At 35.3% G+C, this 72089-nt stretch overlaps 1 protein-coding gene across 1 annotated transcript; it reads left to right on the forward strand.

The window, feature by feature from the left end:
- Positions 1-12977: 12977 nt before the first annotated feature.
- LOC138706191 (synaptobrevin-1-like) lies at positions 12978-49133 on the forward strand. Its single transcript, XM_069835213.1, has 6 exons — positions 12978-13144; positions 13664-13790; positions 24274-24352; positions 39105-39184; positions 41058-41109; positions 48867-49133. Exons 2-6 carry the CDS (start codon positions 13674-13676, stop codon positions 48977-48979), a joined length of 441 nt encoding a protein of 146 aa, XP_069691314.1. The 5' UTR covers positions 12978-13144; positions 13664-13673; the 3' UTR covers positions 48980-49133.
- The last annotated feature ends 22956 nt before the right edge of the window (positions 49134-72089 follow it).

Below are 72089 nucleotides of genomic sequence, written 5' to 3' on the forward strand. Positions count from 1 at the left end.
ACAGCCATCGATCCTTCCAGCAGTTTTGTTCCTACAGTAGCGTGCAAATTAATCCGAACACGACATACTTTTACATTTTTTGTCATTGTTGGCCTCACAGCTGCTTTAATTGACATCTGTAGTATGTGTAATTCCATTGTTGAAGGTCTGTCGTTACTATTTTTTTTTATAATATGTGACATTTTGCCTGTCGTTTTGTACTTATAAGCATTTCAGTTGTGTTGAAGACTTAATACTGCATTCCTGTGTACATTCTGTCGTCTTCAAAAATGGATACAACTCCACAAAAAACGGTCTAAAATTATAACATTAGACACAGAGGCAAATTGCTGAAGAATGTCACATCGGTTTGGCTATTGTTAATTCGATCATAAAACTATACAGGGAGACTGGATCCATCACACCCCAGAAAAAAGGAAACTGTGGCCGGAAAAGGAAGACTTCACCTGCAGATGATCGTTTAATTGTCAGGAAAAAATTAAATCCTAGACTAACTGCTGTCGACTTAACCCGCGAGTTAATGGCTACCGCTGGGGCGAATATTCACGTCACAACAGTGCGGCGTAAGCTTTTGGAAGCTGGACGAAGGGCTCGTAAGCCTATTAAGAAGCAACTGCTAACCCCTGTTATGTGCAAAAAACGCTTAATGTGGGCAAAATTACATCAACACTGGACAGTGAATGACTGGAAGAATGTACTTTTTTTCCGATGAGTCTCATTTCGAGGTCCATGGCCACCGTGTTTCTTACGCACGGAAAGGATCCGAAAAAGTAACAGCAGCTCATCTCCAACAAGCACCCAAATACCCCCCTAAAGTAATGTTTGGGGTTGTTTTACACATGAAGGGCCTGGAGCATTAATACTTATCAAGGGAATGATGAATTCTGACAAATATACTCACTTACTGGAAACCAGAATCGTACCCCAGCTGCAAAAATCATTTCCGGATGGCAGAGGTGTGTTCCAACAAGACCTGGCACCATGCCATACGTCTCGAAAAACTACAGAATTCTTCAATAAGAAGAATATTCAGGTACTCCCCTGGCCAGGCAACTCACCCGACATCAACCCCATTTAGAACTTGTGGTCAATTTGCAAAAGAAGAATACAAAAAATGGATTGTTCTACAAAGGAGAAAATGATTTCTGCCCTCATTGATGTATGGTTTCGCGATGAAGAAATGAAGAATATTTGTGGAATCCATGCCAAATCGTCTCAAAGCTGTTATTAGGGACAAGGGAGGCCACATAGATTACTGAGGTATGTCTTAGATCCTTTTTTTTTTATCCCGTTTGAGTGTTTTTGCATAAGTAATTACGTTGTTCGGATTAATTTGCACGCTACTGTATTTCGCTGCAGCGTGACGTCATTGTTGTCCACCGGTCCAGTGAGATTCGGAATACGCTGAAGGATATCAACAACGGCAAGATTCCTGTGCCATCTACAGTGTAGGACTAATCTCACCGGCCCTGGCCGGAGGGGAACATCACAGGGGAAGCTGGGAGTGGGAAGGTAGTCGACAAGCTAAAGATCTAACCATTCAGCTTCCGCAGGGATTAATACATGTATTGTGATTCCTTAATGTTTTCATGAAGCTTGTACTGTGGACGTTATCAGTTCAGAAGCTGGCGAATAGGGGCGTGGTTTCAAGTAGCTATGATGTGAGTAACAGTTGATGCATTCCTTTTGCATTCTTCATAGGGCCGATGAGCTGAGTTCCGTATAATAAATCTAGTAGATTCAAATACTCGAAGCATCTATCACTGCTGGATCCGATATATGCAAGCGTCTTGTCTCTGCCGTTAATGCAAATACGACATCTGCGCCACGAGATTGGCATCTACGGATCATCGGACGAGTTATAAACGTGCCTGTCCACGTTGGTAACATGGTTAAATAGTTACCACGATTCTCGAAAAAAAGATCGGTCTTTCAATGTGAACATAAAAACATACAATTCACACGTCCACAAATATCTGAACAGCTTCATAAGATAACACTGGTCAACAGAATTAAACATATTTTTTGTTAAAAGATAAAGAATGGATGATTCTTATAGCATTGTTCGTGCTGATTTCATATCTGTGTTCAAAATTTTTCTATCAGCCAGGGGTTTTAAGTAATTATATGAAATGTACTTCAGGCTTTTCTAGTATTTGATACCTTGTAACATTTTACCTAAAATCATATTTATTTACCTAAAATGTGTGTGAAATAGATTTTAGGCTATACTTCGCTTGAGAAACGTCTCTTTTGCGTTTCCAGCAAGTAGTCTGACAGAATATTTGGCTCTATTTTTCCTGGTAGCGCCTTTCCATTTCAGAAAATTTCTGATGAAAACGCTTCACATGTTCATCGCTCACTACCCGAAGTTTTTGAAGAAAGAAAAAATAGATGAGAATCCAAGAAGTTAATTTGAGAGATATGACATCCCATCACCTTATAGTTTTGAATCAGCTCGCTTACAAGTTCTCTGTAATCTTCTGATCTGTGGTTCCTAGAAAGTAACAGTCTGTTGAATGATCCTTAGGTTCCCGGCATATTATTGAAACTGGAAAAGCCATATGATGGGATCCTTTTAGCCAACCAGTTATGCTAATAGAATTACATGGAGCACAACAGATTTCAAGGGCACAGTTCCTGTCCTCATCTATTTTGCAATCGAAAGAAGACTAATAAGCTTTTTTAACTAGTGTAGTAAAATTCTCCTGTGTGCTTTCAAAGTTAATTAACCACAAACATAACAAAAATTGTTTGTGATTTACATAGTATTTCGAGGTATGTTTCACTTTATAAGATACTTTTACCACACTTAAAATTAGGATAAAGAAAACACGGATTATGAAACTTGTTATCCAACTCAACTGAGAATTAATACTAACTCTCGCAGTCTTATGAGGAATAAAATTAATTTTTATGAATTTTGACTTCACAGGCAACAGTAATCTGAAGTTATAGGTCAATTGTTAAAGCAATAAAATGGAATATTTGAAATATTTTCTTTCCATTAGCATGATCTAAATGAGGGGTTGGAAAGCAATGGTGAGGTGAGGGATTTGGACTTTTTCCATTGCTGGTTGTCACAATCAAAAATTAAGACACAACGTTTCGAAGGGTGGTTCTCCCTTCGTCTTCAGGTGGAAGGAAGGAGAGAAAGGAAAAAACCTACTGTTGGGGTCGTTACATACAGCTATTCTCTATGACTGATGGATCAGTCATACAGAATAGCTGTATGTAACGATCCCAACAGTAGGTTTTTTTCCTTTCTCTTGGATCAGTCCTACAGAATAGCTGTATGTAACGATCCCAACAGTAGGTTTTTTCCTTTCTCTTGGATCAGTCCTACAGAATAGCTGTATGTAACGATCCCAACAGTAGGTTTTTTCCTTTCTCTTGGATCAGTCCTACAGAATAGCTGTATGTAACGATCCCAACAGTAGGTTTTTTCCTTTCTCTTGGATCAGTCCTACAGAATAACTGTATGTAACGATCCCAACAGTAGGTTTTTTCCTTTCTCTTGGATCAGTCCTACAGAATAGCTGTATGTAACGATCCCAACAGTAGGTTTTTTCCTTTCTCTTGGATCAGTCCTACAGAATAGCTGTATGTAACGATCCCAACAGTAGGTTTTTTCTTTCTCTCCTTCCTTCCACCTGAAGACAAAGGGAGAACCACCCTTCGAAACGTTGTGTCTTAATTTTTGATTGTGACAACCAGCAATGGAAAAAGTCCTAACCCCTCACCTAAACATTCCACTAGCATGTTAAGGACTGCATATAGCAATAAAAATAAATCAATTTTTCTAAAATTACAAAATAATCATGGGTGGTAGAAAAATTCTGACTTAATTTTTGAATCAGCAGATGAAATTACATAAGAAACAGCATAAATTTTACATTTAACAAAATCACTGTTGACCAGTGATAATCATCCATTTGTGCTTGGCTGATATAATTGATCGACACACCTCTGTATCGCCACTACAACTTTAGACTAGATTAACATAGTCTTCAAAATATCACAACGACACAAACTGCTTCGAAATCGACTGGAAATGTAGCTAACGGCAGCGGGAGACGACGGTGAAGTTGTCGAAAAAGATGATCTATTGGAAGACATCGATTCGAAGACGCCGAGTTGGATGTCCTGTTCGTCCGACAACACACAATGATTTGAAAAGAGAACAAGTGAGTGGACAACACGCGCAGTCACTAAACATCTTGTAGGATGTGCACGCCGAGAAGCTCGCTTTCCAGGCGAAGTATCTTAATCTGGGACATCCGTGTGCATTCAGCGTGAACGCCCGAGTTACTCCGTTCCACCACGAGATCAAGCGACGCGATCGGAGAGGCGTTACGTTGCTACACATTCTGTACATGGCGATGGAGATCTTACAACTGCGTGTCCGCACAGTCTAGTATATAGTCACGAAGCTTGAGTTGTGAGGGTGCTAGGAACAATAGACTGTGCCGGTACTATTTCGCATTGTCTGTAATGAGGCGATAGTAGCGACCCTAGTGGTTAGCAACTATCTATGGATGCATATTTACTACGTATTGAGCTTCGTGACTGTATATACTAGACCAGGACCGGGCATGAGAGCGGCTCAGTCTAGTCGGCCAGAGCTGCTCTCGCTCCGAAAGGCACTTCAATTCCAAGCCAGAGCAGAACGCTCACGCAGTGGCGGACTCGCATTACAGCTACCTTCCCTGCATTAATATAACAAGAGCCACGGTTGTTCTAGTCATTCAGTCTGTCAGTATATAACATTTTATAAGGATATTATATCAATCCATTGTACAGTACAGAATTTATAACACTCTTATTAATTTAATGAAATAAACTTCGCTCTATGCACACACACAAAACATTAGGCTTATTTACATAACCCATACGCACATACTGCAATCTCCTTACCACGGTTCTACGAGAAGGCGTATGGCTTCCACTTCCCCTACTTGCTGTGGACAGAGTTCATCTGCCAATATAATTAAACATCGCTTGATGAATTCACCTTCGTTGAATGTTTTCAATTCCTTTGCAATTTCGTGGCAAATTTTGTAGCTAATTCTCATAGCCGATTCACTAAGTGCATTATTGTCATCCTGTTAATATATAATATAATATAATATAATATAATATAATATAATATAATATAATATAATATAATATAATATAATATAATATAATATAATATAATATAATATAATATAATATAATATAAGATATGATATGATATGATATATGATATGATATATGATATGATATATGATATGATATATGATATGATATGATAGTGATATGATATGATAGTGATATGATATGATATATGATATGATATGATATGATATGATATGATATGATATGATATGATATGATATGATATGATATGATATGATATGATATGACCATAAATTAATACAATTTAAAGAAAATGTTTCTCAGGTACATTATATTAGAGTATCTATTCGATATTTATATTGCATTATAAGTTATTGTAGTACATTTAGTAATATATAATTTTAAATTATACAAATATTATGATATATCATAGTATAGTATATCACAGTTCACGATATATTTAATATGATATATTGTATATCATAATACTTGCATAATTTAAAATTATATATTATAACTTATAATGCAATGTAAATATCAAATAGATACTCTAATATAATGTACCTGAGAAACATTTTCTTTAAGTTGTATTAATTTATGGCGTTCATTACCAACATATTTGTCATATTCAGTAGCATGTTGTAAAGAATAATGTCGTTGGATATTGAACTTCTTAATCAGTTGGAGTGTTTTATGCCAAATTAAATACTTTGCTAATCCACTACTCTCTACGAAAAAGAACTCCTCCTCCCATGATACATTAAAAGCATTGGGAGTAGCGGGACGCTTTAGTGTATGAGCGGAAGCTCCGTCTTCAAAGTTCGCCATCATACTGCAGAGTCACCACTCTGCACCGACACTGAATGACGTACAGTATGCATACGTCACACCGCTCGCGAGATCCGCTCTTTAAAGCACACAGCGCTCATTTCTCAGAATTACGTAATGTGCCCAGCCTTGTACTAGACTGTGGTGTCACTGTAAGACCCCCAGCGACATTTAAATGGGTTGCAATCACACTTAATATCACTCGGAAAATGATCGAGAATATAAGTTCACCGAGATGTAATTCTATGTTCTTGTGGCATCTCAAAAAATATTCAATTTGAAATGTGTTTTTTTATTAGGGAACGACAGTATCATTATAAACACCTTAAACGCCCAAGTTTATTAAAATACAACAAAATAAAAAAAACGAAAACATAATTATTGAAGAAGGTAATTTTTTTGTAATATTTAAAAATGTTAAGGCAATTGTGGCATCTCAAGATAGCATACGATTTTCATAAAATTTTCAGATTATGTTAGGTATAAAATGCAGCAACTTTTGCACACCCAAGCGTTTTAGATTTCTAAATAAAATGAGAAATCATACATTTTCACTCCACCCTAGTATAGACTAGATGCCCGCGAGCTGGACTGTTTACACGGCGGGCTACTTACTCATGGCGAGCTGATTCTGACATGACTGGTAGATTGATTACTGTAGTTGCGCATGAAAACCTGCATAAATCTTCGGCTAGAAAAAAAACTTCAAATACCTATCACGACGACGTGTAATGTTTGAAAGCGACAGTGCGAAAATTATCTATATCTCATTCAACAGTGATAACGATTTTCTCCCACTTAATTCAACATCCCACCTGTAAGTAACTTCCGTCTCACTGTAGGCCTACCACACACTAAGATCCAGCATCGCGCCAACTCTAAAAGTCCTTAGACTAGCCTATGTGTATTTGTGAGCTGAAATTCGGCACACGAAATCCATCGAGTTGCACTTATGGAAAGATGATAACGGTGTATTAGCTTCCTGATGTTTTCTTGTTTTCTACATCAATGATAAGGAAGTAGGCTAATTTTATATAAGGAGGATGGAATGTTATTGTCCATAGAAAATCAGATGTAATGGTAAGAAAAGCGGAATTATCGAGAGAAAATCAGATGGAATTGTGGTAAGAGAAGCGGAATTATTATGACTATTACATTTCTACTACGTCACACTACTTTTGACCAATAAAACAGTACGAAAGGACGTCTTTCAACCAGTCATGGCTGCTTATCGCACAATTTTATCGCGTCCCTAGCAATTGTTTAATTTTATCGCGTCCCTATCATTTGTTTTTTTTTATCACTACCCTAGCATTTGTTTCTTTGTTTGCCAAGATTTCAAACTGTACTGGTCTGGACGTCAAAAAAAAAAAAAAAAAAATTACAAACCACTCCAGTCGATGCACAGCACTTTCAAATATGACTCGCATTGGCATTCAAGAACAAGAATTAATAAAGCTCATGGTCATAGCTATGCATCTTCCCTGAAACCCTATTTACAAATAAATGATGAGCACCATTCGGAAATCCTGAATAAGTTAAGGGATGCACCACAGTCTACTATATACAGTCGCGAAGCTCAATATGTAGTAAAAATGCAAACATGGGTAGTTGCCCACCACTAGGATCGCTACTATCGCCTCATCATCGCAGATCTCTCTCCTAGCAGCCGACAAAATATGTTACACTTTCGTTGTCGTGTTCTTTTGGGAAAATTAACACCTTCCTTCCATTATTGAAATATTAAATGCATAAAGTTAATTTATTATTTTAATGAAGTATATTAAATTCCACCATAAACTCGAAGATACCTGCAAGAAATAAGTTAATATAATTTTTGTTTGTGCAAAACGAACTGAAATTTACTATAATAGCTTCACTCATTCAAGATTATAGCGATAATTAACTATGAAACCAATAAATATTAATTTGCATTTCCCTTTACAACAATAATAATGGAAATATGAATTAATGGAGTAACTTACTTGTACCGGTACTTGTAGTGTAGGCTTACGTAGTTAACAAAGCGGGATGAGGTTAAGCAATAATAATCACACCAGAATTGGAAATAAAACGTGATCAATAAATTTTATTGTAACAGACTTTTTCTACGTCTCTAGTAAAGCAACAAATAAAAATAACAACAAAATTAACAGCTATAATTAAAAACATATCCTTTGAAGAAAAAAGTAGGCCTAAGCAATAATAATCCCACCAGAATTGAATATAAAACGTGATCAATAAATTTCATTAACACAAACTTAATTTTTCTACGTCTTTAGTAAAATAACACATAAAAATAATAACAAAATTAATAGCTACAATTAAAAATATATCCTCTGAAAAAAAAGTAGACCTAACCTTTATTTCTCTGGAAATTTAGCAGCCTAAGTGACAGAACTTTAATCGGTATCTAATGTCCTTTCGGTTAGACTGAAACATTTCATTGTGAAATTTAAGGATATAATGTATTCTAACAGTCACAAAGAACTTCAAATTAACAGTTTTGTTTCTGCACAGCATTTTTGTGGAAACCCAGGAACCTTTCTGAATCTTTCGGAAATCGGAAAAAGGATAACTCTGGCCTCTTTCTCTTACTGTTGCTACAATTTATAGCACTACAAACGTCTCCTCCTTGTCCCATATTATTATTCCAATTATTATATTTCAGCCATTAACATTTTCATTATAACCAATAACGAACATTTCACAAGCATCAATGTGAAATACGCAACGAGCTAGCACTCGATAGAAATACGACACAGTCCAAAGTCGACCATGGACAGTCTATTGTTTCTAGTTGCTAACCGCTTGGAGCGCTTTATCATGAGATTTGCAAAAAAACACCTCAAGCTTCGCGACTGTATATAGTAGACTGTGGATGCACCATGTACATCAACGAGTTCACTTCTTTTACGCACATGTCCAATATAATATCAACTGAACCATCAACCACTAAAACATTCAAATCTGAAAATTGTACTTTCTATAATTGTTTCTTTTAAAACTATTCATGTTTATTTTTTATTTCATCATCGTTAATTGAAAACGTTTCTTGTTTATTTCATCATCCCTAATTAAAACTTTTCTAACACTTGTTTATATTATTTAGGTTATATTAGCTTCTGCTATATGATATTATGAAGTCACGTATCGGAGATTGTTTAATACTAAGATTTATTGAAAATCATCTGTCAAGTGGCGTTGATTACTGGGATCCGGATGATTGAAGTGGAATGCAAATGTGATAATAAAAATGAAACTGAATCAACAAAGCCTTCTTGACTAGTAACCGTCCACAGAGTTCAATGAAGATTCCATAGTTGGCAAACTGATAACAAGAAAACAGCTAACCATAACACATCTACTAGCGTAGTATTTGTAATGTTGAAATGGTACAAATTTGAAGACAGTTTTGTATTTTCGTAAGTCAATTAATATTTCATTGTATTGGAGTACTTAGTTACTTCTAATCTTTATATACTGTCTTCTAATCGTGTAATAGCCAATTAAATCCCACTCGAGTTTTGATTTTCTCTAGATAAATCAAAACCTCTAGTGAAATTACTGTTGATAAAATCAGATAGAATTTTGGTAGAAGAGGCGGTATTATTCAGAGAAAACCAGATGCAATGGTGGTAGAAGAAAAGAAAACTAGATGGAAATAGTTGTCACTGCATGTTGCTAATGCCGCTACAGGTGGGGTACATCGGAGTAAAGTGGAGTAGATAGTAGTACTCGTGATTGTAGTGTAAGTCGAACAGTAGATTAGTTTTACCCTAGATCATATATATCCAGATTGCTCTGCGTTATAGGCTTTGACGGTAACAACTTTTGTCAGGTTTACTACGCTGCCATCTAGTTGTTACATAAGGAGTCACGTCATAACTCTCATTTGAATTGCATTACCGACTGTACTAAGAGTTCCGCAAGGCTCAGTACTGGGCCCTTACTTATATTGTGCATATACTTCAGATCTTCCAGAAACTGACGTCACCAGGTCAGCCTTATATGCAGATGATACACTAGCATACACTACACATCGTAATGCCGATCTAGCCATTGGTCGACTTCAACGGCATGTCCGCCTTATAGAAGAATGGTTCCAACATTGGCGCTTACTTGTAAATATAATGAAGAGTCAAGTCATAGCCTTCAGCAGAACTCGAAGTGTACCACAAACTAAACTAACACTGTATGGTACTGCCCTTGAATTTCAGGATGCTATTAAGTATCTTGGAATCCATTTGAATAGTCGTCTGTTATGGCATACCAACATTGCAAATACACGAGCAAAAACAATAGCAAGAATGGTACAACTGTATCCCCTTTTAAAAACATGTGCATTGTCAACATCTAAAAAAGTGACAATTTATAAATTGCTGATTAGATCAGTGCTTTTGTATGGTTCAACAATATGGGAATACGCACCTAATACAACGTTAGATCCCATTCGAGTAGTACAAAATAAAGTGTTACGTGTAATTCATAACAGCGGGTGGTACACAAGAAACTAACAGATATATCAAGATCTAAAAGTGGAAAGTATCCCAGTTATCATTAGGAGATTCGCTGAAACATTTTATAAGCAGGCACATTCCCACCAAAATGTGTATATATCAAAACTAGGAACTTACTGTATAACCCTCAGTACTACAGAAGACATCGTACACCTTTGTTCCTCTTCTCATAGTTATCTGTCAAATTTGTTTTCACGCTTTTCATCCTGGTTATGACGGGAGTGCAGCATCATAAATGAACTACCTCTCAGCAATAAGCAAAAAGTAATTAGGAACAATCGGGAGATCACCCAAGATTTCGATACTGTACCCAAAAAGTTGAATTAAAAAAAAAGCGACTGTACTGCCATCTCGTGTTCGTTTACAGCGGACGGGTGGCGATCCTGGCGGTTGTTCTCTTCAAAGTGCAACCGATTTTAACATAGAAATGAGCAATCTATGTGATCTGGGCTTTTACGAAAAACTGTGGTAGGAGAAGCAGGATTGTCAACAGTAATCTCATTAGAGGTTTTGATTTATCTAGAGAAAATAAAAACCCGAATGGGATTTAATTGACTATTACACGATTAGAAGAAAGCATATAAAGATTACAAGAAATAAAGTACTCTGATACAATAAAATATTAATTGACTTACTAAAATTCTATTCCACTAATGTTAGCTTCACCAAAACATTTGAACGGAGCCGCCATTTTCAGTTGACTATCTATGCGGTAAACAAATGACGATCGCAAAACATGTTTTATAATAACTTACCGTAAAAAAGTTGCAGTTTTAATTGTTGGCAAACAAAGAAACAAATGGGAGGTGATAAAAACAGAAGAAAGTATATGCCTAAAGATTAGAAGAAATAAAGTACTCTAATACAATAAAAATATATATTCATTAACTTACTAAAATTCTATTTCACTAATGTTCCCTTCACCAAAATGTTTGGAAGGAGCCGCCGTTTTCAGTCAACTATCTATGCGGGAAACAAATGACGATCGCAAAGTATGTTTTATAGTATCGTAAAGAATTTACAGTTTGAAATGTTGGCAAACAAAAAAACAAATCCTAGAGAAGTGATAAAAACAAACAAATGCTAGGAAGGTGATAAAAATAAACAAATGCTAGGAAAATGATAAAATTGTGCGATAAGCAGCCATGTTGGTTGGAAGACGTCCTTTCGTACCGTTTTATATTGGTCAAAAGTAATATGACGTAGTAAAAGTGTCATAGTCAAGGGAAAATCAAGTGGAATTGTGGTAAAAGAATCGGCAATATCCAGAGAAAGCTAGATGGAATTGTGATAGAAGAAATTGGTATTATCGAGAGTAGCGTAAACCTGATTGAATTGTGGTAGAAAAAATCAGGATTATCCAAAACAAACCAGGAAGATAGCCGGAATAATGATTGGAGAAACGGAATTATCGAGAGAAAGATTGAATAAAATTATTGTGGAACGAGAAGCACGTGGCATCCTACCCAGAGAATATCAGACTGAATGGTGGCGGGATTATCAAGACAAAACCAAATGGAATGGTGTTAGGAGTAGCGGGATTATCGAGAGAAAAAGAGATGAAATGATGGTGGGAGAAATGGGATTATCGAATGAAAACCAGATTGAATAGTGGTAGGAGTGGAGTGTAGTCGTACCAGGGTGCCGCACCGGTACTTTGCAACCTGGGACCGCACTGCTTCCCTATTTTTACTTTTTAAAACAATAATGGTCTTACTTGCGTCTTACTCAACTTTTATATCAACTTTTCAACGACAATGTTATCGTATAAACTCACTTTCTTAATTTGACTTATTAATATACCAAACTGCATATTACACATTTTATTTTATTAATAAACAACTCGATTGTTGTGAAATATAAAAAAAAAAAAAAAAATAAATCGCAAATTGTTTTTAAAACATTAGTCAAACCAAAACCTTAGGAGAAACGGGATTACCGAGTGAAAAGCAGATGGAATAATGGTAGATGAAGCGAGATTATTGAGAGAAAATCAGATGGAATGCTAACAGGAGAAGCGGAATTATGCAGAGAATAGTCTGCCAGATGTAGGGAATGGTCGTAGGAGAAATTGAAAAATGTGTAGGTACCCCACCTCACGAGAAACAGTTTAAACTGTTAAATATTTAAAAATAATATTTGCCGGCTTTAAATGCGTAAAAGAAAATAAATATTTTTAATTCCTACTATTTTATCATATTAGTGTGAACGTGGGACTAAATTAGAAGGTCAAGCAGAGTAAGAAAGAAAGAAAGATTTCATTATGTAGGACTATGAATAATGTACCGTATTCATAGTCTGTTCTTCCGTATGTGTGGTTGTTTAGAAATGACATTCCTTTATTCCTGAAGCCATTTTCATTTTCTCTCGTCAAGTCGTCAGTAACAGTGGTATTTTATTAGACGACTGATATGAACTGATAAGATTGATAATCTTGTGATGTATAAAGTTCATTCTGTATTGTTCTGTGTATGACGCCTTTGGGTATAAACGATTGATTCATTGAAGTTCACTCCCACTTCTTGTCTAATTGGTTATCATGGTCTATGACGTCACCCGGAACTTGTAACACCGTGTGATCGTCCATGTTGGTTGGAAGGAAGTAAGAGCAGAAGATTTACTGTGTGCGGATTAAAGAGTGTAGCTCATATTAAAATAAATTAAGCCGTGAAAATGTAAGTATTTTAACATTAGATTCGTACGCTTGTATTGTATACGATGTTTTTGTTAATCGCGTGGTTTAAATAGAAGAGTTTTCTGTTCATTTTGATTCTTATAAACGTCATCCGCCAAGGTTGCAAACATATTTGAAGTTTCGTACAAACATCTCCTATGAATAAGGAGTAAAGTTATTTTCATATATTTGTTTGAAACTTGTGTACAGGTACTGTACTGTTGTATACGAATTTAATTTACGGTATTTCTCTTGTGGTCGTACAACTTTCAATGTGGGTTTCTTATCATAAATTTGCTGTGTTTTTCCTATAGGTCATGTACATATCTAATTACTTCACGTACATTGTCAAGTTCATTCAGTTACCTTAACTGAAACATAATTAAGTTAAGTACCAAGGAAAATGAAAGTATGGACTTTAATCATTCGAGCACATTAGGCCTAGTGCGTGCAGTTCTCTAAACCTAATTGGTTAGAAAGTTTTAGATTGATGTTAAAGTGATGTTCACATATTTTACAGATCTGTCAAAATGGATGGTGCAGGAGGATTCTCAGGGAATGGAGAAGAGGCGGGAGGTGGACAGCGCGGTACACAAAACCAGGCAGCTCAAAAACGCCTACAACAAACCCAGGCAAAAGTTGACGAGGTAGGCTACATTAAAATTTTTCATGACTTCGTGTATAAATGAAATATATCCTACTCTCGTATTCTGATGTTTCTCGATTACATGAAGTGTGTGGATCTATAATACATTGAGGTTAGTTGGCGAAAACTCGAGTGTCCCTAACTAACCTCACTGTATTAATCGACGGAAGTGATGTAAGTAGATACCGGTAGGCCTGCTTGTAATAATGGAAAGCATGATGGAGTAGGAAAGGGGATTGGAAATTTCAGTTTTATTAAATAGCCTATAGCTTACATAAAGGTATCAATCACTTTTTTCTTTTGTGTGCCCCATCCATTAACATGAGTTCTGCACAATGTTGTACAACTGCATAGATACCCAAGAGAAACGAAATCTGAACTAGCATGCCATGACAGTTCTGCTGATAACGCTTCTAGCATCATTATGATCTGCCACCTGTTGCCAACCAAGGTGCCAGCAGATGCCGCAGTCTGAACATACCTGTATTCGTTGTCATTCAAGTAAAAAGAAAGGGAAGAGAGGGCGGTTGTGGGTGCATCCTTTCGTTGGAGATTGTAGGATACATGGTTTGTTTGTTACTTTCTTCTTCAACTCGCGATTGCTATAATCATAAGACAATGAATCCTATATCGATGGGCTCTTTTGTATCTATGTAATGAAATTTCTTTATCAAAATTGTCCTGTACCAGCCTGATTGACATACTGCCCTTCATCTACAACACATTTGACGTCTCTACTGAAAATTGAAATACAGAATTTTAACACATGGACTAATTTAATTATTGACATTTTTCTTACATACAGTATAATATACATTATATCCTACTTGCTGCACAGTTTGCCCATGTAATAAAGTTTTTTGGTAATTTCATAGAATATGGGCACTTGGTGGAATGTAGTAAGTATTACCGACCTTTTTATTTCAGAGTTAAATGTTAGTGATCTTTTAGTAACATTTATATGTTAGTTCTAGGTTTTTTATACTAGGTGCCGCCGTGATTTTCTTTTAATTTGATTGGTTATGTTGTCATTTGTTCTAGAATTTTAATTAATTTTGAATGGATAATGACGTCAGTTGTTCTTGGTTATTTGATTGAGTGGTGTTATATCATGTCTGATGGCTAAAGCTATTGAAAGTTTGTCATTTTATGATATTTATGAAAGATGTATGAACTTAGAACAAAGAATTAAATTTTGTGTCGATTTTGGTTTAGTTCTTTCGCTGGTGAATAAGAATTGTGTTTAATGTTGAGGAGAAAACTGTTTTTGTGTGGTTTAAAGGAATTATTTAATGCATTTTCTGTATAAGTTAGGGTGTAATAAATGTTCGAAGAGAATTTCATCTTGTGTAAATACAGGATTTATTTACGCAAAGTTGACTGTATGACAAAGCGTTGGTTTAATTCTTTGTTGCCTGTATAGTTTGTATAGGATTGCCTCAAAGCCTGTGTCATATACTGGAAGTGAAGTGGTTGTCGTAGAAGACGTCAATGAGAATTGAATTTTATTTGATAGGGTGATAAATTATTATGTTTTGGTTCGTGTTTGAGTGATTTTTGAGGGTAAAGTGCGGAAGAAACTGACAGAAAATTAGTGTCAATTATGAAGTTCGAATGCCACCAAACGCCAAAAAAAAATGAAAGGTGAAAAATTAAATATATTTTAATTTTTTTGTAGGCCTTGTTCTTCTTTAAAAATATGAATATGTATTGGATTTCTATCTTTGATTTTGTGATGTTTGGTGACATTTGAATTTCATAGTTGACACAACGTTTTTGGTAGTTTTCGTCAGCCATGTTGGATTTTGCCCATCTTCTAGGAAATTACAAGTTTTTTTTTCTCTCTCTCTCTACATTTGAAGTCAGTTGTGTAGACCAATGAGAGTCATTGCCCAGGGTGTGGTATAGGAAACGATGAAATGAGATGATGAGGGAGATTTATTGGGAAACGACAGTGGAACCAGAGCTCCTGGAGAAAACTCCTGTTTCTTAGACCGTGGACTTGCTCAATACAAATCAGGGATATGTCAGGGATCGACCTGGTTCTACAGGATTGAGTCAGCGCCCTAGACACTGGATTCTGTGGCAGCTATGCAATACGTTTGCATACTGATCAGTTGTATACTATTAATTTTGTGTACTATTAATTTAACATAGGCCTACTGCAAATAAAATTGTTATAAAATATATACAGTACCATACATAAAAAGTTATAGAGAGAAGTTGTGGTCACATATTCTTAAGTATTCCAGAATCTACTCTTCATCCTTACTTATATTGTCGGTATCTTTTGACTAACTTATTATGTTGAAATCTTCTGATGACCCTCATGTAAGAGGTCTTTTACCTGTCATAGCCTATATTCTTCTTCCAGCATCAAACACATTTAAGATCTGATGAGTCTGTTCCTGGGCCTTTATCATATTTTCTGGTTATAAGCATATAGAGAGATGAATGTTTCTTACCCACATTCAGTTCAAATTGATTATGCCATCATTTGATAAGATTGTTCGTGTGAGCAAAATATTGATTCAAATGAAATGAAGAATAGCAGGGTGGCACTTCTTTCTCGTCCTGATTTTCTGCGAATGGGTCATTCCATATCAAATCTACATAGCTCATAACCTGATCCTTTCAAATTTTAATGAAATTTTGTCTATTCATAGGCCACATGGAGGTGTGTACTGATGTACATTTTTAACGTTGTAAATGAAACAGTTCTGACAAAATATTGTTGCTAAGTTGAAACATTTTTCATATTTACTTATAAGTAGAGTTGACGGCAAATCGGAAGACGGTTATCTGCTAGCATTTGCGTCGAGAGAGACAGATAGAGAGAGCAAGGCAGCGTACAACATTGCCACATTGTACCTCACGAGCACGTGCAATACAAATAGCACAGGGGAGAATTTAAATTATCAAAAGACAATAATGACCTTAGCCGTTGATTACTGTAAGCATGACACCAAACAAACCCTCTTTCCTTCACTAACAATATTCTTTGCACGTTTCTCAATCCCACACCACATGCTTCTGCAGTCGTTTCTTGCATGTTGGCAACGTTGCTGCCAGCATCAAGATGGCTGGGAGCATTTTGCTCGTTAACGTTTTTAAAATAATTATACACCTTAAACACTATTTTCCGCGCCTGCTTGTGTAATACTTGTCTTTTTACAGTCTCTTCTTCCATTTATTTACCTTACACACACACAGTAAATGTTAGTTTTACTTATTCAATGTATTGAAACACTTGCACGTGAACAAACGAACTCGGGAAGTGCTTGTTAGAGACTGATTCTGATTGGTTCTACTGTACAAGCTTGTGACATCACATACCAGAAATGCTACAGTGCATATAGAAGCTAACCTCCTTCCGAAATTCCGTCTAGTCTGGTATGGTATAATATATGGACTTATGGTATAAAAATTATTCTAACTTGGGAGTTGGGTCTATTGAGTGCAAAGAGTTGTTCAGAAACATTCAGAAGGGTGATTTCATATCCTTTACAATGAAAGGTTGATGGATATATTAGTAGTTTAAGTGTGAGGTTCAGCCATTATGACTTTTAACCTTTAATTATAGAAAATATTCCTTTTGGATTTTATTTTAAGTATATATTTTGTCTAGTTATATTACTGGTTGTTCTGTATGGTTGTGAAACTTTTTCTCTCACTTCGAGAAAGAAACAATGCTAAGGGTGTTTGAGAATAAGGTGGTTAGGAAAATATTTGGAGCTAAGAGGGATGAAGTTACAGAAGAATGGAGAAAGTTACATAACGCAGAACTGCACGCATTGTTTCTTCACCTGACATAATTAGGAACATTAAATCCATATGTTTGAGATGGGCAGGGCATGTAGCACATATGGTGAATCCATTGGATTTTATTTTAAGTAATATATATTTTATCTAGTTATATTACTGGTTATTCTGTATGGTTGTGAAACTTGGACTCTCATTTTGAGAAAGAAACCACTGCTAAGGGTGTTTAAGAATAAGGTGCTTAGGAAACTATTTGGGGCTAAGAGGGATGAAGTTACAGGAGAATGGAAAAAGTTACATAACACAGAACTGCACGCATTGTATTCTTCACCAAACATAATTAGGAACATTAAATCCAGATGTTTGAGATGGGCAGGGCATGTAGCACATTTGGGTGAATCCATTGGATTTTATTTTAAGTAATATATATTTTATCTAGTTATATTACTGGTTATTCTGTATGGTTGTGAAACTTGGACTCTCATTTTGAGAAAGAAATCACTGCTAAGGGTGTTTGAGAATAAGGTGCTTAGGAAAATATTTGGTGCTAAGAGGGATAAAGTTACAGGAGAATGGAAAAAGTTACATAACGCAGAACTGCACGCATTGTATTCTTCACCTAACATAATTAGGAACATTAAATCCAGATGTTTGAGATGGGCAGGGCATGTAGCACATATGGGTGAATCCATTGGATTTTATTTTAAGTAATATATATTTTATCTAGTTATATTACTGGTTGTTGTGTATGGTTGTGAAACTTGTACTCTCATTTTGAGAAAGAAACAGCTGTTAAGGGTGTTTGAGAATAAGGTGCTTAGGAAACTATTTGGGGCTAAGAGGGATGAAGTTACAGGAGAATGGAAAAAGTTACATAACGCAGAACTGCACACATTGTATTCTTCACCTGACATAATTAGGAACATTAAATCCAGATGTTTGATATGGGCAGGGCATGTAGCACAAATGGGTGAATCCAGAAATTCATATATTTTGTTAGTTGGAGGCCAGAGGGAAAAAAGATCTTTCGGGAGGCCGAGACGTAGTAGGGAGGATAATATTGAAATGGATTTGAGGAAGGTGGGATATGATGCTAGGGACTGGATTAATCTTGCTCAGGATAGGGACCAATGGTGGGCTTATGTGAGGGCGGCAATGAACGTCTGAGTTCCTTAAAAGCCAGTAAGTAAGTAAGATATACTACTGTATAAAATATGAATGAGGAGCTATGATAGGTAGCGAAATTCGGTTACGAAAGCCAGCTATAATCACGAAGTTACAGTCTTGGAATGGATCACTCAGCAAATGTTACATCACTGTTTCCATTGACATCAGAAGCTAAAATGTAACCCATTTAAATTTAATTATTTAAACTTTAAGTCATTTACATTCCAGTGAAAATACTTCATTCTATGCGAATAAATTTTCTTGTGCTTCAGTACATTGACACTTTTCAACTTTTTATCTCTATCCAAATATTCAAAAAAAATTTTCGATCCACCCTCGTCACGACCCATATACAGTGAAACCTGCCTTTGCGGTCATTTCATTTAAACGGTCACCTGGCCAAAAGGCCAATTTTCTCTGGAACCAATTGGATTTGCCATAAGATCAATACAAATTGTCTCTTTATTTAGCGGCCACCTCATGCTTCGGCCAGCGGCCGGGGTCTGTTTGGATTGGAATCTAACTATAACAGGCACTGTCCAACAACGAATTTTTTCACGGATACTGTCCGACCTATTTTTTCGTTGGTTAGAGACAGAGAGCAATATCACGAGGACAATAGCTAAGTGTACAATAGTACACCCTCCATATCTTGGGATTAGTTGGTTACTGTTTTATGACTCTTTTGTCACTTTCCACTCCGACCCTGCACAGCTATAAATTCTTACTCGTTTTTAAAGGATTGAAACACGGACGTTTTCTATCGAAAATGTCACAGTATGCTTTAGGTCAGTAGTTAACCATTCGAATTTTTTTAATTTTTTTTCTCCTCTTTCCATTTTTTTCTATTTGGACCAGCTTTTACGAATTTTTCTTCTTTTCATTCAGTTGATTCAGAGGAACTGGTGACGTTAGTTTTAGAGAGAAATCATGTGTAACAATAAATCTAAAGTGGTATTAAGTTTAGAGGTGAGACGCAAAATGATTGAAGAAAGTGAGAAAGGAACATCTGCGAGAAAAATTGCAGAAATATTCAAATGTGGAAGGACACAAATACACGGTATAATTAAGATGAAATATTAAAAGAATAGGAGGAAAATATGTATGGTGGCCAAAAAAGAAGAGAGAATCTGTGTTTATAATGTGAATGATTTTGTTTACGAATGGTTCAAGTGTGCGAGGGCGAAGAAATTGAGTTTTGAAAAGGTTAGTTGCAAGAATGGAAGAGGCTGACATTAATATGCACGATTGTTGTACACGCACAGTACTAAAAAGTCAATGAAATTCAGTATTTTCATGCTGAGTCATAAAAAACCGCAACTTTAATCAAGCGGCCAGCTGATAAAACGGCCATTTTACAAGGTAACTTCAGATGACCGCTTTAGACAGGTTTCACTGTACAAATGAATTGACTATTAAAATGTTGTTATCTAATGTCTGGCTTTGGCAACGAAGCCATTAGCGTTCTTGCTCTCCAATATTTCTCTGTGGTGGATCCATCAGGTAGAACTTCACAGGTTTGTAGATGATCTTCAGTCATTTCTTCTTCTTTGTTGCATAGAGGGCAATTTGGATTTGTGTAAATTCCTATTTTATTCAAGTGTTTGGCCAAATAATCGTGTTCTTTAAGCAGTCTGAATTTTGGTACTTCAGATTTACGTGGGATTTCTGGAATAATTTCTGTTTTTTTTTATTAAAATGCTCCATTTTTTATCTTTGGCTTTGGTACTTAGTGCTTGGTTTTGCTTGATTTTATATTTATTTTTAATTAGTCTTTTGATGGATGTAAAAGGTAGGCTTGTATTTGTATTCTGAATTAAATTGGATCCTTTTTTGGCAAGAAAGTCAGCAGTTTCATTTCCAGCAATTCCACAATGTGCAGGTATCCATTGCAATTGAATTCTTTTCTGTAGTTTTTGAAGTTGTTGGATCATTTTGTGACATTCTTTAATTTGGATTGACATCATTTTATATGAATTTATTGCATATAATGCTGCTTTAGAATCAGAGAGAATGACAGCATTTTGAAATTTATCTATTCTGTACAGTAAGTGTTGGAGTGAGATATGAATAGCCATTATTTCCGCATCAAAATTTGTTGTATGATGTCCTGCTGGTTGATAAAATGAGAGTAACGCACACGTAATTCCTGATCCTGAGTTGTTATCGATAGTAGACCCATCTGTGTAGATATGTAACCATTCTTCTGGTGGGTATCTGTTGTTCACAGCTTCTAATGCTAGCGCTTTTAGTACAGGTTTGGAAGTTTCAGATTTTGTAACTGGTTCTTCTAAACCTAGTTCAAAATGTAGAATATTATTTCACATGTAGCATTTTTGCAGAAGTGAGAGTATATCACATATCCTTTGAAATACTCAGTATTAACTGAAATACTGAGTGTTAACCTGAACTGCCCCATCTTTAAGCGAATTTAAAACACACTTCATAATATTATTCAGAAAGTAATGCATTACAGTAGGAGTTTCAGACCTCAGGATTAACATTTTACATTTCGAGATTCTCGTTTTGAGCATGATTAGTCCACATTTCTTGGCGATGTATTGTCGGACCATCGGATCTGTGCCCCTTCAGCGCTGTCGTCGTTCTTGGAAAAGTTAACGCCTGTACTTCATTCTACCTGCTTTCCTCCCACCACGTTAAACAGCAAGCGACGAGCCTTGCTGAATAGGAATGTTGCCAAACTTCCATCAAATGGTGTCCTAAATAACTGGTTCTCCATGCTACAATATCATTTCTTTCAATCAAAATACATCTTGTATTTCTACATTTTTTAAACCTAAATCCCATCTCTCGAATCACTTTCCGCAGCGTTTCTCTCCAACCTTGGAAAATATAGTCTCTTGCAACCTTCAGTAATTTCTTCAATGTCGGAACTTCATTCTACACTGTATGAAATTCTTGTATCTTTCTTCTTAAAATACATCGGTTCATATCATCTACAAGAATTAAAGGTTCCCTTGGTCTGTTCTTCCCTGATGATTCTAGCGTTTCATCTCCTGCACAGGCTCCCTCTCTCCTGATTTTCTTTGTTAGGCGCTCTGACCTACCTATATAAATTACATAAAAATGTTGTATTATTAGTATTAGTTAAGTAAGTAATTTTAATACATAATCAATTGAAATAAAATAAGCCTCACCTGTGATAGCAGTTGCTCTTTTCGTTGCCTGATTTATAGGAAACAGATATTGACCTGTTTGTTTCTCTTCATCGCAAAATGCTATTATGTACTTGCTTAATAATATTTCTTTTGCCACTCCGTGCAACAGTGTTCATGTTGACTTGACAACACTGGACTGCAAGTGCAAATAAACTGAAGAACGTTCAAAATTGTGAGTAGTGGGAGAGAGAAAGGGAGAGAGATAGGAATGCAGGGAGAGAAATGAATTACCAAGGCTGAGAAGGAATTAGGGTTCAGTTCGCATATCTAACAGGGGCACAGATCCGATGGCCCGACAATAGAAGAGATGCCTCACATGTTACTTTTATCATTCACTTTACCAAATCACAGAGAATTTTAAATTTAATTAATTGAATTTCGCTCTTTTATTATCTATTAATCAGTGTAAAACTTAATAGCAAAGCTCCTTTCGTCTCACTTCTGTCGATGTTGGGCCTCTGCATTGCATTTGTTCCATTATTTATGAAACAGTGTGGAGAATAGATTTTTATACATGACAGAAATTTAATAATATAATGGGAATTTGGTAAGCATGAGTTATTATTACTCATTCTGAAATTAAATATCTCCATTCATTTCTTTGTTTGCTAGTTCATTCATTTGTTCACTGAAAAAATACAACTTTCTCCCTTCAAAACTTTCATTTTTGTATGTATTTACATATCTGTATAAGTTACAGACCTCGTGTTCAAAATTGTGAGCAAATGGACAAAAGATCAGTCACTTTTAAATTTGTGTAGCGTTCAGAAATACTGTGTGCAGTTAATTATACAGCTGCATTTGTCCCCAGTGGTGGCAGACTGGTCAGACATTCAGCCTGTTATGCAGGCGGTCTGGGTTCTAGTACCAGTACTGCCTGGCTTGTTGTGGTGGCTAAGGCCACAGTTGGGAGTTCTTCTCGGAGTTCTCCCATTTCCCCATATTAGACATCTACATAATTCCGTAAAAATTTCCCCATTCTGGCATTATTTCTTAGCATTTCCTGAATGCTGGCTGGCGATGCATGGATGAGGCTGGCCTAGGAACGAGTGGGGTTCCCTGCTCGAAACCTGGGTACACAGCAAACTGTAATGTATTCAGCTAGTGTGGGTTTGGAATTGTACTTACCTTGAGGGTTAGCACAATAGCTCTTGAAAGGTCGCAGCGCTGGGTCATAGTGTCTCCCCTCTCAAAATTCCATTTCAAACCTGCAGTTACTTTGGAATTACTTACTTACTTACTGGCTTTTAAGGAACCCGGAGGTTCATTGCCGCCCTCACATAAGCCCGCCATTGGCCCCTATCCTGAGCAAGATTAATCCAGTCTCTATCATCATATCCCACCTCCCTCAAATCCATTTTAATATTATCTTCCCATCTACGTTCCCTAAAGGTCTTTTTCCCTCTGGTCTCCCAACTAACACTCTATATGCATTTCTGGATTTGCCCATACGTGCTACATGCCCTGCCCATCTCAAACGTCTGGATTTAATGTTCCTAATTATGTCGGTGAAGAATACAATGCGTGCAGTTCTGTGTTGTGTAACTTTCTCCATTCTCCTGTAACTTCATCCCTCTTAGCCCCAAATATTTTCCTAAGCACCTTATTCTCAAACACCCTTAACCTATGTTCCTCTCTCAAAGTGAGAGTCCAAGTTTCACAACCATAAAGAACAACCGGTAATATAACTGTTTTATAAATTCTAACTTTCAGATTTTTTGACAGCAGACTTGATGATAAAAGCTTCTAAACCCGAATAATGACAGGCATTTCCCATATTTATTCTGTGTTTAATTTCCTCCCGAGTATCATTTATATTTGTTACTGTTGCTCCAAGATATTTGAACTTCTCCACCTCTTCAAAAGATAAATTTCCAATTTTTATATTTCCATTTCGTACAATATTCTCGTCACGAGACATAATCATATACTTTGTACAAACCTATCTCTTTACTTGCTTCCAGTAAAATTTCCGTGTTTTCCCTAATCGTTTGTGGATTTTCTCCTAACATATTCACGTCATCCACATAGACAAGCAGCTGATGCATCCCATTCAATTCCAAACCCTCTCTGTTATCCTGAACTTTCCTAATGGCATACTCTAGAGCAAAGTTAAAAAGTAAAGGTGATAGTGCATCTCCTTGCTTTAGCCCACAGTGAATTGGAAACGCATCTGACAGAAACTGATCTATACTAACTCTGCTGTATGTTTCACTGAGACACATTTTAATTAATCGAATTAGTTTCTTGGGAATACCAAATTCAATAAGAATACTTTGGAATATAGTAATGATAATTCGTTGTCTAGCTGCAGTCTTATTATGAAATGTGCTATTTGTTACAGTGTTTGATGTGTCTCTTTTGGTTCTTATGCAGGTAGTTGGTATCATGCGCGTCAATGTTGAGAAGGTCCTGGAACGTGATCAAAAATTGTCAGAATTGGATAACCGTGCAGGTAAGGCAGTCTGATAACATACAATATATTATGTATTGTGAACTTACGTTATGCTACCCATATTTGGGCCGCAATATTGTTAAAGCAAAGTGTATGAGATACCTGATAATTCTTCGTACCTATCATAACTAAGGTCCACACCTGTGGAGTAACGGCTAGCACGTCTGGCCGCGAAACCAGGTGGCCTGGGTTCGATTCCCGGTCGAGGCAAGTTACCTGGTTGAGGTTTTTCCCGGAGTTTTCCCTCAACTCAATATGAGCAAATGCTGGGTAACTTTCAATGTTGGACCCCGGACTCATTTCACCGGTATTATCACCTTCATCTCATTCAGATGCTAAATACCGGTAAGCTAAGATGTTGATAAAGCGTCATAAAATAACATACTAAAATAAAATCATAACTAAGTTCTTGTCAGCTGTATTGCAGTAGCTTTAACACTTTTGTAACAGTGGGACATTGCCGTTGTTTTTTTTTAATTGATTTATTTTGATGCTTTATCAACCTTGATGGTTAACTAGCATCTGAGTAAAATGAAGGTAATAATGCTAGCAAAATAAGCCCTGGGTCCAGCGGTGAAAATTATCTAGCATTTGCTCTTATTGAGTTGAGGAAAAACCCCGGAAACAACCTCAACCAGGTAACTTGTCTCAACCAGAATTTGACCTGTGTCCAGTCATTTCACATGCTAACCAGCACTCCATTGCCTTTGTTCATATGAGAACAATTTGTATCATTAAGTCAAAATATACGACGTTTATAATGAGATCTATCCTATTGATATTAATTCATTTTCTTTATGTAAATGTGCTTATAAATTAATGCATTATTTTTAGTGCGGTTGATCGATCAAAATATTTAATCGATTAACTATTTGAGTTTTGATCGATTTGAAAAAAAATGTTTTAATATACTGTAATACAGAATTATTGTTAAACTCAGTTTGTGTTCGGTGATAAGCATAAGTATTAAATGTTGTATATCTGTATATATTGTATCATTATATTACAAAACAACTATTTTAATTACTTACTAACATATTTATTATGAGGCTTATAATTTATTGTGTCAGTTTCTCTGGGAATTTTTGAGACAAACATAAATAACAAGAAGTATGAAGACTCACCTAGTTAATACTGCTTCATCCATGATTTTAAACATGTGAGTGCATTCACATGCTCCGAATTAAGTGCCGCTCTACATTTAGTAACAATGTTTCCTGCATCACTAAATATGAAAAAACTTTTTTTCTTTCAAGCACTTCTCCATGATTATTCAATTTAAATCCAAATGTTTGACCGAGTTTACCTCTCAAATTCACATATAACATAATGGAGTTTACACTTTCACAAACCACAGAAAACTGATTTTTTTTTTTCTTTATCAAACTAAACACACGACCTTCATATACAAACTCAGTACAGAAACTGCAACTGCAGTCGAAACAGAAGACTGGCCCCTATTTCAATCGAATTACCAGATTTTAGAAAGAGAAGAAAGTAGTTACGCTCTCACTTTCACACAGTGTGGACATGGCTATTTTATAAGGGATGGGGGGAACGAATCCCAGAGAAGTATGTATTTCATATGCTAGGTAGATGAGCTGACAACAAGGTGGAAGTTTTCTTGGAAAACCATAAAACTTAATAAGGGTTTCGCATTGTGCTTCAACTTTCAATAAAGGTAGACTAGGTCACTGTCCTCAGATCTCCATCTCTTCCTGAAGTGTTTGTGGAAAGATTTTTCCTACTCTACCTGGTTTATAGTTAGAAAATATTAGTACTGTTGTGCTTTTAAATAAGCAATTTCCGAGAGAGAAATTTTGTCGGAATTTTTAGTATGGATTTATATTAACAAAATAATAATTAATATCACCTACAACTGATTAATTTTAATCTACTCGATTATTCGATTAAATATTTTTGATTGATTAATCTTACAACAGAAATTGATCGATTAATCGATTAAATCCCACAACACTAATTATTTTGCGAACAGTGTTCTACTGTTTATCAAAGTTTACAGTATAGTATTATATGGGACAGAACACACCGGCCCTGTGAAGAATGCTAAAGAATGTATCAACTCTTGCTTTCTACAAAGCTACTTGAAACCATGCTTCTATTCACCAGCTTCTGAACTGCTGATAATGTCGACAGTACAAGAATCATACAAAGATTGACTCACCACTATACCTGCATTACTGCTGGACAGGTCAGACCCATGCACAATATGCAAGGAATTTGTATCACAATTAGACTAATACACAAATGATAAAATTTCGTTGTACATCATATGCACAATTAACAAAATTCAAGCTCCGTCTGTAGCTAAGCGCAAGCACGTGCTGGTTTGATTCCCGGCTAGGTTGTGATGAAATATGTGGTGGACAAAGCAGACATTTTAGATGATTTTTAACTCTTTCATTCCACCAACACACTCCATTTCTCCCTCATTTCATCTACAGTAGTTAAAAATACACTGGGATGAAATCTTGGGGGTAGTACAGATCTCCATATAGGATTTATGTTAGGATTTGTTAGGATTTAGTAGTCTTCAGAAGAGAAAATGACTGCTCACACATATATGTGGTCCTAAACATATGCTAGGCTACATAACATTTTGGCAGTGAGTCTGTGTAAACAGGGAAATCTTTATTGGAGATTGTAAAACTCAATAAGGTTATCTTTGTGTTTAAATTTATCTTTCAATTCTATGTGATTTTACAAATCAATAATTTCCATTTGGCTTTCAGCACTTACAATATTATAGTCATTAGAAAATGGAGCAGCAAACACGTGGAAATACGGCTGAAGGTTTTCCATGTCCTGCTTGATTCAAATTCCATATGAAGGTCTTTTAGTACTTGGAAAAATTCCTCAAAGGTTGTGGTTGAGCAGTACCAAAGCTAACTTTAGAGCTTCCTTTAATTGTTCAATGAGAGCAGTTCGTTCTTGTCCCTCATATTGCTCTTAATCATTCTCTTGACAAGTGGAATAATGGGGTTGTATACTGTTTTCGCTGTAAGAAAAATCCTAATGTAAACATAAGCACATTGCTGTCATACCTGTGATTGGCTCCCAATCGAAACACTCACATGACGCAGGAAAATATAGTTCATACTAGCCGTACCCGTGCGCTCCGCTGCACCCGTTAGAAATAAATATAAAGTAATTACATAATTAAAATAGGACATTTGATCCAGGGAACATTCGTGTTTGATAGAAGGATAAATCGTTTATTATGTTACATAATTTAAATTATATTTAAAATATTAAAATGCGATCATTTTGATCCAGAGACCACTCATTTGGTGCAATGGCAATTCCTTTAACATGTTATTAATTGTTATTACCAATTATTTTTGGAAAAGCGAAAATTAACAGAAAAATTTTGGCTACAGATTTATTATGTTTATATTATATTATATTATATTATATTATATTATATTATATTATATTATATTATATTATATTATATTATATTGTATTATGTAAAAAGTGTGTTGATAACGGATGTACTCGAATTAGAAAGTTTTTAATTTGTTGTGGGAGCTCTTGAATCTCAGGAGGAACAGCTTTTACAACAGCGCAACATAATCTGCTTGGCTCATTACCCAATTTTTTTGCATTGCATTTATTGCATATATATTTTATGTATTTTAACACGATTCAATTGAGCATAGTTAAAATTTGAATTATAAAATAATGGATTGTTAAGCTAACGTACTATTACTGCTTACTAAATCAATACACTCTCATTTTTCGTTAATTCTCTGAGATAGAAATGAATATGTTCATAAACATTATTTTAAGAAATACAGGAAATGAATATACAGAATAACCTATCAAGTTTTCTGTGCATAAGAAGCTATTTTAATCTTACCTGTCCTCAATTCACTCACAAGTTACTGTAATAACATTATAGCATTATGTCCATCCAGAGAAACTACACTTTCCAATGATGAAATAATAATTATACAAATCGGTTAATTTAGTTTCCTCTAGTACTTCATACAAACACAGAAACGTTGTCTGTAGGCTATGTTTCATACCTTTCGATTGTTGTGTCCAAGGCCCTTTATAGATGAAGTCATTTGTTTTTTATTTCAAAACACCACCTCAGATGGCAGTTATTTTAATTTTAAAACTCATTTATCTCATTAAATATCAGTCCTATCAAAGTTTTTCAAAGAATAAAACTTATCAGAAATCATTTTTAAAGAAACTTTTGTTATGTAACATTTTTCACAAAAATCAATAATAAGCGAGATATTTCGATTTATTTAATTCAGGCCCCCTTATAACCCCCCTTTTAAATAACGTATTTTGAATGCCATATAGCCCAAAATCTAAGTTACAACGAACTTATTTATATTCCAATTTTCATCGAAATCCGTTCAGCCATTATCGCGTGAAAAGGTAACAAACATAGACAGACAGACAGACAAAAATTAAAAAAAAAGCGATTTTCGGTTTCAGGATGGTTAATTATACATGTTAACACCAATTATTTTTTAGAAAATCGAAAATTACCAGAAAAATTTCGGCTACAGATTTATTATTAGTACAGATTTGGAAACTACAATCTTGTATTATTTGAAAATAAAAAATTTAATTCTAGTTCTTAAATACGATGAAACATTTAACTTCACTCACATGTAAAACGCTATGTAAAAGAAAATTTACTTTTATATTTTGTTATGTACTATGAACGCGGATGAATACCAACAGTAATACCGAGGTAGTCTGTTCTTGTAACCAGCTGGCGTCACTTGAGCTCGTAGTTGTTCACGTAAGCACGTGGTACTGAAGTATGGCTTCTGCATCCTCAATTGTCCATTGTGAAGGCATAGGACTTAAAAATAATTTAATTACAGTAATTATAAAGTAAATGTTACCTAAGCAAACAAATGCATAGTAGTGAGGTTAGGCCTACTTGACGAGTAACGGGAAATGTTTAACATGAAACAGAATGTACAACAGTAGGCGGGAACACATACTGAGAATCTTGGTGCCAAACAGCGGCCAATGAAGCCTCGCTTCAGTCACGTGCTATTGTTCACATTAGGATTTTTCTTACAGCGAAAAGATTATAGGTTAAATTTCTTTCGATTACGGTATTTAATACCTTATCGCAAACCAAGCATGTGGACATTCCTCTATTCTGCAAACAGAAATGACTCTTCCTCCATTGTGGAATTGTTCGAAGTTGATGCCTTTTGAACATATTCCTACTGCCCAGCCAGCTGTTACTATGCTCTGAATTAAATGTGTTTGTTTGGTTCAACACATTGCACAGTATTCCCACCTCAGCCAAGACTCTCTGCTCGAAACTAGTGCTCAGACCAGTTGACGATGGCTGCTGTAGAATAATGTCTCTGTATTTTAAACTTTGGTATTCCTAGTTATACTTTGTAACAAGTCATACACCATATATTTTCCCTTTATTAACAACATAAGGATTGCTCTTCCCACTCTTCATGAAATACATGTTTTTTAGCTGAAATATCTTGCGTAGTTGTGATAGTCATCCTCCCATTAGCGAATTATGAATGAAGGGATATGATACATGATCAAGGGATGAGTTCAGTGCTTATGTAACCCACTCGCTCCACGAAACACTATTTCTCTTTTGAGATACTTTTGGATGTCACTGAATATTTGCTCCTCCAACAAAATACAACTTGTATATGGAGTACAATTTCAAATATACAGTTGTGCTAATATAATTATACTAGTGGCTTGTACAGCAAATGCTGCAAACTAAGTTCATTAGACGTTCAAATAAAAATTTTCCAGATTTATTTTCATTGAAAAATATCAGACATTTAGAAAGTTATTTGCTTCCATAATAATGAAATATACTTCCTCTGAATGTTTTTTTTTATGCCAAATACTTTCTCTTGAACCTATTCCCTTCAGTTTTTGAGTTTCAATGCAAAAATGCAAGTAACAATGTCAGGACGATCAGTGGGTTTTTCATGTGGGAGCTGTTTCAGGTCATTGTGGATTGTAGGTGAAAGATAAAAAAGTCAAGTTTGCTATGCTTTCGAACAATAGACATAGCATCTTGGTATAGCTGCTGCATGTAGAGCTTGAAATATAGAGGGTAAAATTATTTTATCCTTCTAAGAGATCTTGCTGAAATGATCGGGAGATGACAAAATTTTGTAGGCCTCTGATTTTATCAATAAGTAATACCTTTTGATCTTTCCTTAGGAACTGTAATTTTTGCGCTCTCTCGAGCCAATACTGAAGAGAATGACGCATATAAGTATCTACACCACACCGCCATTAAGTATACGAAAAATATCCAGCCCCACTTGATTAATAACTATAAAAATATTTGATTTTTAATAACAATATTATCATCTAACGCATGTTTTGTAGTTATAATAGCTGCCACTTAGTAAATTATAGAAATGAAGATCTAATTTAAGATATTCTCTACATCTACTTATATAACCCCGAAACGTTTCACTTTCATATCATCAATATAGCATTAATATGTATAATTAATGAAAAATAGTCACATCGTGGCTTTAACTATAATGGTAATAATATCATCAAACCACCTCAAGTTTTGTAGATTTTAATATCCAATACACAGCTGTACTCAGAAAATTACACACCGCAGAATCAGACCTGTAAATTATTTTTAGTAAGTCTTGAAGTTTTTAATAATGAATTGAATTTGAGCTCTAAATATGTCAGCAATCCTGCATGTCATGGCCTTCGTTTAATAGCCTACTGTTTATTGTAGTGTGTGTTTTGTTTTATTCTGAAATGCAATTAGTTCTCAAAACTGACGAAAGATGTATTTTAGAAAATAGGAAAATTATGTAGGAAAACTAACTCTTCACTGAAAGTTACTATTTTTCTGAAAATCCTTGGATGCCAAGCTTCAAAATGAGGGTCATTCATTAAAATCCGTTCATCCGTTTTCCCGTAATTTCCATTACCAGTTCAAATTATATATGTAGATATATCTTTTATATCTGTAAAAATTAAAGTAAGAAAATGTTCATTTAGAGTATGTTGCTGTTCTTAACTCTGAGAATGCCTGACTTATGATGATATATATATTCAGAAGTCACTAAGAACTTTAAAGCATCATGAATATTATAATATTATAATATTTTTTGTTGTAAGGGAAAAAAGTAAATTATCGTTTTGGGCAGACAACGGGGTTTGGTTTTTACAAAACATTTGGAATATGTCTCTTGTTCAATAAACACCACTGTTTCTGTGATACCATGCACAAAATTTGCAGACAGCATCTTTGAATATTCCCAGTTTCTCGCGAGATAACATATTTCAGTTGCTGTAGTGTAGTTGGGTGTACCACGATTACTTGGTCTTTAAGGTAACACCACAACCGAAAGTTGATTGGATTGAAACCTGGAGATCGTGGAGGCCATATTATTGGAAAGTGTCTACTGTTGATACAGTCACCAGAGATCCGTGTAATTAATTGTTTTACAGAGTTGTAGATGTAGAATGGTGTGCTGTATTGAGTGAACATTGTTTTCCAGGTCATGATTCTCCAGTCTAGAGAGAGGTCACAGAAGTTCTGTAACATACTGTAGTAGCTAGCACTCGTCACTTCCTGTGACAGTCTCTATTATTCCATTGTTGTCTTTTTCAAAGAAACACACTGTTTCATAATTATGGTAACACTTTCATATGTTCTTTACTAAGTTTTCTATTCTCACTGGAAGAAAGGTAATTCGTGGATCTCAACCAAAAAGGGACTTTCGAGCAGTCAATGGACGCAAACCATTAAGATAATACAATACCTGTATGTACTCTCCCTGGTAGAACTCTTGACTCAACCCGTTGCAGAAGATGCAACGAGCAAGAAATGCTTCCTCACATCTTGGGTTTCTGCCATCATGGAGAATTGCTCCGAATCAACAGACATAATACGGTTCGTTCTCTCATCGCATCTTCAGTCCATCAGAATGCTTCCTATGAGGTTTATGAGGAGATTGGTTGCATCTCTTTTGATGGCTCTACTAGACTTGCTGATATCATCGTAATTGATCGGCAGAAGGATAACAGTGTCATTCTTGATCCCACAATCCGTTTCGAGATGCTTGAGCAACAGCCATAAGAGGTGTGTCGTGAAAAACAAGTCATCTATGAGCCTTGTTGTCAGCATCTTGGAGCACAATACCACATCACACATTGGGCAGTTCTTGGGCTCATGTTTGGTGCCCGTGGCACGAGAAACTTTAAATCAACTTGAACCATTTAAAATTTCTGATACAACGATTGATGCCATAGGATCTCGTGTGTTAAAATCATCCTTAGCTATAATCAGTAATCATTTGTACCCAACAAACTTTTATTGTAAATGATTTCCTATGTTTTCAGATCATTTATCTTAATGTTTTCTTTTTCCTTTCAAATTGTCACACAATTGGTTTTCATGATTATTCTTTATGAATTGATTAGTAGGCCGATCTATTCGAACCCTTATTTAGGGCGGCTTTTTTTGTTAAAAAATCATCATGCATGTAATTTGTTTAAGAAATTCAAGTTTTTATTGGCACATAAACACAGTGATTTCTGAAACTGTTGGTCAGATTTTGTTATAGTCAATACGTAATAGCCAGTTTATTTGGGAATGATGAACATGAAATATAATAATTTTTATTAGAAAATTAATGCGTCTGTTGATGTTATCTATGGGCATGCTGTACGTGTCAGTGTGACACCCTTATCTGATAGATGAAAGAATAGGAGATAAACTTTTTGTTTGATTATCTCAGAGTCACTATCAGTGACATCACTACAGTTATGGAAATGGACTAAGTTACACAGAATGACAAAGAAGAGATTGCCTATCTATAGTTGCAGGGGCCCAGGCAATGTGATACTCAGTAGGAATATTTGAATAATTCTACTTTAGCAAACCATTACCTACTGGTTGCAAAGTAATAATAAACACTGAGAAATATCGTGTGTACTTTTTTTTAAACATCCTACTTTTCACTTTAATACAAACTCGGACCTAACTTTAAGTAGTTCGACAAAAAGTACGTTTTGTATGTGGTGATAACTATCACTGTTATCAACAGTCGCTGAAGAAAAAGAATGTTTTTCTTAATTTACACTCTTACGAAACTAAATAATCTCATCCTGATAGCTGATAAAGAGGGAAAAGAGATGACCAGAGATAAGAAATATAAACACCAATGTTGTTCTACAGTTGAAGGAAAATATTTGCAAGTATACTGAAAGAATTCGTTATATCATTATTTTTAATTAGGACTGACTGGATTAATATGTTGAAAAAACCTGACAGTGACGTGACTATACTAAATACTTTTGCAATATTTTGTGTAACTTTTGGAGGGCGGGTTGAGATAATGCAAACAATGAAACAAATTAGCTGACGACACCATACAGTAACCATTGCACAATATAGAGTAAAATATAATTTATACGTTTTTATGGGCGTCTAAAGGAAAAAACGCCTAAGTGGGAAGAATGTATAGCCTAACTGAAATATTTAATAACTTATGAAATAGCATTTTAAGACTATACGGGAAGAACAAATTAAGTCACTTTAGTAAAATATTTCACAAGAGAAGTTTAGAACTTCATAGTTAAGTCATCTTTGAGTCTATAATACTGGTGACAGACTACAGTCACTAATCGCGATTATCAACCTAATTGCGATCGGGCTTGTAGTGTGTCACTGTCCCGATCGCGATCAGGAACTGAATCCTGTTTCCAGAACAAGATAATCGCGCTGAGGCACGGCCCAGTGGACGAAAGTAACATTTTAATAATCTTTGGTTTCGAATCATCTTGATTTATATTATTTAGGACGTCATGATAGCTTCTGCTGTGGAATTTTGTTATCCCTTCCATTGTATTATATGAAATAGAAACGAAAATGAATGGCTAGCAAATGAATTTGGCTACTATTAGATATAGTGGAGAAATTTAATGCAGATGTGAGAAAAGTAAAAAGAAATATATTGTAAATTTATTTCAACTCAACAATAGGATTTTATTCTTCCAACAATAATTCCTTTCTACAATTCACCTTAAACGCTCTCGTCAACAATAGGATTTTCCTCAACACAGTATTCGTTATAGCACTCCACTTACGGCAATGACAATTTACTTGGACTATTACGAACAACAATGAACTGTTAATCTTAACTAATATTTACAAAGCACTATTTACAAATCAGAACTATCAGTTCTCGGTTCACAGTTCTTCTAGCACAGTCACTCGAGTTCACAGTATCTCGAACCACAGACCTTCAGAGACAGTTCACTGTACTCGAACTCAGGTCCTTCCAACTGCGGTCCACTGCACTCGAACTCAGGCCTTTGGATGCTGGCACAGTTGCGGACGCACACTCGAGCCGAACTCCGGTACACAAGACTGGCTTGCTTGCTCTGGCTTACTCACTGACTGGCTGACTAATCAACTGAAACTGCCTCGCGTTCACTTTCGCGCGTAATTTATACTCACACCACAGTTTCTGGAAAGTACGACTTCTCGAATTATCTGGCTATCTCCACTTCGGACGGACTTCTCTAGAAGACTCGGGAGGGTCTGTCCCCCTTTACTACGTAAGTAGCAGCTGCGCGCGCACTCTCCCCTCGTCGCGTTGACGTAATACACCCCCTCTCTTCTCTCCGCCGTGCGCCGTCCCTCAGTGCTCTGTGCGATCTGCTCTCTTGCGGGGCGCTGGTCGTGAGTTCGAATCTCACGTCGCTGTCACAATATTAACAAATTACGAATTATATATATATATATATATATATATTTAGAGAGAGAGAGAGAGAGAGAGAGCAATAGAAGGCTGTTGAAAGATGTTTCATTTCAGTAAATAATGGATTACAAACTGGAACTGGTTTCTTTTTCAGATTTGCAATTTGTCTCCATTACGACGCTATTGTTGAGGTTAGGGTTGATTTTAAAAATATGTTTTATTACAAAATAATATACATTTTTGGCATGATGATACAAATTTTATAGGTTATAAAATCTCTTTTCAAAATAATATAAATAGTAATGATATAAATTGTATCAGTTTACATTGTAAAGCATATAACAATTTTAACAAATAAATTCCCATATCAAGAAACAATGAACAAACATCAAAAGAAAGTATGAACTTTAGGTGTTGTCCAGGAGGGAAACAAACATATATGTATGTACATAGAGAAAATTGTTTCCTCTATGGTAATCCAGCTGTTGACCAGACGGGACCTAGTGTGTCACCACAGTTTCGGTAATCGCGATTAGTACTGAGATCTGTCACCAGTATAATACAGTACTTAAATTTATAACACATATTCTTGAGGAATTTAAGATCATTATAGGAAATCTTAGAGCCTCGAGCCAAGGTTGGGTAATAAATTACATTTCAAACTCCAGTTCAGAAAAGTTTACGAAATTGACTTACCCTGTTCTTACCATGTGATTATTTTACAAACATTTAAGTTATTTTCGACTTCTTGCACTTGAGGAATAAACAATGCCCTCAAAATTGTGATAACTGTTCCATAAATTGTTTAGTTAAATCATGATGTTGTGAAACGTTTCGCTGTTTGTAAAGCAGGAAGTATCATTAAAGAACACACTTGTTTGAGGCAAGCATGGGAAGCTTCGGATTTCAAAGTAACAATGGACACATATACTGTATATTCATGGCAAACATAATTTCAAGCAAAATTGATTTAGGACATATGAATGATGTTTGGTATCTCTAGGGGTTTAAAATACGATTGTGTAAGTGTAAAAAAAAAACGAATAAGCATAAAATGTATATTCAAAATAAATTAACATGGAAAGTATAGGAGTTTTGCCGAGATATTAGACAAAAAAAAAAAAAAAAGGATTGTGTCAAAAATGTATAAGTACTAAACATATAAAAGAAGTTTTATTGAACTACTATTTCCAAGACAGACACACAAAGAGGAATTTTTGTAGGTTTATTTTCATTTCCTGAAATTGAATGTAAACAAAAAAAAAAAAGTAGATGATTAGCTTATTGCCTGGCCCTAGTTTATAAACGATGTTTATGTGTATTGTCTGTGGGTCCTGCTTTTACTATTCAGAATCAGGGAACTGTGCATTCTATGCAGGAAGCTACAGATTGAGCAGGTGTGAGATCAAGCTTCAGAAAGGAGAGGGGAAGTCTACATAATTAATTGAGCATAAATTAAAGTTTTGTCTTGAATGGGTACAGATGCAAACTACCTATTGTATACTGTTAAATAAGGATCAGTTCCAAAATACAGTTTGTTTAGGCTCTTATCATATTCATATATTTTAGAAAAAAAATATTTAGTAATGTATGCATGCATTACTGAAGTCTAAACTAGCGATATACTATTACACGTAAAATTAAAACCAAGAAGCAAGAAAAGGCAGTGGCTTATATGATATGGAAAAAAGAGCTCAAAAGATCAATTGATATTGGGGAGGACTTGTGTTCAAAATAGACTTGTCCATATGGACATACAGGTTAGCATGGTGGGACTCAAGAATAGGACAGAGGAACAGTGGGCATCCAAAAACCAGATGGCTGATGAATTCATGACACAACTAGGTGAACAGTGGATTAGTGTGGGATATCAACTTATACAGTGGAAAGAAGTAGTAGTCGAGTTATGTAGAGTGTAATAGTGAAGTGATGAAGACTTATATCAAATTATTGACTAGCATAATAAGAGTCAACTAGTAATAACATTTTTGTAAGGTATATATTATTTTAATGTACCGAAGTACATATGAAGTTTCCATGCAGATATTCTGCATCATCGTACGATGAAAGAGTAGTGGAATGGAGAAAAATTCTCTCCAGCAGAATATCTGCATGGAAACTTCATATATACATTAAAATAATATATATGATATGTGTAAATCACTTTGTGATTTAAGACGTCACTTATTCCGTCGGATCCCGGCCAACCAGTCACTCATAACTGGTGCACCTCTGCACATATGTGGACATTGTCCTACGTTCATAGACATCTATGACGTAGTGCAGAGGGCAGGCCACTAGAGGGAACCCAAGAGGTGGAACTTAAACTGAGACGATTCGATCCGACACCGGGATGGGAATCCGGTGTGGCTTAGTGGATAAAGCATCAGCACGTAGAGCTGAAAACCCGGGTTTAAATCCCAGTGCCGGAGAGAATTTTTCTTCGTTCCACTACTCTTTCATCATTTATGTAAGAACAACATTGAACATTTGTGTAAGATTAGAATAAGTTTGGTACTCCCAAACTGGTCATTTGAGGGGATTTTTGACAAGCAAACTTTCCCTGATCACAAGAGGCTTTGCCCCATTAGAGATTGGTATTTTTCTTTTTTTTGTAACTTGGGTGTGTGTTTACAACTCTCTTGAGGTTGTAAACCATAAATCAAGCTACAAAACTTTTTAAATAAAGTTAGTAGGCCAGTGTTTACTTGTAAAAGTGTAACCATGTTTTAGATCTACATGTAATCGTTAGTTGGTTTGGTTTTATCTCTTAACATCTTTTCCTTGCCCTAGTTTGATAATGATAATGATAAAGAAGTGAGTTTAGATAGATATTTATTTGTCATCAACATTTATATTAGTTATGGTGTACCACAACTTATGTATACGGGTTTCACCATAACTTTCTATTAATATAACTGCAATTAGCATGCAATCTCGACAGCCTACTCATCTACTCTCGCTATTAACTTAACTCCAATCAGTCAATTTCTTCCTAATGATCTTACATGTCCACCATCTGTTCGTTACACACTTACGTTCCTTTCAGCATTCTAATCTTGCTAACTAAATTTATACATAATTCCGTCTTTCTACATTACATCTAACTCGTAACACTTCACCCGGTTACAATCATTGGGATCTTTTTTCTACCTAATACACGTCATTATAATCTTATTAAATCTTGACAGGAGTATCTAGTTCACTTTAGTTTGATCATTCATTTCTTAACCACAATCAACACTCAGAAAAAACCATAGAAAATTATAAATACTATCACTAAGATCATCTATCATAACTTCACATCACTTTCGAAGATTTACTTCTTTACAATAACCTTCAATCGATAACTATATTTATTAACTAGCCACTTTTTAATTTCCCAACTTTTTTTTTTTTAACTTCCAACCTGATCTCTATATCACCAAACTTCCTGTTGTAATTTCATTCAGACCTTTTATTTATTTTTTACCGCTCATGCACCAACTTCTAAGATTATAACTTTTTTGGCCCTTAAATGTACCCTTCAACGATAAAATACTGCCTTGTGGTGACGAAATCACTATCTCTTCATCCATCATACTTTTCGCATCCTGACATCTTCTCTGAACATTAACCGCACCTTCTCTTGATCTCCTGTAAAGCACACCTGATTCTGCTTCTTGTTGTCTTCTCGCTGACTCACGTAGGCTAGACCATATGTCACTGCGATTTCCTACTCGGTCTACACTTCCACTTGGCTGAGCAGATTCCTAATGAAGTGAGTTTAGCTGTTGACTGTTAATGTGATGTATTGAAAATAGTAATTCATTGTCTACTTCAAAAAGACGAAGAAGGTGTTCATTTTTAAGGCAGAATTTGTGAATTAAGTGAATTGATAAGAATGTGAACAAAAAAGAGATTGAGATCAGTAAAAAGTACGGTAAAATACATAAAAAGGGATTTTACCAACTTGATGGAATGAATGCAAAGGTACTTACGTAGTACGTGATGTTTAATTTTTACAGATGCCTTGCAGCAGGGAGCTTCACAGTTTGAGCAGCAGGCTGGCAAACTGAAGCGGAAATATTGGTGGAAAAACCTCAAGGTACAGAGACATTTTTTAAATCTCCATTAATTGGTAAAATTTAACTTTATGCATAATCTCAGATAATTTTGTTGACCCTGGCTAGCAAGACCAAGAAATAAAACCTAATCAAAATACGACTTGTCGAACATAGTCAGATGCTCACTTTAATTCAACATATCTGTCCTATATTTCTTACAGCTTCCACCTTATATAGTCCATACTAGAGAACGTCCATATGATAAAGTTCAAAGGAAAATTCTGCTTGAATAGAACACAATAAATTTTATTCCATAACTCGTACAAATAATTTATTAATCATCGGGAACCGGAGCCCCACTTTTAAGATTTAAGAGAATTTCTCCTTTTTCTTTGTATGTGTTGTAGTTTCTTACAATCTGGAGAATTTGCCTTTGATTAGTCAAATACATTTCATTCCCCGCTCTCTTAATTTGTGTATGCCTCACTCTTACTTGCAATATTTGTGTCCAAATTCCATTTTCTTCGCGCTTTAGGCACTGTATAAACCGCCAAGTGGATGGATGTACAGCCATCACGCGTTGAAGAAGATTGTGCCAGTCTTCTACCGCGTTGTTTGTGTGCTGCATGCCTTTCAGGCTTGGGAGGTTCATGTTCCTGTATTGCCAATTATTTTTGTCCTATCTCTATTAAAGTCATGATGTTGGTACAGGTATCCATGAAAAGAAAGAAGTGGCTTACCCTTCTGTGATGGCACTGACTGAGGATTTTGTTCCATCTTTAAAAAAATTCAGTTCTGATTAGTTCTGCATTTGAAAATTTTTACACAGGTTACTGTAACTACCATGAACAATGGATATAGTGTACATTATAGAGCTGGTATGGACATTATGACTCTGGACATCAGAGTGAAGAGGACATTATACTACTATGGACATTTTGACTCTGGACATCAGAGTGAAGAGGAGACATTTTCACTCTGGACATCAGAGTGAAGAGGACATTATAGAACTAGGGACATTTTGACTCTGGACATCAGAGTGAAGAGGACATTATAGAACTATGGACATTTTGACTCTGGACATCAGAGTGAAGAGGACATTATAGAACTATGGACATTTTGACTCTGGACATCAGAGTGAAGAGGACATTATAGAACTATGGACATTTTGACCCTGGACATCAGAGTGAAGAGGACATATAGAACTAGGGACATTTTGACTCTGGACATCAGAGTGAAGAGGACATTATAGAACTATGGACATTTTGACTCTGGACATCAGAGTGAAGAGGACATTATAGAACTATGGACATTTTGACTCTGGACATCAGAGTGAAGAGGACATTATAGAACTAGGGACATTTTGACTCTGGACATCAGAGTGAAGAGGACATTATAGAACTAGGGACATTTTGACTCTGGACATCAGAGTGAAGAGGACATTATAGAACTATGGACATTTTGACTCTGGACATCAGAGTGAAGGGGACATTATAGAACTATGAACATTTTGACTCTGGATGATTTAACATGGATATTTTCAACGTGGACATTATTCCATGGACATTTTGACGTATGGACATTATAATCCTGGACTTTGTCTGTTAACCTTCTTACATGACAAAAATGGCCAAACTCAACTTAAAGCTAACCCTACATTTATATAGAAATTCTGTGTCATTCATCTGCAGTTTCTGACCCAATAGTTCCTTAAATGTCTGCGTTGCGCTAGTTTCCATCCCATTTTAAAGGCTTCCCTTATTTCTGCAAAGTTCGCTGTTGGTGTCTCACAAACTGGTGAATTGCTTTATTCAGGTGTGGGTTCGAGTTCTGCTTGCTTTGATGAACTGGTGGTTTTCCCTGAGTTTTTCCCTATTTGTAAGGTTAATGATGTTATATCTGGCTTTGTTGTAGATGATGATCATCATGGGAATAATTGCAGTGATATTAGTTATCATCATAATTGGTAAGTTGATACTGATGCCTTGGTAAGTTTAAGTATAGCATATCATGACACCCCTCTAGAGGGTAGTAGTAACTCACGATATCTTTGCTTTATTTTCACACCTTATTTTATTTCTTGTTATTGAAAAACATTTTATTTGCAGTAAAAATATGTTTGAAAACGCCTATGATGAAAACATAATACAGTTTTTAAGCAATATTATTGAGATCAATAATAGTGTCTGATCATTTTTACAGTCCAAAAAATTAACAATACAGCCAGTCACGTATTCATTATATGAGGTGTGCGGGTTGCATTTCTATTATGTCACAATTTCGTGGTGTTTGGGAACCACTGCTTTAGACTTCTTTCACATAAAGTATAGGCATAAGTAAAGGAGACATTTTAATACTACACTATTAAACACATGTTGTAACTAGGACTTGGAAGTTGATGATTTAGAAATCACAGAAAAATGACCTTAAATTTCTGAAAATATGACACTAAAATTAAAAAAAAAGAAGTAGTGATTTTAAGTTAGGATCCATGAAGTCATGGCTGCTACTCCCGTAGATTATACCTAAGAAAAGTTGTGGAAAGTGTACAGTAGTGGCAAAAAAAACTGGACCGACCCTTGTAGCTGATTTCAGAGCCTTGTTCACTCCAGAGCACGATAGACTGGTAACTAAGACTTTCGTGGTTCGAATCCTTTTTTTGTGCGAGATCGTGCGTATTTGCTTGTTTTCCGCACAAAACCAATATGCGGTAAGTGTGAAATACCACATTCAGTATTCCCAACGTAACACACATAACAATTTCCCTCTTCTTAGCACTTAAGCGCGACATTCATTTTACTGCTTTAGGCTTTTAACATATTATTTTTAGAGACGTTTAACATAGTAATAATTATAAATTGGAAACTTACCACTGCAATTTCACCTAAATTGCAATGTTAATTATTGTTTTTAAATATTTGCAAAAATTAAGTAAAAGTCTACTACTCCACGAAACTTATTGTATTCCTGATACAAGTAACATTAAGGAAGCCGTGAAAAAATCAACAAGATTCCAGATGCCGATGTTATTACTGCAATATGTCATATAAATAATATTGTTAAAATATTAAAATGAAAAATAAATCATTACATAACCTTACCGTTTGTTTTAAGTTCGCATTTATAGACTGGGGGAAAAAAAAAAGACAGACGTATATCACGGCCTGCTGGAGTATAGTAAGCACAGAAAACATTTTATAGCAACAATGTTGAAGAAAGATATTTTGGTTTTCCGAAGTTGCCATCATTAAACAGAAACCAACATGGAGATTTCATTGCAACTAATTAGAAATTCGTCTTTCAGGTATGTAATAAACGATCTTCGCACAAAATAATGTACGATTCATTCTTTTCCTCGACCATGAAAACGTCAACATACCGCTCTTGTAACAATATTACTATTTGTTCCTTATTCAAATTTATTTCCAATACTTTTCGATTGCTGGTAAAATTTATGTTCTGGGAATAATAAGTTAATTAAGTAGTAAAATATCGCTGCAATCGAAAAGTATTGAGAAGAAATTTGAATAAGGAACAAAAAAAAAGTTTACTTCCCAGGCAGGATTCGAACCACGAAAATCTTAGTTAACAGTCTATCATGCTCTTGAGTGAACAAGGCTCTGAAATCAGCTACAAGGGTCGGTCCAGTTTTTTTTTTTTTTTGCCACTACTGTACCTGTTCTTTTGAGGAAATGTCTTGAAAAATGCTGGAGCACATATTGAATTGGGACTTTCGCACATGCAATGGTAGTGTGTGAGCAAAAATGAGGGTTTCTATTGTGTTAACCTTTTGAGGAAATAGGTGTTCAAAAACAGTGACTTCTCACCCACTCTGTATAACTATATCCTTTTTACACATAGAGGCTAGGGCTGGGGACGGAGCGGTTCGGAGCAGTTACTGTGACATCATTACTCGGTTGAACCGAGTACAATACCAAGTACAAATTTGTGGCGGCAGATTTAAAATTTAGATAGATTGAGTCGATTTTAGAACGTACTTTGAAAGTGGAACCGAGCGTGTTTTAAAAGCATTGTAGTAAAGTGTTTTTGCTTTGCCAATTGACGAGAAAAAAGTGCTTCTCTTCATTGAAAAATGGCGGTTGCAAATTTCATTTGCGTCATTACAACTATTTGCGGAGTTATTTTGTATGAAAGGCCTATTTAACTTTCAGTGTTGTTATATATGACAGACAAAATAAAATTGATAAAATAATTTATAATACTAACAGCTAATAAATTAACATTTGAGGTAAATGTTAAACGCTGCAGCTAAGTTAAAAAAAAGATAGAAACAGGCTCCATGAAGTGCTGCCTAAAATACTTATAAATAACACACAGAATTATTTACTATCACGGAAAGTGGATAAAATAATCAGTAAAATGTGGAATCTTAAACTGAAGAACATAATGTTTATTTATTTTATAACATTAATAGCCTTCAATACAACCATGTCCTCTTTGGTGAAGAGTAATATTATTGATAAATTAAAGTAATTAGGTAACATAATTCGTAGAAATAAATACAAATAAAATTATGTCAGGTGAAGAATAAAATCCATGCAGTTCTGCGTTATGTAACTTTTTCCATTCTCCTGCAACTTTATCCCTCTTAGCCCCAAATATTTTCCTAACCATCTTATTCTTAAACACCTTTATCCTCTGTTCCTCTCTCAAAGTGAGAGTTCAAGTTTCGCAACATATAGAAGAATCGGTAATATAATTGTTTTATAAATTCTAACTTTCAGCTTTTCTGAGAGCAGATTGGATGATAAAAGCTTCTCATCCGAATAATAAAACGCATTTCCCATATTTATTCTGCGTTTAATTTCCTCCCGGGTGTCATTTATATTTGTTACTGTTGCTCCAAGATAATTGAATTTTTCCAGCTCTTCAAAGGATAAATTTCCAATTTTTATATTTCCATTTCGTACACTATTTTGGTCCCGAGACATAATCATATACTTAGTCTTTTCGGGATTTACTTTCACACCTATCTCTTTACTTGCTTCAAGTAAAATTTCAGTGTTTTCCCTAATTTTTTGTGGATTTTCTCCTAATATAGTCAAGTCATCCGCATAAACAAGGAGCTGATGTGACCCGTTCAATTCCATACTTTCTCTGTTATCCTGGACTTTAATAATGATAATAATAATAATAATATTATTATTATTATTATTATTATTATTATTTACAGTAATATGTTCAGCCATGTATTGTGGGTCCCTATCATCACGGCATGGCGCGTCCTCAGGTTGCGGATAGAGGAGTACAAGAGGTTAGGTTAGATGGGAATGGCATATCACAAATAGGCGATTACTTGTTGTATTATGGGGAAGGAAACATTAATCACCAATTAGGAACAGGATTCTTTGTACATAAACGAATAAAATCAGCAGTAAAAAAGGTCGAATTTATCAGTGACAGGTTATCGTATTTAGTACTTAAGGGTAGATGGTGCGATATCGTAGTTATAAATGCTCATGCCCCCTACAGAAGAGAAAGACGACCATATAAAGGATAGCTTCTATGAGGAATTGGAACACATTTTTGATCAGTTACCTAGATATCACATGAAAGTTTTATTGGGGGATTGCAACACTAAAATAGGACAGGAGGATATTTTTAAACCAACAATTGGAAAAGAGAGCCTACACGTAAGTAGTACTGACAATAGAGTTAGGTTAGTCAACTTTGCCACATCAAAAAATTTAATTGTCAAGAGTACAACATTCCCCCATAAGGATATACATAAATATACTTGGACTTCTCCAGACGGAATGACACACAACCAAATAGATCACATCTTGATAGATAAACGAAGACATACTAGTATCGTAGACATTCGAACTTTCAGGAGGGCAGACTGTAATTCTGACCATTATTTGGTAATTGGAGAATTAAGAGAAAGACTATCAGTAGCCAAGCGAGTAGAGCAACAAGCTAATATTAGTAGATTCAATATTTTGAAATTAAAGGACGAGGAAACTAAGCAACATTATCAGGTTGAAATTTCAAATAGGTTTGCTGCTTTAGCAACTTCCAACGAAGGTGAGAAAGAGTTAGATATTAATAGCGTGTGGGACAATATCCGAGATAATATCAAAATTGCAGCTGAGCAGAGCATAGGTTATCATGAAACTAAGAAAAAGAAACCATGGTTTGATGAAGATTGTTCCATTGCAGTAGATAGAAGGAAACAGGCAAAATTGAAATTCTTACAGGATCCAATTGAGGAGAATAGAGATAATTATTTCAATGAAAGACGGGAAGCAAGTCGTACACTTAGGAATAAAAAGAGAGATTACTTGAAGGAAAAACTGAATGAGGTAGAAACAAATAGTAAGAATAAAAACATTCAAGATTTATATAAGGGTATAAAGGAATTTAAAAATAGATATAAGGCAAGGGTAAATGTGATCAAGGATGAGAATGGTGACTTGCTTGCAGACTCTCATTCAATCCTCAACAGATGGAAAAACTATTTTGGGCATCTATTAAATATACATAGGCCAAGTAGAAATGATCGGGACAAAATTGAAATACAAACTGCTGAGCCATTTATACCGGAACCCACACTTTCTGAAGTCGAAATTGCGATAGAAAATCTGAAAAAGTATAAGTCTCCAGGTATTTATCAAATTCCAGCAGAATTAATACAAGAGGGTGGAAGTGTATTATCTAGCGAAATTTATAAACTTGTACTTGCTATTTGGGAAAAGGAAATTGTACCAGAACAATGGAAGGAGTCCATAATCGTACCTACTTTCAAGAAGGGGGACAAGACTAACTGTAGTAACTTTCGGGGAATATCACTTTTGTTGACGTCATACAAAATTTTGTCAAATATCCTTTCGAGAAGATTAACTCCATATGTAGATGAAATTATTGCGGATCATCAGTGTGGTTTCAGGTGTAATAGATCGACTATTGATAAGATTTTTTGTATTCAACAGATATTGGAGAAAAAATGGGAGTATAAGGGTACAGTACATCAGTTATTCATAGATTTCAAAAAGGCGCATGACTCGGTTAAGAGAGAAGTTTTATATAATATTCTTCTTGAATTTGGTACTCCCAAGAAACTAGTTCGATTAATTAAAATGTGTCTTAGTGAAACTTACAACAGAGTCCGTATAGGCCAGTTTCTATCTGATGCTTTTCCAATTCACTGCGGGCTAAAGCAGGGAGATGCACTATCACCTTTACTTTTTAACTTCGCTCTGGAATATGCCATTAGGAAAGTTCAGGATAACAGAGAGGGTTTGGAATTGAACGGGTTACATCAGCTTCTTGTCTATGCGGATGACGTGAATATGTTAGGAGAAAATCCTCGAACGATTAGGGAAACGCGGAAATTCTACTTGAAGCAAGTAAAGAGAGAGAGTTGGAAGTAAATCCCGAAAAGACTAAGTATATGATTATGTCTCGTGATCAGAATATTGTACGAAATGGAACGATAAAAGTTGGAGATTTATCCTTCGAAGAGGTGGAAAAATTCAAATATCTTGGAGCAACAGTAACAAATATAAATGACACTCGGGAGGAAATTAAATGCAGAATAAATATGGGAAATGCATGTTATTATTCGGTTGAGAAGCTTTTGTCATCTAGTCTGCTGTCAAAAAATCTGAAAGTTAGAATTTTTAAAACAGTTATATTACCGGTTGTTCTGTATGGCTGTGAAACTTGGACTCTCACTTTGAGAGAGGAACAGAGATTAAGGGTGTTTGAGAATAAGGTTCTTATGAAAATATTTGGGGCTAAGAGGGATGAGGTTACAGGAGAATGGAGAAAGTTACACAATGCAGAGCTGCATGCATTGTATTCTTCACCTTACATAATTAGGAACATTAAATCTAAACGTTTGAGATGGGCAGGGCATGTAGCACGTATGGGCGAATCCAGAAATGCATATAGAGTGTTTGTTGGGAGGCCGGAGGGAAAAAGACCTTTAGGGAGACCGAAGCGTAGATGGGAAGATAATATTAAAATGAATTTGAGGGAGGTGGGATATGATGGGACAGGATTAATCTTGCTCAAGTTAGGGACTGATGGCGAGCTTATGTGAAGGTGGCAATGAACCTCTGGGTTCCTTAAAAGCCAGTAATTTAGTTAATGGCAGTGTGTGAGCAAAAAGGGGGGTTTTATTGTGTAAACCTTTTGAGAAGTAGGTGTTTAAAAACAGGAAGTGACTTCTCACCCATCCCGTATAACTAAACTCTATCCTTTTTACACATAGAGGCATTGATATTACATATGTTAATGGAGATACTGTGGCAGTGGTAAGAAAAATCTGGTATTTGTTCTTGTAACTTGGGAAAGTTATTGTATGTTGCATCAAATCTCACTGAGTCTGCAACAAGTGCTCATGTTGTGTGTATGTGAGGTTCCTGTAACTTCAAAATCCTGTGTTACAGCGATGTCATGCTGTTCTTGTAACAGTCTGGAAAGTATAGTCGCGACGCTGTTATTCCCGGCGTGACTCCCCCTCTATGCTTACGTCTTAGGAAGTGAAGGCTCTCTAAAGTCTAGATAGGTAGTATCGTTCGCCATTTTTGTTCTTTCGTTGTCGAGCTACCAGACAAGGAATCTATTTGCCACACCGTTAAACATTATCATGTCGTAGCTCCTATGATAATGAATCAAAAACACAGTAAAGGTACGGTCACACGTCGCTACTTTTGCAGTGCTGCAGTACAAAAAACTGCGCAACTCTCGTACTGCGACGTGTGAACAACAGTGCAACCTGAAAACTAGCGGCTGCCGAACCTGCTGCCCGCTACTTTTCCATGCTGCGCGCAGCTTAAAAGTAGCGACGTGTGAACAGGGTTCTCAGGGTTGCAGCCACAGCATTTTTGATATAGGTTTTGTTGAAACTTTTGCTGCGGTTGCAACCAGTGTTACCACACAAATGTGCCAGTGATACTTTTTTTTTGGATATATTTTAATGTTAAATATGATGAAAATAAATTATTTGTAACAGTTATTAAATACACAACACAGTCTGAGCATAATTGCTGACGATATAATTCATTTTTAAAATTTTCCGTAGCGTAGTTCCAAACAGGAGGGTTGCCAACATTGATTACGTGAATATACTGTTGGTTATCATTTAAGTATATAGGCGTTTTTAAAAGCTTTATAGTAAAAATAATGTCAATTTCTGAATACTAGATACGACAGAAAAGCAAATAATAGATAAGGAAGCTTTCGCATGAGTTTCTTAATAATGCGAACATAACCACAAAATGTATATTGAGAAGTCAACACAGAGATGGAAACCTACAGCATGACTGCGGCTGCAAAAGTAGCGCCTTGTGTGTGAACAGACTCGCAACCTCCAGTTGCAACTTTTGCAGCACTCGGGTTGCACAGCACGAAAAGTAGTGTGCAGCGCGCTACTTTTGGCTTACGTGTGAACACGATACGCAACTTTTGCATCTGCAGTACAAAAGTTGCGCAGCAAAAGTAGCGATGTGTGACCGTACCTTAATTCAACAAGTAATTGAGCGGCAAGTAACGTCCTCGTGTGCTTTCTGCGAACGCCAACGAAAGAGCCAAAATGGCGGGCGATTATATTAAGTATTTATCGAGCCTTAGGAAATGTATAACGTCATCATCAGCGAATCACAAGACGCACACGTTTAAATGTAGTCAACCTGCAGTGTGATTGGCTGCCGGAAATAAGAGCAACGGGATTATAATAATGTACGTGTGTTGCAGTGTGGGCTACTTCAGCTGTGTCCAGTGATGATTCACCTTCACAGCCAGCACAGGTTGTCACAGAGTCTACAAATGCACAGCACACGCAGCCTGCACCTGCACCTGCACAGTAGCCGAGTCGTCAGAGTCACACAGATGAGCTATTTTTGTAACAAGCAGCCTTTATTTCCAGAAAAAAAAAGAAATGCGAACAATATTTTTGGAGACCACATACTGTATGTAGTTGATGGGAAACATATTTTAAAAATAAAAGAGAGAAATTTACTATTTTGTAGCATATAAAAGACATTATTTACTGAAATTAGTATCAGTTCGAATTAACTAGTTTTGCTTCTTGGTTCCTGGAAAGAAACAAATGTGCCACAGGTAGCATAATTTAATGGGAGAGGCAGAGTTATATATATATATGAATATAAACGTAAATATAAATATGTTTGTATAATTGAAACGGGCAATATTCGTGGTAAAATACTTGTGATGACATGCCTTATCTCTTGCTAACGAGCACGAAGTGCATTATGTTGTGTACTCTTTCTTCCAACACCAGGGATTAAGATGGTAAACTGTTTTGTTCTTTTCCTGAGAAAGTGTATGACTTGTATATTTCTGTTCAACAGTGAGCTGATAATAATAGCCTTCTCCAAAGTATTGTGTCTTATGACCGTGTTATATATTTTTCTTGACCTTACGGTTTTCAATAGTACCTAGTTATTTATATTGCAGAAAGAATCCAAGCTTTTGCCTGCATAAGAAAAGTTCGGTGCTATGAGGTTTGAATTTATTGTTATTATGCAGAAATAGCTGTTATATATTTCAGTGAAAGTATGAAATGCATTCAAACTGGGGTGCTTGTAGATGAAGTCTTCGTAATAATTTATATATCTATATTCATAGTATTCAGTTATTGAATTCTTGATAAATACAACAAATTTCGATAAACCAGTTAGTTTTGAGAAACTAAAATTCACATGGACTTCGAAATTGTTGTAGCATACAGAATATACGTCACTTCTTTCTTTATTTGGTTTCATGGCTTTTATTGCGGTTGACTTGATGAGAAATATTAGTACAGTGACTAGTTATGGATGAATCTGAAAGTTTACTGGCAAAAATTAACACTTCTTGAGGCTGATGGGACAAATAAATAATTAAATAGAAGTTTTATATAATTATGTAAGTGCCTTAATTTGAACAAATGCATTGTGCTTATCTTTAAGTCTTTAGGATTAACGGAAATTTAATTCACACTGTATTAAAATAGAACTGCTGAATTTGATAAAGTGCAGTATTATTGAAATTTAGGGAAGATGTAATTTTAACATTTTGAAATCGTGAAATGGGTAAGGTTTAAATTTCTGTTGCTGATATACATAAGTTTTGATATATATTGCTGTTAATGTGTTTAAATTAGATGAATGTGAATGCATGAATATATAGTATATTATGAAAATAAATGTACATGTGAATCGGTTATTGTTGAAAGGAACTAAGTCCACTTTTTAAAGTTTTGAGATAATCGAAAAAAACTGTTTTGTGAATAATCTATCGAAAATATATGTGTACAATATATGTTGGTTTAATCTTCGATAGATTATCCACAAAACAGTTTTTTTCGACTATCTCAAAACTTTAAAAAGTGGACTTAGTTCCTTTCAACAATAACCGATTCATGTATATATGTGTATTATAAGATTATACTTGATTTGAACTTATGCAATATGCATATTTTTAGAATTAGTGAAAATTTACTTCACATTATATTAAAATAAATTATTATTGAAATTTAGGGAAGATGTAATTTCTAGCATTTTGGAGTCGTGGAATAGGAATGGTTAAGTTTTGATAGATATTGCTCTTAATGTATTTAATGTGTATTTTCAACATGGTTGATGCTGAAAGAATTGCTTTTGCCATGTCCTCTGCGTACAGCAGTTTCTCCTCTGTATTTTAAATACAGGTTGCAATTTGAATATGTCTTTAGTAAAATATTAATGGGTCTTTATTTAAAGAAAAAATTAAATTCAAAATAGCAGTTTATTTAGTCTGGGCTATAACTTTTTTTTTTTGTGATAGGGTTGATCACACAAACGCACACAGATACATACATATAAACAGTCTTTGTTTTATAAAAATAATGGTGTACTAAACCATTATTAGCGGTTGATAGTTTTGTGTATATATTTTATTTCGTTTACATTCTCAATCCCTGGTAAAGCTGTTGATGCTTTGTCGCGTTTATATGATGTAAGAGTGGATTCCATCTGGCCTATACAGTGACGTAAATCTCGGCCTACCTGCATCTGTCCAGCATTTTCTCATCTGCAAAAGCATAGTGCACTTGAAATACATCACAATGAAATTTCCAGTTAATGTTTAGCAATGCTGCTGTCTCGTGTTTTTAACCATGTCATTATGCAGAGAAATGTTAAATGGAAACTTCATTGTTAACCGTAGAGAGTTGAGTGAGTCGGACAATGTTTGAGATTCTACTTACTTGAGTGGTTGATGTTTCCATGTATTATGAGCTTTATTTGTAATATTAAAAAGCTATTCTTCACAATGTGGTTGCAACTTACTTTCATTCACCAGTTCCCTAAAATCGTATATTCTGCCAACTGTAATTGAATATATGTTGGTTATGAAACTGTATGCATTCATGTAACAATTGAAATACCAATATTGTTCTAATATATTATTATTATTATTATTATTATTATTATTATTATTATTATTATTATTATTATTAGCATTAGCATCATCATCATTATCATTATTATTATTATAATTATTACCTACTAGCCATACCCGTGCGCTCCGCTGCACCTGTTAGAAATAAATATAAAGTAATTACATAATTAAAATAGGACGTTTGATCCAGGGAACATTCGTGTTTGATAGAAGGATAAATCGTTTAATATGTTACTTAATTTAAATTGTATTTAAATAATTAAAATGCGGTCATTTTGGTCCAGAGAGCAATCATTTGGTGCAATGACAATTCCTTTACCATGTTTCTTAATTGTTATTACATGCAACTATAGTTTAATGAAGATTGACATATCATTTAGTTTTAATGTGTATACTTTATATTACTTGCTATATGTTTCAGAAGTTACTGTAATAACATTGTAGAATTATGAACATCTAGAGAAACTACACTTTCCAATGGTGAAATAATAATTAAACAATTAATTAGCTTCCAATATTACTTCATACAAACACAGAAACATTCTCTTAGGCTATGTTTAATAGCTTTCGATTGTTGTTCAAGGCCCCTTATAGACGAAGTCATTTGTTTTTATTTCAGTACAGCGCCTTAGATGGCGTTGTTATTGTAATTTTAAAATTCATTTATCTCATTAAATATCAGCCCTATCAAAATTTTGTATAGAATGAAACTTATCGGAAATTATTTTTACAGAAACTTTAGTTATGCAATATTTTTCATGAAAATCAATAATAAGCGAGATATTTCGATTTATTTAATTCAGGGCCCCCTTATAACCCCCCTTTTAAATAAAGTATTTTGAATGCCATATAGCCTGAAATATAAGTTATAACGAACTTAATTTATATTCCAATTTTCATATAAATCAGTTAAGCCATTATCGCGTGAAAAGGTAACAAACATCCAGACAGACAGACATACAAACAAAAATTTCAAAAAAGCGATTTTCGGTTTCGGGATGGTTAATTATACATATTAACACCAATTATTTTTGGAAAATCGAAAATTACCAGAAAAATTTTGGCTACAGATTTATTATTAGTATAGATGACAGGTGGTTTTGGGTTAAATGTTAGTCAACCTTGTTACAGATGTTCTTCAGTATGCAAAGTATAAATACAAAGTATTGCGAAATAGATTTTGAAATTTTGACAGAAAAAGTATTCTCAACACGGTTGATACCGAAAGATTGGCTTTTTCCATGTTGTCTGTGTACAGCAGTTTTTCCTAATGTTTAAATGCATGTGCACTTTGAATATATGGATTTAGTAAAAAAAATTATTGGTATTTATTTGAGCAAAAAAAAAAAAATAAATAAATGGCGGTTTACTCAAATTGGCTGCAATGATTTTATTCTTGAATTTTATCTTGCATAAAAAATTAATATTTAAAATAAAATAGTATTTTAGGTAATAATAGAGCAAGCGTTGGTTAGATGGACATTTAAAATAAACTGCCATATTATTTGTTTATTGGTAGTATCTGAAATCTGACTAGTGCAATATGTAGTTAGTTGGTGATGCATGCAATGGAGGGGGAAAAGGAACTGGCCATCCTACCCCATTATCTCTTGTCCTAGTTGCTCATAAGTGATGCCTTCTTGGTATCACTTGTGAGGTTCAGACCTGTCTTCTTACAGTTGACTAAAAAACAAGTATTTGTTTTTGCATCAACCTTGCAATCTGGAGTTTGTATCTTTGTAAGAATATTATTTAGAATGATCGTGAAGCTCTTGAATATACCATCTCTGCGTTATTCTTTCTTTTGGGCCTGTGGCTGCTTGCAAAATATTTTTTCATAAAAATATTATTTTACAATTTTTCTTCTCAGAGTAGGCCAGCTATAGTTTATTTGGCCAGGTTGGCAATATGGGATTCTCATTCTACAGTAAATTACTCTGTCTACCAAAAAATACCTTTTTTCTGTCAGCAAAATACTATTAGAAGCTTTAAAAATATATGAAGTAATATTTTATGTGAGGAGATAAAGTTGTTTGCATCTGTGACTCACTTTGTCACATGTGTCCCCTTGGTATGTTAATTGAACAGCAATACTGGCCAAAATTGGAGTGAATGAAACAGATGAGCATACCCTCTGTAAACAACGAGGATCAAGAATGGACTATAATCATCATCATAACCATTTCATGTATTAGACCAAGGGGTCTGTTACGGTCTCTATCCAGCGCTCTTCAGATCTTCCCAAGTTCCTTTGGCCTCTTGGAGTATAGCGTAAGATCAGTTTTGGCAAGCAGTTGGAGAGCATTCGTCCCACGCCGTGGCGTCGCGGTCTAAGGCATCCTGCCTAGGACTCGCGTTATGGAATGCGCGCTGATTCGAGTCCTCATGGGGGAAGAAATTTTCTCATGAAATTTTGGCCAGCGTATGGGACCAGTGCCCACCCAGCATCGTGATGCACTTGGGGAGCTACGATAGGTAGCGAAATCCGGTTGCGAATGCCAGCTATAACGGCTGGGGGGATCATCGTGCTAACCATACGATACCTCCATTCTGGTTGGATGATCGTCCACCTCTGCTTCGACATGTGGGCTTGAAACCAGCAGCCGGCTGGTCGTCTAGGCCCTTCACGTGCTGTAGAGCCACGAATTATTATTATTATTATTATTATTATTATTATTATTATTATTTTATTACAGTTTGGAGGGCATCCTGACATCACAGTCTAGTATATACAGTCACGAAGCTTGAGTTGTTGAGGGTGCTAGGAACAATAGACTGTGCAGGTACTATTTCGCATTGTCTGTAATGAGGCGATAGTTGCGATCCTAGTGGTTAGCAACTATCTATGGATACATATTTATTACATATTGACTGTATATACTAGACTGTGGCAACATGTTCTTTCCAATTCAGTCTGTATTGTTCTATGTACTGGGTAATTGAATCTACTTTTAATTCTTTAAGAATGTCCTCATTTCTTTTATGGTCGAGGAGGGAGTAACCAGCAGTTCTCATAAATCGAATTTTGTAAACCTCCTTTCGTCAGCCTTTTTGATGGTCCAGGCTTCACTTCCATATGTGAGAACTGGTCGAGCAAGAGTTTTATATATTCTGAGTCTAGCGTGTTGGACTTGAGAAGGCTTATAAACCTGATTGATTACACCTAGGATCTTGGTGAATTTGGACATTTTAATCTTCATACCTTCTTCGTCAGCAAATGAGAGATTGTAGCCAAGGTAATTGAATGAATTAACACATTCTATTAAAATATTATTTAGACAAATTTTACTCTGAATTGGTTTTGTGCCTAAAAATGCCATTACTTTCGTTTTCTGTGTTGAGATTATGTCAAATTTGAAAGCAGTATTTTCTAAGTTATGTATGGCACATTGGAGTTCGGATTCTGTTCTTGCAATAATCCTATCGTCTGCAAATAATGTATCGAGGTGGGAATTTCGGCTTAGTGGGATTCCAGCATGAAAGTTTAGTCTCCATAAGTGAATAATATTGTTCATGTATATAATAATCAGGAGTGGAGAAAGGCCGCAGCCCTGATGGACACCTCAATTTATGGGAGCCCAGATGGAGAGTCTGTCGTTGATTTGTATAGCAATTTGGTTGGTTTTATATATATTCTATATTGCAGTAATGAACTGATTAGATACATTATCATTGACTAATATCTCGAGGAGGAGTTGTCTGTTAACTTTATCAAAAGCTTTAACGAAATCAATAAAACCTATATGTGATTCAATATTAAATTCTCTGTTTTTTTCAACTAATATTTTCAATGTGAAATTTGTCGCAACAAGACCTTTGTTGTCGGAAGCCATTCTGTTCTCCCAAATTGTCAGTGTAAAAGGTAGATAATTTGTTTTTGATTATGTTGGAATATATTTTGTAGCCCGTATTTAATACACCTAGAAGAGTGTCCAAAATTAAACAAGGAGAACAAAAAATTAAAGAACCTTAGTGGTCTCTACTGGGAGACTAGAAGAATAATGGGTGAAGTGCTCCCAAATTCAGCCATTGGAAAACATATTTTATGTGAATTTTCGAAAAAAAAAAAAAAAAAAAAAACATGTAAACATCACAGCAAAAAGAATGAGCCAACTCTTGGTCATTACAAATGCTAAGTTTTAGTGTGTGGGTCACAAGTATAATGAACTACACTTAACGGCATTCCTATGATGTTTGTTCACTGAAAGTCATCTGCCTGCAATGCAGTTAACTTTATGAGGTATGCGTGGAGTAAGGGTAACATGTCTGCTTGCTGTACTGTGTTGTGAGCTCGTCTTCCAGTGGAGTAAAATTATTTTTTATTTTGGTTTTTAACAAGATTTATAATTTATGCTGACGAAATTGTTCGAGAATGGAAAATTTTAGTAGATCCTGGAATTCTAAATGATAGAGGAATAAAAATTAATATTCTGGTATTTCCCGATGATATGATTGTAATACAAGATACTGAAACAAAACTACAAAAAGCAGTATATGAACTAAATAAAATATGCCAGAAGCATAACTTTAACATATCAAATACAAAAACAAAAGTAATGGCATTTCAAGGCAAAAATACTGTAAGATCTAAGATTGAAATCTATACTAATAGTAAATCTGTAGCCAAAATTTTTCTGGTAATTTTCGATTTTCCTAAATTAATTGGTGTTAACATGTATAATTAACCATCCTGAAACCGAAAATCGCTTTTTTGAAATTTTTGTTTGTATGTCTGTCTGTATGTTTGTTACCTTTTCACGCGATAATGGCTGAACGGATTGCGATGAAAATTGGAATATAAATTAAGTTCGTTGTAACTTAGATTTTAGGCTATATGGCATTCAAAATACGTTATTCAAAAGGGGGGTTATAAGGGGGCCTGAATTAAATCGAAATGTCTCGCTTATTATTGATTTTTGTGAAAAATGTTACATAACAAAAGTTTCTTTAAAAATGATTTCCAATAAGTTTTATTCTTCGAAAAATTTTGATAGGACTGATATTTAATGAGATAAATGAGTTTTAAAATTAAAATAACTGCCATCTAAGGCGGTGTAATGAAATAAAAAACAAATGACTTAGTCTATAAGGGGCCTTGGACAACAATAATAGAAGCTATGAAGCATAGCGTACAGAGAATGTTTCTGTGTTTTTATGAAGTATTATCGGAAGCTAAATTAACCGATTTGTATAATTAATTATTATTTCACCATTGGAAAGTGTAGTTTCTCTAGATGGACATAATGCTATAATGTTATTACAGTACAGTAACTTCTGAGTGAATCGAGGACTGGTAACATTAAAATAGCTTCTTATGCATAGAAAACTTGATAGGCTATTCTGTACATTTTTATTCTATGCAAAATTTTAATAGGACTGATATTTGAGGATATACAAGACTTAAAATAATACAATACATTTTCACCGCCGCCTCAGGTTATAGTGTTGTTATTCCTGCAGTAACTCCTATGTGCAAAATATAACATTTTTGAGTAGAAAGAAAAAAACACATTTATTCATTCCATAGCAGTGGTACATTGGAGATCGTGAATTCTGACATTTTCGAAAGAAAGAAATATAATTACATATCACGTATCACTATTAAAGTTATTTGAAGGGTTCAGAACCATAGTGGGCCAAGCGCCATTTACTAAAGACGTAGAAAACAAGGGTTAAAATTAAGTTATTAGTCCATAATTCAATGGAAACATATAGCAAGTAATATAAACTGTACACATAAAACTAAAAGATATGTCAATCTTCATTAAACTATGGTTGCATGTAATAACAATTAAGAAACATGTTAAAGGAATTGTCATTGCACCAAATGAGTGGTCTCTGGATCAAAATGATCGCATTTTAATTTTTTAAATACAATTTTAATTAAGTAACATATTAAACGATTTATTCTGCTATCAAACACGAATGTTCCCTGGATCAAACGTCCTATTTTAATTATGTAATTACTTTATATTTATTTCTAAAGGGTGCAGCGGAGCACACGGGTACGGCTAGTATATAATAAAGCAGTAGAACAAGTAACAAATTTTAAGTACCTGGGATGTGATGTAAGTTACAAAAAGGATAATGATATAAAAATAAAATTATAATCATTCCAGACAGTATGTGGCACAATTAATAGAATTTTGAAGAATAAAAGCAGAAAGGAAACAAAAATGAAATTCTACAATGTAATGGCAGTCCCTACTCTTTTATATGGAAGTGAAAGTTGGGTTACAACAAAACCTGAAGTTAGTAAAATACAAGCGGCAGAGATGAGATTCTTGCGGAAAGTAAAAGGATGCACGAGATTAGATAGAATTAGAAATGAAGATATTAGGCAGGAACTAGGAGTATACCCACTTATTGATAAAATAGACAATTACAGACAAGATTGGAAATTACATGTAGAGAGAATGGACGACTACAGACTTCCTAAGAAAGCAATAAATTATAAACCAAAAGGATGAAGAGATCAGGGACGACTGATGAAAAGATGGAGCGACCTTTGAAGCCGGAACAGGCAATCGCCCATACCATGAAGTGAAGAAGAAGAACAAGATTTATATTAAATTACTGGCATTTGTTAATAAACCTCATTATGTCTGTCTTGTAAACATATTACTACCCATCACCTATGGGCTATTAATATGCGAGATCCTGCCTGTATAAATAAAAATAATAGTTATTTCACTTCCTAAAAATACTGGGAAAAAAATTACATATAAATAATGTATAAAACGAAAAGCCCTGTGGTAGGGACTAGTACTAGTGGACATGAGCCCAAATAGCACCTGTGTCAACAACTGCCTTCATTCTGCCTGACATGGGATCCAGAAGATTATGGATCAGGTCTACTACATTCGTGAAGGATCGGTGGAGTGGAGAAAAATTCTCTCTGGCACCGGGATTCGAACCCGGGTTTTCAGTTCACCGTTCTGATGCTCTATCCACTAAGCCACACCGGATTTCAATTCTGATGCTGGGTTGAATCCTCTCAGTTTAAGCTCCACCTCTTAGTTTCCCTTTAGTGGCCAACCCTCATGCACTGTGTCGCATGTGTGTGACAGTGGCACAATGTCCAACACACTAATGTATCATCATATGATAACGCAGAATTACTGCATGGAAATATCATATGTACATTGCTATAAGGTACTTGTTCTGCCTAATTAGTGCGTAGAATCCCTTCAATTCTAGCCCAAAAATGTTTAAACGGATTCACATCTGGTGAATTTGGAGGCCAGTCGACATTAGACATCTTTGAATCCGTTTAGCATGTGTGCCAGGTGGTGATCCTGCTGGAAGAAAAATTCCTTCTGGATGAGTAATGAGTATAGGATAAATGGGACCGTCAATTTGCTTATCATACAATATATAGTGTTATTATGGTACATTATGCAACGCGCTCGTTTCATAATTTTCATACGAGCTTCTTAATTACCATTATATGCGAGTTTCATACGACTTTTTATGCTCGACCATATTTCTAACTTGATATTATTAATTTTATTGTATGTGACCTGGAGCAATGTCCCGTATGTTGTGAGATGTGCGCAGACGCGAAAGTATTGATTTTTTCCGAGGAACATGTGCACATTGACCTTGCTAGGCCATAAGAACCTACAGAGATAACATTGAAATAAAATTAGACATTGAAAAACGAGATGACAAATTGAATTTATTTGAATATTATTTACAATTAACGCTAATTATTATAGTAACAGAACATAACCTTCTGCAACAGTATTGGATTTCCAGCCTCCGTGACTTTTTGCTAATTCTCTTTCGATTGCATATCCGAGAATAATCGATACTTGCGGTTTTATAACGGTAGAAAGCTGACTTATCATTGGCTGAACAGTTGTAACCTGAGTCGTCATTGGCTGAAAGACCTGACCTTTAATGAGTAGGTGTACTTTAATGACATGCATTAAAGGTCTGGTACCAGGTGTATAATTACTACATTTCGGCATGGTCGAGCATAAACTATATTATATTTTATTGATTAACGTTTTCGACATACTATGCCATCATCAGATCATGAAAAGTTATCATTTATACATCCTTAATATTGGTGCATTCTTCTGGATGTTGGGTGGAAGAAGTCATTAAAGTTGCCAAAATTTGTTCTAGATTTTTGTTGTAAACCCATTGTGGATACTTTATATAGGTTCTGCTCCATCATATGTCTCAACCCTCAATGTGCGATGCTCACACTACCTGACCTCTAAAGTCGTCTCATGAAACAGTCATGGTATTTTATACCTGAAAGCTTGATTTTCATACTACACGTCACTGTTCGTTAACAGAAAACCACAATTTAAGTCACACAGAGTTAGTGTGCACTCACTCAGTGTTGGTTGCTTGGGTTGGTAGAGCGATGGTACGTTTAACCAAAGGTCCCGGGTTCGATACCCGGCCCCGGAACAATTTTTCCCTCAAAATTATTCAAATCAACTTTACAGGGAGTTATACCTGAAAGCTTGATTTGCATAATACACGTCACTGTTCGTTAACAGAAAACCACAATTTAAGTCACACAGAGTTAGTGTGCACTCACTCAATGTTGGTTGCTTGACGGTTGTCAGTCCACTTAGAGGTCTGTGGATACAGAGGGAAAAGTTGGATCGGTGTCGGGTAGAGTTCCCGGGTAGCTCAGTTGGTAGAGCATTGGTACGTTTAACCAAAGGTCCCGGGTTCGATACCCGGCCCCGGAACAATTTTTCCCTCAAAATTATTTAGTCATGGTATCGCTCACCATAGTCCTGTTCCATACGATAAAACAGGAGAGGACTATTGTTGCTACTGGAGACAATTGCCTCGTCAGAGAAAATTTCATTTTTCCAATCGAAACTCTGTTGGGAATAGTTTAGCCCACCTCTTAGCAGTTGACAAGGGAAATCCAATCACTCTGGCTGTCCTCGATGCAGAATAACCTATGCGAACCAGGGCAATGGTTTGTTAACGGAGTTGTTGCTATCTGCCAACTTTAAAAACACAGATCGTTTTATTTACAGACATGAGTATTACTAGGTCCAGTGTTCGGTTTAACGAATGTCCGAGTCTTTCCTGGCTGGACGGCTCTGGATCATGAAAGATAATATTGAGCCATCCAGGAGTTACATCGTGTACCTTTTAATTGATATTTCTTCCTCTCTCCCCATTCATTCATTCATTCATTCCTTCCTTCCTTCATTCATTCATTCATTCATTCATTCATTCATTAATCCAGGTATTGCAACAGCACCCATCATGAAGGTACAATCAGAGCTTGAGAGCGCTTTTATTTTTGTCAATAACTTTTTACCTCCTTAAAAACGACTTATTAGTGAAATAATAATACATCCACTTAGAATAATTAAAAGACATAGGCTATATTAACAACTACTCTTTTACAGGTACCAATGCATTTTGAGTTTAAAGTATGAACGTTATAATAGTGTGTACATATTTGCTCTTCTATTTTGTAAGTAATTGTAATTTATTTTATTCTTGTATTTGTTTACATGTCAGATTTCATCTACGGATTATGCTTATTTACTTTGTTGTTACCGGTGTCTATTAGTTGATTTATATATTAGTTATGACGATAAATGGACCGAAGTTTCCAATCAATTATAGGCCTATTTCAAGCTAACACTTTTTTAAATTAGGAAAAGTAAATTTCTTTCAATTGTTACTCCATTTGTGCAGTCAGAAAATGTCATCAGACTCATCAGAGTTCCTGTAAGGTTGAAGTGCGCCTGGTTTTCTATCTAGCCAGAAAGACATTAGGTGCAATCGCTTGAAAGTCGGATATTCGGTTGGATGCTCAACCGCACAGGTTGCTCTGGGACCGGTCGAATATAAATCAGTTCTAAGCGCTGTCATAGATCCATGGCGCTGTTCTGCAGCTCTCTGGTGCCTATCACTGTTAAGGTAGGGTCACACGTCGCTACTTTTGCAGCGCTGCAGTACAAAAAACTGCGCAACTCTCGTACTGCGACGTGTGAACAACGGTGCAACCCGAAAAGTAGCGACTGCCGAACCTGCTGCCCGCTACTTTTCCATGCTGCGCGCAGCTTAAAAGTAGCGACGTGTGAACAGGGTTCTCAGGGTTGCAGCCGCAGCATTTTTGATATCGGTTTTGTTGAAACTTTTGCTGCGGTTGCAACCAGTGTTACCACCCAAATGTGCGAATGATACTTGTATTGTTTGGATATATTTTAATGTTAAATGTGATGGAAGTAAATTATTTGTAACAGTTATTAAATACACAACACAGTCTGAGCATAATTTCTGACGATATAATTCATTTTTTAAATTTTCCGTAGCGTAGTTCCAAACAGGAGGGTTGCCAACATTGATTACGTGAATATACTGTTGGTTAGCATTTAAATATATAGGCGTTTTTAAAAGCTTTATAGTAAAAATAATGTCAATTTCTGAATACTAAATACGACAGAAAAAGCAAATAATAGATAGGAAGCTTTCGCATGAGTTTCTTAATAATGCGAACATAACCACAAAATGTATATTGAGAAGTCAATACGGAGATGGAAACCTGCAGCATGACTGCGGCTGCAAAAGTAGCGCCTTGTGTGTGAACAGACTCGCAACCTCCAGTTGCAACTTTTGCAGCACTCGGGTTGCGCAGCACGAAAAGTAGCGTGCAGCGCGCTACTTTTGGTTTACGTGTGAACACGACACGCAACTTTTGCAGCTGCAGTACAAAAGTTGCGCTGCAAAAGTAGCGATGTGTGACCGTCCCTTTACTCTCCTCCTCAGTTATATCGACCAATCAATCGATCATGTAGTTGTGTAGCCAAATGGAACAACACATTGCGTGCCATGCATTCGCATTACTATCAACTTGTTATATTGACATTCTTTCATTAAAGAATAGACTTTCACTTGTGTTGTTTCCACTGTAATGGCTAACGCATTCTGCATTTCAATTAGTTGTTATCTGATATTAAACGTATTCATGTAATCGTACCTTAGGTGAATTAAAAACCGAACGACCTTGACAAAATTAGTATTCTTACATCGTACAAATGTCATTCCTTTTTATGAATGGAGATAGCCTGTTTATGCTGACTTGAAATAGCATTGATTTTCTAAGTGCGAGTTTTTTGTATGTTCATTTATTTATCAGCCTTTTCGAAGAATAGACAGTCTCAAGAGATTACAATACCGTTTCAATATCGTATAAGGTCGTTTAGGAATATCTCGACACGCTAAGGAAAAAAATATTAATTTTGGGAGCAATTTATACAGATTTTATTCTAATTTTATCTCCTAATATGGATGGACATGTTTTCCGTACATTTCACATATTATCCGGTGCCAATGTGATAATTTTATATCACTGTATTAAAAAAAAAAGTCCCGCGCAGTGGCGTCGTGGTCTAAGGCATCCTGCCTAGGACTCGCGTTACGGAATGCGCGCTGGTTCGAGTCCTCATGGGGGAAGGAATTTTCTCATGAAAAAAAAAAATAGAATTATGGTTTATTTAACGACGCTTGCAACTGCAGAGGTTATATCAGCGTCGTCTGTGTGCTGGAATTTTGTCCCGCAGGAGTTCTGTTTTTTATTTTAGTAGGTTATTTTACGACGCTGTATCAACATCTTAGGTTATTTAGCGTCTGAATGAGATGAAGGTAGATGAAGGTGATAATGCCGGTGAAATGAGTCCAACACCGAAAGTTACACAGCATTTGCTCATATTGGGTTGAGGGAAAACCCCGGAAAAAACCTCAACCAGGTAACTTTCCCCGACCAGGAATCGAACTCGGGCCACCTGGTTTCGCGGCTAGACGCGCTAACCGTTACTCCACAGGTGTGGACTGGAGTTCTTTTACATGCCACTAAATCTACTGATATGAACCTGTCGCATTTAAACACACTTAAATGCCATCGACCTGGGCCGGGATCGAATCCGCAACCTCGAGCATAGAAGGCTAGCGCTATACCAACTGCGCTACCGAGGCCGACTTGTTTCATGAAATTTCTACCAGTGTATAGGACCGGTGCCCAACCAACGTCGTGATGCACTTGGGGAGATACGATAGGTAGCGAAATCTGATTGTGAAAGCCAGCTATAACAGCTGGGGGGGGGGTCATCGTGCTAACCACCCGATACTTCCATTCTGGTTGGATGATCGTCCACCTCTGCTTCGGCTTGTGAACGTGAGACCAGCAGCCGGCTGGTCGGTATGGGCTGTGGCGCCACGGATTATTATTATTATTATTATTATTATTATTATTATTATTATTATTATTATTATTATTATTATTATTATTATTATGTAGCAAGCAAACCTTATAGTTAAGCACGTGGTCAAGACAATAATGATTTATGACCTTGCTTTCGAATGCAAAGCAGATATTTATAGCTGATTGTGGAGAATGTGTAATCTTTTATTACAATGAGCAACTCATCTTTCCTGATCTGATTTTTAATTACTTGTTACGATCAACGAATCCTGACAGCGAGAGCTATCTGTTGACATGTTACCCTATTTCAGTATCGGTAATCCTTGCACCTTCCTTAAAACCTCCTGAGTCCTGAAACATTTGTTTTATTTTTAAAGTTCAATATAATTCTACACTTCAAAAAAAGTCACTGACATGGGGAAAAATGCTGACAAAATTCTGCAGGTTACAGTTAGGGCAGGCACAAATGCAGGTAGAGGTAGATTGTAGGTACTTCGGGTCTCTGCACATACATCTCATATAGGTATCATAATCATGCATGAAGTACGGTATAGTATTCTATACTCTCAGGACTCAGGAGGTTAAAATGGAACTTAGAATGTAATATCTAATACATGTTCAAATAAAATAAATATTCCTGGGAAACCTCATGGAACTCTAAACCAAATTACTTAGTTTGGATATTACCCGTATAAAAGTTATTGTTTCATTAAATATAAAATCTTAACGAAATATCCAACTAAAAAATATATTATTCGTACACAAATGGGGTGATTAATAAATGCGGTGAGTATAAAGACAGAAATAGACAGTTCATTAACTTATTTGAATTGTAAAGTTATAAAGTACTTAACTGTGCTATTAATTTCCAAACGAATCCAATTCACTATAATGACATTATTATTCACTGTCATTACAATTTCAAGCAATCTGTGGCATCTTGATATGTGAATCATTTTAACTATCAATTGCATGTTTTCCCAAGGCCAGGCCTTATATAATGAGACAACAATTATGACATTATTAACGAGAATGCACCGTTTTATTAAATTTTAATTCGGGGATAAATATAAAATCTTAACGAAATATTCAACAAAAAAAATATTATTCGTACAGAAATGGGGCGATTAATAAATGCGGTGAGTATAAAGACAGAAATAGGCAGTTAATTAACTTATTTCAATTATAAGATTATAAAGTACTTACCGTATAAAAGTTATTGTTTCATTATTATACAGTAAATATAAAATCTTAACGAAATATTCAACTAAAAAAATATTCGTACACAAATGAGGTGATTAATAAATGCGGTGAGTATAAAGACAGAAATAGGTAGTTCATTAACTTATTTGAATTATAAGATTATAAAGTACTTACCGTATAAAAGTTATTGTTTCATTATTATACAGTAGATATAAAATCTTAACGAAATATTCAACTAAAAAAATATTATTCGTACAGAAATGGGGCGATTAATAAATACGGTGAGTATAAAGACAGAAATAGGCAGTTCATTAACTTATTTCAATTATAAGATTATAAAGTACTTACCGTATAAAAGTTATTGTTTCATTATTATACAGTAAATATAAAATCTTAACGAAATATTCAACTAAAAAAATATTCGTACACAAATGAGGTGATTAATAAATGCGGTGAGTATAAAGACAGAAATAGGTAGTTCATTAACTTATTTGAATTATAAGATTATAAAGTACTTACCGTATAAAAGTTATTGTTTCATTATTATACAGTAGATATAAAATCTTAACGAAATATTCAACTAAAAAAATATTCGTACACAAATGAGGTGATTAATAAATGCGGTGAGTATAAAGACAGAAATAGGTAGTTCATTAACTTATTTGAATTATAAAGTTATAAAGTACTTACCGTATAAAAGTTATTGTTTCATTATTATACAGTAAATATAAAATCTTAACGAAATATTCAACTAAAAAAATATTCGTACACAAATGAGGTGATTAATAAATGCGGTGAGTATAAAGACAGAAATAGGTAGTTCATTAGCTTATTTCAATTATAAGATTATAAAGTACATACCGTATAAAAGTTATTGTTTCATTATTATACAGTAAATATAAAATCTTAACGAAATATTCAACTAAAAAAATATTCGTACACAAATGAGGTGATTAATAAATGCGGTGAGTATAAAGACAGAAATAGGTAGTTCATTAACTTATTTGAATTATAAAGTTATAAAGTACTTACCGTATAAAAGTTATTGTTTCATTATTATACAGTAGATATAAAATCTTAACGAAATATTCAACTAAAAAAATATTCGTACACAAATGAGGTGATTAATAAATGCGGTGAGTATAAAGACAGAAATAGGTAGTTCATTAACTTATTTGAATTATAAAGTTATAAAGTACTTACCGTATAAAAGTTATTGTTTCATTATTATACAGTAAATATAAAATCTTAACGAAATATTCAACTAAAAAAATATTCGTACACAAATGAGGTGATTAATAAATGCGGTGAGTATAAAGACAGAAATAGGTAGTTCATTAACTTATTTGAATTATAAAGTTATAAAGTACTTACCGTATAAAAGTTATTGTTTCATTATTATACAGTAAATATAAAATCTTAACGAAATATTCAACTAAAAAAATATTCGTACACAAATGAGGTGATTAATAAATGCGGTGAGTATAAAGACAGAAATAGGTAGTTCATTAGCTTATTTCAATTATAAGATTATAAAGTACTTACCGTATAAAAGTTATTGTTTCATTATTATACAGTAAATATAAAATCTTAACGAAATATTCAACTAAAAAAATATTCGTACACAAATGAGGTGATTAATAAATGCGGTGAGTATAAAGACAGAAATAGGCAGTTCATTAACTTTTTTGAATTATAAAGTTATAAAGTACTTAACTGTGCTATTACTTTCCAAATTAATTAAATTCACTGTAATGACGTATTATTCACTGTCATTACAATTTCAAGCAACTCAGTGGCATCTTGGTATGTGAATCGTTTTAATTATCAATTGCATTGTTTTCCAAGACCAGACCTAATTTAATGAAAAAGCAATTATGAAATTGTTAAAATTGTTTTATTAAATTTAAATTCGGGAAGTAGGCCTATAAAGACTGGAATGAAAAGAAATATCAAAGTTACATTTCAAATTCAGAATGTCCTCACAATCCCAACACTATGCTCACGATAACAATCACGAACGCTTCACACAATTTTATTGTAGGGATTCGATGTCACTTTCCTGTAGCCTACTTCTTATCTTGGAAGTCACAGATTTTGTACACAAAATACAGAGTATTTGAAGCTATGAACCTGTTCAATAATTTTTTCGTTGATTATGTAAATAAATTCATATTCGGAAAGTTATATAATAGGTACAGGTACGATATGTTGAATATGAAATCGTCTCTTGTGATAGGAGGATATTTCATAAGAATTATTTAACTGTAATTCATAACATTCTGTCCACACTCCAACCATGCCGTGTAGCCTACGTCTCTTTTCGTACAAACCATTAAAATGACGTCATAAAACAATAGGTTGGTCAACAACCTCTTCATGCAATTGGGGTCGTTGTGTTCACGAATATTTATTGCACGTAAGATGTGGCAACATTCTTGACAGGAGCTTATTTTCTGTAACCATTGTCTCTTTTCGGCATAGTCAATAATGGGTGTCCTTACGTCGTCATTTGTTACACGTTAGTTTGGAGAGGTGTGGGAAAATTAGGCGAAGGTCCAAGACTTAATAGGCCTACCTGGCGCTCCACAGTCTCTGACAAAATAAACGTTACACAATTTGTAATCAATTCGTTTATTTACACAACCTTTAGTTCAGCAAATTCTTGAAGTCGATACAATGTAACCACCGAAAATTAATAGTACATTATGCAACGAGCCTAAAATGGTAGTAATTAAGACGCAAGCATGTTTATGAAACGAGCGCAAGCGATTACCATTATAGTCAAGTTTCATACGACTTTTTATGCTCGACCATATTGATTTTTTCCGGCAATTGGTGAAATGAATTTGCAGGAATATGCTTTGTGAAAGGCTGGAAGATGACGGTGAATTGATGTTAATTTGTGTGTTGTTTTTTTCGACTGAGTTTAATATTGTCTAATCTCGCGCTAGTTGTCTTTCGATTGCATATCCGAGAATAATCGATACTTGCGCTTTCATATTGCTACAATGGTATTTTCTGATTGGTGGAACACCTGAACTTTAATGAATAGGTGTACTTTAATGAGGTCCATTAAAGGTCTGCTACAGGTGTATAATTACTACATTTCGGCATAGTCGAGCATAAAATAATATAAAATAGTGTAGGCCACGTGGGGTGCAATTAGAGTAGGCTAGCATTTATCGGAGAAGTACTCGTAAATAATTGATATTTAAAAAAAAAGAACCATAGTCGAAAAAATGCAAATTTGAGTTATTAAGCATGTGGTGAGCGTATTCTAGCGGCCATCTACTGAATTGCCCAAGGTTGCGGGTTCGATCCCGGGCCAGGTCGATGGCATTTAAGTGTGCTTAAATGCGACAGGCTCATGTCAGTAGATTTACTGGCATGTAAAAGAACTCCCGCGGGAAAAAATTCCGGCACATCCGGCGACGCTGATATAACTTCTGCAGTTGCGAGCGTCGTTAAATAAAACATAACATTTAACATCTACTGAATTAGTTGTTAGTGAAAGAAGAAAACATGTTGTGGAAATTTTCAGCGGTTTTCATAAAACAGCCATAGTCCAAAGACTTTTTTTGTGAAATTAGCCATTTTCCAGGACTATGGTAACATTTACAAATGAAGAGTCCACTGCAAGAATGATGGATGTCACTTTCTTGTCGAAAATGAACCAAGACTGTCAATGCATAGCTTAAGACATATAGAATGTACATAGAGTTATTTGGCATTAACACTGATAGTCATTGTCCAGTAATGATCGGAAAATCACAGTTATGCTTTGAGCGCTAAGCATTTCAAACTTTCAATTGCTTCTCCTGCAAAATGTATTCCAAATGACATCCATCATTCTTGCAGTGGACTCTTCAAATATCCCATTCATATCATCGTGAAACATTTATCCATATAATTTTAAACTGTAGTAGATTGGCCGTACTGCTTCTTATGTACGCAGCAAAAGCCACGTCAGAGAAAAATACTTTAGCACGTGAATTGTATTAGTTAAGGAGTCATCTTTAGGAGCAGAAGTAACTCCAACGAAGTAAGCAACGAAAGTAGAAGAAACAGGATATAATAAAGAAAAAGAAGATTAAAGGAGAGGCACACTTCAGCCGCAACAGAATATTTTTTCTTAAAACAACCACTGTCCACAGTTACTTACATTTACAAGGAGAAGGCTCACGGCAGGAAGAAACTTGGCTGTGAGATCAAACTGCGCATGCGCAGACTTCTCATGCAGTGCCAACGTGATCATTATCTGGATTTGTTTTCGCGTGCACATTCCAGATCAAATCAAGAAGTTAACTTCTTGCTCCGATTACACTTCTTGCATATACGAAGGTTAGGTTTGGTTAGTTTAGGTTTTATTAACCAAGTCCGCGCATGCGCAGTTTGATCTCACAGCCAAGTTCTTCCTGTAGTGAGTCGCACGTCATTTACAGATGTATTTCTATTATGAAATTTAAGTTATAAAATGTATTTCAGTTTTCCCAAGTTTCTAGAACAGACGTCTCAATAGGGCTTTCTCGGAGCACTTCCTCCTCTCGCTTTTTTTAATGTAAGAGTGGAACAAGATGCGGGAGCAGTTCGTGTATCTCCGTATGACGTCATTGACCGCGACGTTTGAATAGACATCTCAAACGCTACGATGTAACTGTCAGTCATAGTGTTCATCTCCGAGGAAAGAATGTCCTTATTACCGCAAATGTATGAAGAAATAAAAGCTTTCATAGGGAAAGTGAAATTGTGGGAGTCGCAGGTTTTAGTGGATAACTGTTACCACTTCTTTAATCTAGAATTTTTACCTCATTTGAATCAAGGCTAGTATAACTAATAATTACGTAACATGTATGATTCTTTACTGTTAGGTTTCGTAACAAGCTGTTTTTTACGGTGATGGGTTGTTAGCCCTTCGCCCAACCTCCAAGCTGGAGGACCACCCCTTATCGGCTGTCCACGACTGCTTATTCAATATATATTCACAGCTACCCTCCATATCTGGAACTATAAAAATTGGAGATTTATCTTTCGAAGAGGTGGAAAAATTCAAATATCTTGGAGCAACAGTAACAAATATAAATGACACTCGGGAGGAAATTAAATGCAGAATAAATATGGGAAATGCGTGTTATTATTCGGTTGAGAAGCTTTTGTCATGTAGTCTGCTGTCAAAAAATCTGAAAGTTATAATTTATAAAACAGTTATATTACCGGTTGTTCTGTATGGTTGTGAAACTTGGACTCTCACTTTGAGAAAGGAACAGATATTAAGGGTGTTTGAGAATAAGGTTCTTAAGAAAATATTTGTGGCTAAGAGGGATGAAGTTACAGGAGAATGGAGAAAGTTACACAGCGCAGAGCTGCACGCATTGTATTCTTCACCTGAGATAATTAGGAACATAAAATCCAGACGTTTGAGATGGGCAGGACATGTAGCACGTATGGGCGAATCCAGAAATGCATATAGAGTGTTAGTTGGGAGGCCGGAGGGAAAAAGACCTTTGGGGAGGCCGAGACGTAGGTGGGAAGATAATATTAAAATGGATTTGAGGGAGGTGAGATATGATGGTAGAGACTGGATTAATCTTGCTCAGGATAGGGACCAATGGCGGGCTTATGTGAGGGCGGCAATGAACCTCCGGGTTCCTTAAAAGCCAGTAAGTAAGTAAGTATGATTCTTTATGCTTCAGATTTCTTCTTTTTACTCATTGATATATCATTAAAAATAAACTTATTATTATTATTATTATTATTATTATTATTATTATTATTATTATTATTATTATTATTATTATTATTGTAGCGAAGTACAGAAGGACTTGAGAAAAGAATTTGAGATCAGATTTAAGATTTGAAATTAGATTAAGATTTTAAATAATTGTTTGTGAATTCCTAAGATGTTTTGGTTATTTTTAATTACTGAAAACATTAAGAAACATTATTAACTATTATTGTAATGAATATATTAATATTGTTATATCATAACAATACGTACTTGAACAACCAACAAGTTTAACAATTTAATTATTATTTTAAATACAGTATAGACTTAAAAGAAAAGAGACATACCAAAAACAGTTTATTAGAAATGAAGTACTGTTGTTGTTTAGTCAATTGTTCGAAGACAGGTCTGAACCTCACAAGTGATAGGCTACTAACGAGGTACCACTTATGAGGCAACTACGCCAGGAGATAATGGGATAGGGTGGCCAGTTCCTGGTACTTCAATAATTATTTAAGAAATTCCTTCCTAAAACAACCGTCTATTGTGACATGCATATTAAGTAAAACTCAAAAGTACAGCTTTGTAGCATTTTTCCCGCAACAGTTACAACTTAGCTCGCTCACGCTTGTAACATAATCAACGATCGGCTATCTCCGGATACTGCGCTGATCTCTTCAGCTGTACGCTATCTACACTTGCTCTCTGTAACAACTTCTATACGTTGGCCTTGAGACGCCTGTTCTAGAACATCTTAAAGGGTATTCGGAGCAACATAGATAGAGCAGTCCACACCTGTGGAGTAACGGTCAGCGCGTCTGGCTGCGAAACCAGGTGGCCCGGGTTCGATTCCCGGTCGGGGCAAGTTACTTGGTTGAGGTTTTTTCCGGGGTTTTCCCTCAACCCAATATGAGCAAATGCTGGGTAACTTTCGGTGCTGGACCCCGGACTCATTTCACCGGCATTATCACCTTCATCTCCTTCAGACGCTAAATAACCTAAGCTGTTGATAAAGCGTCGTAAAATAACCTACTAAAATAAAAAATAGATAGAGCATACCCGCCAGCAGGTACAGTGCACCATAGTGCAGTCTCTTATCCGCGGGTAAGAGACGCTAGCCCGACGACCGCTGTGCTACACAATTCACAATCATTCCTATCACTAGCATGGGGAACTATTGCATGTTCCATGAATTAAGCAACCACGAAAATTCCTGTTGGTGCAGATATCTTAAAAAGCAAATAAATTTTACTGTCCTGTCTTCTAGTTGTCTACCGGGTAGACCCTCACAACGGAAATCAAACACTTTACACAAAGCATATAACTTTGTTCTGTATCCCTTTTATCTAACCTCAAAATTGATTTTAAGAGCTTTAAAACTTGACATTACCTTCGATATTCTATC

The sequence above is a fragment of the Periplaneta americana genome, chromosome 1 (genome assembly GCF_040183065.1).
Source record: "Periplaneta americana isolate PAMFEO1 chromosome 1, P.americana_PAMFEO1_priV1, whole genome shotgun sequence".
NCBI classification, from domain to species: domain Eukaryota; kingdom Metazoa; phylum Arthropoda; class Insecta; order Blattodea; family Blattidae; genus Periplaneta; species Periplaneta americana.

Bases quoted from the DNA above. Each gene is read 5' to 3' on its own strand.
- LOC138706191 (XM_069835213.1), top strand. From the start codon at position 13,674: ATGGATGGTGCAGGAGGATTCTCAGGGAATGGAGAAGAGGCGGGAGGT. The intron at 39,185-41,057 runs GTACAGAGACAT...GCTTTGTTGTAG, and splicing joins ATTGGTGGAAAAACCTCAAG to ATGATGATCATCATGGGAAT. The intron at 41,110-48,866 runs GTAAGTTGATAC...CGTGTGTTGCAG, and splicing joins ATTAGTTATCATCATAATTG to TGTGGGCTACTTCAGCTGTG.